The sequence below is a fragment of the Adiantum capillus-veneris genome, chromosome 20 (assembly GCF_014529385.1).
Source record: "Adiantum capillus-veneris isolate H3 chromosome 20, ASM1452938v2, whole genome shotgun sequence".
In the NCBI taxonomy this organism is placed as follows: domain Eukaryota; kingdom Viridiplantae; phylum Streptophyta; class Polypodiopsida; order Polypodiales; family Pteridaceae; genus Adiantum; species Adiantum capillus-veneris.
The window spans coordinates 37123927-37196015 of NC_140950.1; the positions used below are offsets into that span (position 1 = coordinate 37123927).

The following is a 72089-nucleotide window of genomic DNA, read 5'->3' on the forward strand; positions in this document are numbered from 1 at the left end:
TGTAAGATGGACATGGATAACATCTGGTATAGTCCATTGATACTTGTAAGACACATCCAAGGCTAACATATCTATTGTCTTGTTTGGATGGATGCAGGTAAGGACTCTATCTTATCTTGGGATGTTTTTTTTTGGCTAGCAAGCTGTCCAACACTGGATTACACATACCTACTGCTTGGAAGGTTCTTTTGTCAAACTATATATTGGAATGGTGCTTCATTCCTACAATCATTGTTCAAGATTAATTCTAAGATTGATTTGTTTTGTACTTATCATCTCCTTTGTTCTAAAGCCAGTTGTCTTTTGATAAGTTCAATTATGTCTTATTATTTATAATAGAACAACTACACACACACACACACACACGATTTGATAAGTGATGATGAGAGATCCTGTTTAGACATTAGATATCGTACTTACACATGATGAGACTAGAGGAGTAACGAAAGGTACTTTTGTGAGAGCTTTTAAGCTCTTGTCTTTAAGGTTAAAGGATTTATTTGTGCAAGATGTAATTGTTAGCTTGAATTCTTGGTTATTTGATATAGAAATAATGTGAATTTTCTATATTCAATCAAAGATACATAATCTGATATGTGGCATAATTTCCCCATGGGGGTAGTATGGTATCTTGAGTAATACATCCTCAATGGAGTTTAGTTTATAATTGCTTTTGACCATGTACTCCAAGCGGTGCATATTCAACTCTTAAGATATAATTTTTTTGTTAATGAGTAAGAGGCACCATATCAATAGTTCTTATACAAGCTTGTTGATGTTTGATACCTATACGGATTGATACAAAGAGGTACTCCAATGCATTTTATTCCAAGCTTATTGAACTCACTTCTAGAACCTGAAGGCCTTGTCCTTTGTTCAAGTTTTGTGCACGTCATCTCCTTTCATTAGATTGCATATTATAGCAAAAAGAAGCTAGATTAACACTAGTGTATTCGTAAATTTACTCTATTGGAGAAGGCTTATGGTTGGATAACCCCTTGATACAAAGAGGTACTCCAATGCATTTTAATACAAGCTTATTGAACTCACTTCTAGAACCTAAAGGCTTCATTCTTTGTTCAAGCTGCATGCACTCAAAATATGAGAACATCCATGTCATCTCCTTTCATTAGATTTCATATTTTAGTAAAAAAAAGCTAGAATTTGTATTCGTAAATTTACTCTATAAGAGAAGGCTTATGGATAGCCCCTTTATTTTTTTAGGTAAAAAAGTTTGACATAATTGATGGATACATATTGTTCTATTTCACTTAGTAATTTGAAATTTTTTACCTTGTTTATTGTGTACGTATACAAGGCTCCATCACTTCTAAAGACGCCTATATCTCCATTGATGTTTGTAGTTACTTTTGACCATGATGATAACTTAGAGATATTGTGATATGATGATAACTTAGAGATATTATGATATGATGATAACATTGCATATGGATTGTGTTGTTGTTATTTAGATTGCAATTTTTCATTTTCAAAATTAAAAAACAAATAAATGAAATACTTGACATATGTCTCCAAGTCAACAATGCCACTCTACATCCATCAACATAGACACTAATATCTTGTTTCATTGTTGGTTAGTAGACTCCAAGCCACTTCAATAGTTGCTCCTATCTAATCTTTTTGCAAAACACGACCTAGCTACATTTCTAGCTACAGTTGTATAGGATTCCCTAAGATATAATTCTTGCTATTGTGGGTCAATACATAGTAGTAGTTTTGGTACAATTTTCCCACTACTAGCTAATATAGTGTTGATTTTTCTATTTCTTTGGGATACAATTGCAATGGGATTCCCATGTCAAATTCTTCAATTTTTGCGAGAGTCACCAACTCTTTTTCCCCTAGATGTAATTCTAGATAGATGGTCAAATCTTTGGTGTGTAGTACCCTTATTTACTACCACAATTCTCCCACCCTGAAGGTCCCATGGGAGATTCGCTTTCTTAGCCTATTCAGGATGCATGGACATTTTAAACCTAGCCCTAGAGTGGGCACCCTGAAAAATCTTTTCTTGACCAATCAATGCCCCCATATGGTTGGACTCTTGCTTACACTTTCTCTAGCCTATCCAAACTCCCTAGGGGAGTGCTTTTACTTAGTGGGAACCTCACCTTGATGTGCTTGCACCTAAACCTCATTGGTCTTGGGGAAGGCAATTGATATTGCCCTCCTCGCCGGCCTTGCTTGGAATCCTTCTCCTTTGTCCCACCCTTTGTCTCCCCTACAATGTGTTGACTTTAATTGGAAATGAATTTCCCTCTTCTCCCTCTATAGACAATGGTCTTTAAATCCCCCCCATGCAACCAACGAGTTCTTCTGGCCGAATGTAAGTTATAAAAAATTTCCCTCCTCTTTAATTGCGTTCTTGCCTCATTTCGGCTTTTATAAAATTTGGAGGGTGTGCATCTCATATCTTACCATTGCATATGGGTGGCTAGTTGTCATAATAATCAATATCTAATTCTCCTCAATGATTTTCTCATGTTAAACTGATAATTTAATATGGGGAAGTGCCAGGGGAGAAAAAGCTAGAATATTGGTTAAGCTAGCAGACCGGCCACAGTAGGGATCCAAAGGAGGGAAAATAGGGATCCAAAGGGGGGGGCATCTGCAAAAGAGCCATGTGCAACAATGGGCTAAAAATACCCTAAGGTTCAAACCATTAAGACTTCCACAATGCTAAGGTTCCAAAATTCAAAGGTTGTGTCCAAAGGTCAACCTTAAGGGAATTGGATGCTTTGTGTGTGACCAAAAAAGTCTTTGTACATCCCTACATAGGAGGGGGCAAGCCTAGCATGTAGGGGATGAGAGACAAAGCCACACACACAAGCTCCCTTTACACAAAGGGAATGAGGGACACATGTCAGCTCCCTAGGCCAGATGCCCACAAGGTGTACCCAATTCCTATTGGATGACCTTGGAGGTGGACCGATGAGAATTAGGCTAGAGTAAATCTAGTTTAATTAATTTAAAAACACTTAATAAAAGAACCAATGAGAATTAAGTCTCCTAGATGACTATTGGACACCCTCCCAAGGGGTCCAATGAGCATTCAGCAGCCCAATGGCTTGCCTGATTCCTATTGGCCAAGAGGCAAAGGGGTCCAATGAGAGTTTAGTTGAATTATTAAATTACCTAAAGCTCTCACAAAAGGGGAAAGGGGGACACATGTCAGAAGGCTATCACTTATGCTGCATAATAGTCATTGGCTTGACTTGGGGAGGTCCAATGAGGGTAGAGCATGAGCAAAATAGCAAGAGGGCTTGCCCAAGAGAGAGAGGGGGCTGATTTTTGCAAGGCATTATCACACACACACACTCACACACAGTCTATGTGTGAAGAAAAGAAGACTATCTCTTCCCAAGCTTTAATGGAGAGCTCATCACCTACTCCAAGCTTGTGAGATAGAAGCCTACATTGACACACTCTTGGCATGTGGATGCAAATCCAACCAGAGCCAAGCTTCAATGTATGCTCATCTCCTCTACCAAGCTAATTACTAAGCTAAGGTATGCTAATATGAGTGATTATGTGAGGAGATGTACATCTTTCTCGTAAGATAGTCCTTCTTCCTCTCAATCTACTCTCATACCCTGCTAGCTCTCACCATCTTCGAAGGTGTGTGAGGTCTTGGGTCTGAGACCGGGGATAATCGATGTTGTGTTTGCTAAGTGTTTTGCTTAGTGCATGAAGCTTTCATCTTCATTGCACTAGCTAGTCTTGAAGGAACACAAAGAATTGTATTGTACAATGTCTCTCTTGATGGGAGAAACCATAATACAAAGCCTTTTGGAGGGGGGACCGGCTCCATGCAAATCCGGTCCTCAAATGTTGTCAATAGATTAATTTCTCTCTCTTTTGAAAGTATTGTTCATGCTATCTAACTAGGTGTTATGCTTTTTGTTGCTCTCTCCACCCAAGCACTCTTGTAATTCTCATTAGGAATTATTCTAATGAAATGCCCACTATGTTCATGCTAATTTCCGCTACACACAAGTTTTTAGGCCATTAAATGTTACATTGGTATCAGAGCACAAAGTTTCTCTTTTCTTGCTCGAGAAGGGAGGTCCTCAAGCTAGCTATAAATGGTTGGTATTATTAATTGCCTGTGAGTAAGTAGAATAGGGATTTTTCAGCTTTGTAGTGCGCCTGCCTTCGTGCAGTTAACGGGGCATCACCGTCGATAGCTATGGTCTTAATAGTGGAGTCCTACGGGGCTTGCCTACGGCTTTAACCACTATTGAGCTATTAGAAGCTTGACAAGAGCCGGTGCTGTTTTGGTATTGAAAGACCCTCTCTTCTATTCCTTGCAATTAATGGTATTCGAGTTGCGGGTACAGTAACTTGAGTGCTTTTTCTAAAGGGGTAAAGAGGAGTAGCAACTAGGGCTTGAAGTGCCAAAGTACACCTAAAGTTGTTAGAATGGCTGACAATAGTAAAGAGAGTGAAATTAATGTTGATAACTTTGATTTTGCTAATGAGCAAGCTACTAATGATGCTCTGATGCTTGTTAACTATCTTGTTTCTAGGCTTCAACAAGCCATGGGCAATCCATCTCTCCAAAGTGAAGTGCAACGGCAGCTCCGTGCTCACAGGATTCTCCAAGCTCATCACCATGACGAGAGAACACCTAGGAAGCCTCCTTGTGAGACTCCCAAAAGAGGTCTCTCTCCGATTCGGGAAGAAGAAGAGAATCCATACGAAGGGCTCAAGAATTTACTTCTTGATGATGCATCTCCTTCCCAAAGGAGAACTCAAGAGCCTCCATCGAAGGAACGAGAAAGAAGTGAGTCTCCCGTCACCTCGGCGGAGATGGCTCCATGAAGACGGCCGGCTAAACGCTCTCCATCACCACCAAAGTGGAGAAGACCATCACACTCTTCTCCACGCCATAATTCAAAGAGGGATGATAAAAAGCAAGAGAAGAAAAAGGCAAGAAAGAGGACACCCTCTTCTCCATCTTTTTCATCCTCTCCACCTTCTTCAAATTCTTCACCTTCTGAAGAAAGTGATGGTGCAACCTTTGAACCATCAAAAAGAAGAGGCCATAGGAAATCCTATGCCGCATGGAAGAGGTCGTCCAAGTTGAAGAAATTCAAAGAGGGAGGGAAGAGCATCTCTTTCCTTACCTATGATGGTACCTTTGGTGCTACGGACAAAGTTTTGGCCTTTATCCAACAGTTCGATGCGGCGTTTGGAGATGAGGGCTTCATAGAGTCCTCTAAGCTACGCCATGTAGCTATGCACTTTCAAAAGTCCGCCAGGCAATGGTGGTCTAGCCTACGGGCCAACGGTGAAGCTCCACGAACATGGAAAGATTTAAGAGCTTCCATTATGAAGCATTTTTTGGCCACCGATGCCAAAGACAAAGTACTCACCGAATGGCGAAGCTTAAAGCTCTCTCCCTATGAATCCATCCACAAATATGTAGACAAGTTTTGGGACCTACAACTCAAAGCCACTATCTTCAAAAAGTTGGATTTTGGAGAGCAAAAGCAACAATTTTGTGCGGGTTTAACCGAAGAAATGGCGGAGTATGTCAACTCCCAAAGGCCAAGTACCATATCGACGGTAATACACCATACTATGGTGGCCTCTCGAATCAATTTCCAAACGGGGGCTAAAAGAAATAATAAGCCCACAGAAAACAAGGGTTCCAACGAGCTTAAGGGGAAGGACAATGTTAAAAAGTCTCCTAAGGGCAACTCCCACAAAGCTAAAGAGAAGGGAGTTTACAAAGGTAAAAACAAACTCTCTCCTGAAGAGCTTGACCGTTATCGCAAGGATAGCCGGTGTTTCAAGTGCGGCGAACATGGGCATGCGTACCGCACTTGTCCCCAAAAGAACAACCGCCAAGATCCTCCTAGAGCTTCCTTGGTTGAAATCCAAGAGGAGGAGACTCACCAAACTCACCACAAAGGATCTCCTCTATGCCATGCTTGGGGAAAGGTAAGAGAACATGATGCTTTTATTCTCTTTGACCCTGGTTCTACTCACAATTTTATATCTGTAGAGTTGGCCACCAAGCTAGGAATACAAGCCTACAAGATGGGAGATGTCCTACCCGCAGACAGTTCCTTCAAGGGGCAAGAAACTTCAGTCACTCCCTTAATCGGGAAATTGAGACTTCATGTCCAAGGCTATGTGGACAAAGAGGACTTCTTTATCTCTCCTCTCAAGCATGAGGATGTAATCCTAGGGGCACCATGGTTTGACCGCTTGGCTGCCAATGTTAAATTTCATGAAAGGAGAATCTCCTTTAAGTTCAGGGAAAAAGACATGTATATAGATGCTAAGGAAATGGGTAACACTATCCCCATTGTACATACACCAGCTTTCAACAAGTCAATAAAGAGCTCTATTTCCGTGTACATGATTTTTGTTAAAGATTCTCAAAATGAACCTAATGCTTTAGCAAAAGAAAATAAAAGCAACCAAAAGGAATTAGAGTTATCCAATTTTCTCAAGGGGTTTCAAGATGTTTTTATTGACGACATCCCTTGTGAGCTACCTCCTAAACGAGGTAATGATAACCATGCAATTGAACTTCTTCCAGGAAGTTCACCGCCTAACAAACCTCCTTATAGAGTTTCTCAAGCTCAACAAGAGGAGATTATGCGGCAAGTGCATGAGTTAGTTGAGAAGGGCATGGTTAGGCCTAGCTCATCTCCATTTTGCTCACCTGTGCTATTAGTGCAAAAGAAAGACGGCACATATCGTATGTGTGTCGACTATAGAGCACTAAATAGGATCACTATCAAGAATAGGTTTCCCGTTCCACGGGTAGAAGACCTATTTGATAAGCTACAAGGATCGACCTTATACAGTAGGATTGACCTAAAAAGTGGCTATCATCAAATAAGGATAGTTGATCAAGACATTGTAAAGACCGCATTTCGCACCACATTTGGTCTTTACGAATACATTGTCATGCCTTTTGGCTTGACCAATGCACCAGCCACGTTCAACTGCTTGATGGAGAAGCTGTTCAGGCCTCATTGAACCTTCACTGGAGTGTTCTTTGATGATATTATCATCTACTCTAATTCATTAGACGAACACAAGCAACACCTCCAGGTAATATTTCAAGTTTTGAGAGAGAATAAACTTTATGTTAATCGAAAGAAAAGTGAACTTTTCTTGCAAGAGATTCAGTATTTAGGTCACATTATCTCTCAAGATGGCATCCAAATGGATCCATCAAAATTAGAGGTAATAAAAGGATGGCCTAAACCAAGGAATCTTCATGAACTAAGAAGCTTTATAGGTATGTGTGCATACTATAGACGCTTCATAGAAAAGTTCTCACAAATTGCGGGACCATTACATGACCTAACAAAGAAAAGCGTTAGGTATACATGGTTTGCTAAGGAGAACAATGCTTTTGAAAAGCTTAAAGAAAAGCTTATCTCTCAACCTGTGCTTACACTACCGGATCTCTCAAAACCATTTGAGGTCCAATATGATGCTTGTGGTGATTGCCTTGGAGCTGTTTTACTCCAAGAAGGGCACGCCATAGGCTATGAGAGTCAAAGGCTCGACCCTGTTGAGCAAGCTCTAGGCATATATGAAAAGGAACTCCTTGCAGTTCTACATGCCTTAGACTCATGGAAGCACTATTTATTGGGGACTCCTTTCATTCTGCGAACGGATAACCAAAGTCTTAAGTACTTCATGACACAGACCAAGCTCTCCGACAAACAAATGAGGTGGGCAAATTTCCTTTCGCAATTTCATTTTCATATTGCTCACATTGCTGGCAAGCATAATCAAGTAGCTGATGCACTCTCAAGATGGCCGAGAGTGAATGCGGTTTCCATAGCAACTCACAATGATCTATCTTCAATGATAGATGAGTATGCTATTGATCCCGATTTTAGAGATGTGATTTCAGCCCTTGCATTAGGGAAGAAAGAAGAACCATTTACTTTACAAGATGGTTAACTTCTCTATGGCAATAGACTATGCGTTACTAACTCACTACGTGAGAAAGTAATGTATGAATCTCATGCTCCACCTTATGCGGGGCATAGAGGGATTCAGTCTACCTTAAAGGGAGTTGAAACATATTTCTATTGGCCTACCATGAAAGTGAGCATACAAGAGTATGTTTCTAAATGTGTGGTATGCCAAAAGACAAAATTTGATAGAGGGAAGCAGCTTGGATGGCTTCAACCCTTGCCAATCCCTAATTCACCATGGGAGAGCGTATCCATGGATTTTATCTTTGGATTGCCTAAGTCTATCCATGGGAATACGGGAATATGGACGATAGTAGACAGGTTCAGTAAACAAGCTCATTTTATACCTATCAAAAAGACTATCAAAGCCCATCAAATGGCAACCCTCTTCATTTCACAAATTTTCAAGTACCATGGCTTGCCAATGCCCATAGTGTCAGATAGAGATCCTAGAATGACCAATAATTTCTGGAAGGGTCTCTTTGAGAATTTAGGGACAAGGCTAAATTTCTCTTAGGCCTATCATCCACTAACCGATGGCCAAAGTGAAACAGCTAACCTAACCATTCTCGATCTACTAAAAGCCTATGTAACGAAAGTAGATCAAAGATCCCAATGGGAGAAGTACTTACCCTTAGTGGAGTATGCTTACAATAACACTGTACATACTTCCATGGGAAAAGCACCTTTCGAGGTAATTGAGGGGAGATCAAAAAGTCCCTTACTACTTAAGGTACATGGGAAGATCTTCACTGCAGATGAGTATAGCCAAGACCTACAAGAATCTTTTCAAAAGATTAAGATGCTATCTCTATCTCACAGCAAAGGCAAAAGGCTGTTGCTGACAAGCACAGAAGAGCCCAAGCCTTTTAAGAAAATGATTGGGTCTTATTAAAGTTTCCCAAGGCTCGATTAAGGCACACGACGGGCAAGAATCCTACGGGACACCAAAAGTACTATGCTAAAGTAGCAAAAAGGTACTATGGTCCTTTCCAGATTCTTAGGCCAATCAATGAGATGGCCTATCAACTCAAGTTGCCCAATCATTGGCTCATACACAATGCTTTCCATGTGAGCCTATTAAAGCCTTACAAAGGAGAGCCACCTCAAGAACTACCTATTGAAGACCCACCGGAGATCGAGGACCAAGAGGAGGTGCTGCAGCCCGCCGAGTCCATTCTCCGACATGAAGACAAGGTATTAAGAGGCGGTAAGACTATCCGACGATATCTTATTAAGTTTAAGAATTATCCTTTTGAAGATGCTAGATGGATGCAAGGCATACAATTAAAGGATAACCTAAACCTTGTCGATGCTTACAATGCTTCCCAAGAGTAAGCAAATGTACAAAATGTTAAAAATGAACAAAGTTTTTTTTTTGTCTTATAAGACTCTCTTTTTCTTTATTGTACACAAAAATGAAGTAGTATGCATGCTTAGATCAAGTTTGCGGAGACGACGTCCCCCAAACACCAAGTAGAGCTTGTCACTCTACTATGGAAGACTAATAGGACTAATGTGCAGACATGCTTGCAGCAGCCTCAGGCTCTCAAGCGCCAAATGGACTAGTCATCCATTGTGGAATGATGTCGTAGGGTAACATAGGGATCCTCTACCCGCTAAGAAAAGGACTCATGAATATGCTTTATCTTCTCTACACCATAGTCGAGGACGACTATGATTTCAAGAGAGAGGTAATGTCATAATAATCAATATCTAATTCTCCTAAATGATTTTCTCATGTTAAACTGATCATTTAATATGGGAAAGTGCCAGGGGAGAAAAAGCTAGAATATTGGTTAAGCTAGCAGACCGACCACAGTAGGGATCCAAAGGAGGGAAAATAGGGATCCAAAGGGGGGGCCATCTGCAAAAGAGCCATGTGCAACAATGGGCTAAAAAGACCCTAAGGTTCAGCCTATTGAGACTTCCAAAATGCTAAGGTTCCAAAATTCAAAGGTTGTGTCCAAAGGTCAACCTTAAGGGAATTGGATGCTTTGTGTGTGACCAAAAAAGTCTTTGTACATCCCTACATAGGAGGGGGCAAGCCTAGCATGTAGGGGATGAGAGAGAAATCCACACACACACACACACAAGCTCCCTTTACACAAAGGGAATGAGGGACACATGTCAGCTCCCTAGGCCAAATGCCCACAAGGTGTACCCAATTCCTATTGGATGACCTTGGAGGTGGACCAATGAGAATTAGGCTAGAGTAAATCTAGTTTAATTAATTTAAAAACACTTAATAAAAGAACCAATGAGAATTAAGTCTCCTAGTGGACTATTGGACAGTCTCCCAAGGGGTCCAATGAGCATTCAACAGCCCAATGGCTTGCCTGATTCCTATTGGCCAAGAGGCAAAGGGGTCCAATGAGAGTTTAGTTGAATTATTAAATTACCTAAAGCTCTCACAAAAGGGGAAAGGGGGACACATGTCAGAAGGCTATCACTTATGCTGCATAATAGTCATTGGCTTGACTTGGGGAGGTCCAATGAGGGTAGAGCATGAGCAAAATAGCAAGAGGGCTTGCCCAAGAGAGAGAGGGGGCTGATTTTTGCAAGGAATTATCACACACACACACACACACACACTCACACACAGTCTATGTGTGAAGAAAAGAAGACTATCTCTTCCCAAGCTTTAATGGAGAGCTCATCACCTACTCCAAGCTTGTGAGATAGAAGCCTACATTGACACACTCTTGGCATGTGGATGCAAATCCAACCAAGAGCCAAGCTTCAATGCATGCTCATCTCCTCTACCAAGCTAATTACTAAGCTAAGGTATGCTAATATGAGTGATTATGTGAGGAGATGTACATCTTTCTCGTAAGATAGTCCTTCTTCCTCTCAATCTACTCTCATATCCTGCTAGCTCTCACCATCTTCGAAGGTGTGTGAGGTCTTGGGTCTGAGACCGGGGATAATCGATGTTGTGTTTGCTAAGTGTTTTGCTTAGGGCATGAAGCTTTCATCTTCATTGCACTAGCTAGTCTTGAAGGAACACAAAGAATTGTATTGTACAATGTCTCTCTTGATGGGAGAAACCATAATACAAAGCCTTTTGGAGGGGGGACCGGCTCCATGCAAATCCGGTCCTCAATTGTTGTCAATAGCTTAATTTCTCTCTCTTTTGAAAGTATTGTTCATGCTATCTAACTAGGTGTTATGCTTTTTGTTGCTCTCTCCACCCAAGCACTCTTGTAATTCTCATTAGGAATCTATTCTAATGAAATGCCCACTATGTTCATGCTAATTTCCGCTACACACAAGTTTTTAGGCCATTAAATGTTACACTAGTCCTGCAGTACTCACCTCTTATGTCATGGCATTGAGCTTGCTTAATCTCAATAATGGGCATTGGGAAGCATGGATGATGGATACTACAAGCTATATGACCTAGTTGCTTTGGGAAATTTCTTGAAGTACTGGCTTATTACCTGACTTTTGTCTCTCCTCTGGTGGATACTCCATGGATGCTTAATATCACTAATGGGAATAGGGAAGCATGGATGATGGATGCTACAAGCTACATGGCCTGGTTGCTTTTGGATATTTCCTTGAATGCTAGCTTAAGTACCGTTTTTTGTCTCTCATGTGGTGGTTAATCCATGGATGCTTAATCTCACTAATGGGCATAGGGAAGCATGGATGATGGATGCTACAAGCTATATGGCCTAGTTGCATTTGAATATTGCCTTAAATACTAGCTTTGTCTCTCCTGCGGTGGATATGCCATGCTATGATGATGTGACTATGTTGATTCATCCTCACTCATGCCTCTATGCAAGTAGACTTTGTGGTTTCATCCCAAGAAGCGTGCATTGTCTTGCTAATGGTTCACTTCCATTTCCCCTACTAACCTTGTACATTTTTTTTTCCTTCAAAGTAGTGACTATTGGAGATGAGAGCTAGACCCGTTCAATCCCTTGCTAGATGAGGATGTGGTTGCCAACTCAGGCCCAAGCCTTGCCTCTATACAAAGGTGAGGGATTTCTATCCCTTACTTAGCCTTGGACTACTTACTGTTTTTATCTTTCAAGTTAAAAAGAGCGAGTGTATGATGGTGTTATCTTACTAGTCATGGCATTTGTGGGTTTTACTCCCCCTTGCAACACATGGAGATTGTTGAGGGTACATCTTCTTCACAAGTCTGTTAGTAATTTTCTATGCTTACTTGGGAGTCACCTGTGCCCTTGATTATTATGGCATTACTTTAAAATTATTTGTGTGATGTAACCTCTATTTAAACAAATGGAATGTGCTTGGCTTAATCAATTTGGAATGAAGCATTTAACTTCTTTGTGATTAGCTTTGGTGTCATGTCTCTTTTTGCTTGTACAAATCTACTACTGCTCTAAAAAAACCTTCAATCTTGAACATTGGCTAGTTCTCATTTTAGTTGTTTTTGGATCTAAGTACGAGCTTATTGATGATTTTTCAACTCGTTTATAAATTGAGATTGTTTTTTTGGGGGCTCTTTTGCAATACTCAAAGTCAATGATCCTAGTCATGGAGTTCTTTGCATAAAGGAAAACTGAGATTGCTTTTTTGGGGGCTCTTTTGCAATACTGGAAGGCACTTATCCTGGGCAAGGAGTTCTTTGCATAAAGGAGTTTGGGGTCACCCTTAAACTTTTCTACACCGAACATGGGTTATCCTTTGTTTTGACTAGCTTATTGTTTGTAGTAGATATCAAAGACTAACTGGTCTCATTTACAGTAAGCACTTGCTAGAGAGGCTTCAACCTTAACACTAGATTGGTAACATGACATTTTTATGTCCTTGGACACTGTTGTGTCCTCTTAACTCAGCAACTTCCTAGAATTTTTGTTTGAGAGTCCAAGGAGGTTTTTAAGTGCTCTATATCCACAAAGCTAGCTTATGACCTAGAAAAAATTTGGAATTTTTGTGGGCTTGTAAGACCCAGGAGCTGTGTAATGAAGATTCTCCGCCCAACCCCCCATTATACAGCCCTTGGCCATTGAATAGAATCTCCCTGTCCGCCTTTAGCAGCCGGCCCTTGGCCCGAGTCCTACTCGCCTGGGTTTGCCCTTGGCATGACATTACACTCCCCTTGGAGAAGCGTTTTTGTCCTAGAAAACACAAGTGGTAATAGCTTCGTAAGAACACGATGTTTTCTTGATTGACATTTTATACGTGGTCCAGTTGTCCTTATGACCGATCATTGGTGCAGTGAGGAGGTTCAATGAAACCAAAAGCAACATCTTGATTTTCAACATTCTTGTCCTTTTGCAACCACTTGTATCAACATGATAACTCAATTTATAACTCACTTGAGTACTTTAAAGGAGTCCCCACAATGAAAAGGTGTCTAAAGACATAGCCAGTTTTCAGACTTTGTGAAGAGACTGAAAAAAATGCAAGAAAACCTTGGCGCAACTTTCCATGAAGTTGTGAGCCAGATTTCCAACTCGCGTGAGTATCTTGAAAAACTCATAGCTACTGAGGGACATAATAGGGAGTGTCCTCATGTCAGACTTCTGAACATTTTGGAACACATAGAACTACATGTTCACCCCTAATGAAGGTTACATGCTTTGTCAGCACACCTACTAAGTCCTTGACTTATAATTATTGAATCGGTATCCAACCCACCACAACAGGTGTTCAAAGTTGAAAACCTAAGCAAATTCTAAAATAGGGAGAGAATTGCCCATTCAGAATGCATTCTACTAACGTATGCCCTTAGCAGATCCTTTAGCACTAGAAAAATACTTGTAAGCTGCCCATCCAACGCGGGATGAATCGCAGCAGTAAGAGTGAGGTACTTTCCCCCAACCACTTACAGACAGTCTTCCACGACTGATGATAAACTATGACGCAACCAGTAAGTATCCAGCTGTATACTCGATATGGAGTGGAGGCAACCAACTAGGTTGACAGCGGGTTGGAGTGGAGTAAGCTTATAGAGTATAGACCATCCCACCACAGACAACCATCCTGAGCCATTACCTTGTATGGTAGGGTGTAAACTCATAAATCTGCTTTAAAAGTTGCACGTTAAGTGCAAAAAATTGCAGAAACAAGAAAGTCCATGAATTTGCATGCCGCTCCAAACAAATTTGTGTTAAACACTAGGGCCCATAACACCTAGTGTGCATGCATTTAGCACAAACAAATCCGAACATCAATTCCATGACAAGACTTACAGAAGCTCAATCACACCTAGGTACCAACCATGAGACATTTGCATGAATGTAGCATACTTGGCTATATGTAGAAACGACCCTCCGTTAAGGTGGTTTCAAAGCACTTGTAATTGTAACAAGTCTGTAGTTAGTACCCGACAATTTCCGGCCACTGAAATTGTTCCTGATACGGTGTGCTCCAAATGGTCTAATAAATGGATGCGACCATCACGTAGGGACTTTATCACGACACATCATTACAAATTAGGCCCCAGTGTCAGTTCCAGAGACTCATATTCTCCACCTGTGGAATATGTCTCAAAGAAGGACGCCAGGAAAAGTGACATCCATCAAGCACGAGATGTACTTGTGTGTGGAGGTAGCTGCAAACACTCGGCGACGTAAGTGAGAGGGACCCTCATTATCATTGCTCCACACTGGCTAAACCAAACTCCTTGAGTTCCTAGACCATGTTGTATCCCATGTGACAACATGTGCCAAACAGAACCATACCATGTAGGTCTGTAACTGTTTCAACAAGAATCAAACCCATCATGGTAGCTTGAGGAACAGGGAAGAGAGAAAATAACAATATTTTCTCAAAATGCTATGCTCGTCCATGACCTTGTCACTTGGCTAAAGAGCAAGTTGGATGAAAGCCTTCTAGCTCAAACATCCCGGTTACATAACGCAAACAAACTTAATTGGAAAAGAAAATAAATCCAAAAAAAACATGTACTTACCAGGAGGTGGGAATTACCCGATTATTTCCCGGAAGTCAAGTACATACCTCAACCTGTAAGCGTACCATAGGCAAATTTTTGTGACCTGCTAATCACTAATTAGAGATTAACGAAGATAAAGAAATTGAACTTGGAACCCTTAGTGTTTCCATGGCAATCCAAACCCCTGGGTATAGCGTGCAAAACCAACCCCATTAGCTTGCAGGTTAGCAGATAGTGTGTTTGTAAAAGCAAAGTGTGAAGGTGTCCAAAAATGACCATCAACACGTATAGTGATACATGGTCATACCACAAAACTGCGCTCCTATATGCATGCCTAGTGCTACAAAGAAAACGGGAGATCCACGCAGGCAGAACCCCTGGCTCTTATGGACAGCCATGTTGTTGAAAATGCTTGTTGCATCTATACGCCGTGTTATAGATCAACCTATGCGAGTGTAAGTTCATCAAAAACTCAACTCAACCGTTGCACCAAAACATGGAGTGCTTACAAAATACCCAAAAACATATGTAATGGCAAGACTCTTGCTTGAGCATGAACATCTATGGGGAGTCCACTGAGTAGATCTGTTCAAGGTGGAGAACAATCACCCAAGGAATGCCCACAGTTGGGTCTTACCTTAGATCTAACAATGGCTCTTAGCCAACTTGTGTGTCTCATAGCCCTTATGTAATTAGTGTTTAATCGACGCAGACTAATTTGGATGGCGTCTTGGCCATGTGCTAGCTGAGAGTTAGAGCACCTTGGCTCAGGCTGACTCACAAGTAAAACATGTTCATTATTCCTTGAGATAAATAAGAGAGACAAGGAGAGCATGCATGGCTGAGGAACTTTTCGTAAACTGGTATGACGTGTATAGTTGGTGCCCATGCCCGTGTGCATCTTATGCCTAGCTTGTAACTTCCTATAAGCATGCAGCAATCTACCTTGATGACGCTATCATCGAGAGAGATAACTGAAAGCATATCGGGATTGTCTTACTGTGTAGGGGGTGAGGAGAGCGTCCAATTTCGACACAAGGCCGAGCCCCAATTCACAGCAGAAGCCCCTCTGAGCCCTGATTTTCTCTCTCGCCTAAAGCCGCCATGGCGGTTGCAGGTTTATTTGGTTTTTTTTCTTTTTTGGTTTGTGGCCATCGTCCATTGGGCGCCTTCCAGTCCTGGCAGCCCGTCCCACGCTGTGGGCTTCAACCGGTTGCCTTGATGCAATTATGCATGGCTGCATGCTCATGCAAACGGCCTCTACAAGGGGGCCATGGTTGTATTACCAAGTTCAGCATGAAGGCAAACATTATCAAGTTGTGGTGGCAGGCATACATATGCAAGGGTATCCACACTGGGTTCATAGTTGCATGAGTGCAACACGGAATTCAATGACCTTAGCAACACCAGTACATAGGCGAGATTTGAAATTGCGAATCCGACGGCAAAGTATTCCAAGCAATCACGAAAAATCTCTGACGTGATTGTACACAACTTCAAGATCATGTAACGGCACAGCCTTGGTCTCGGCTCTAATTGCGGTGACAACAGCTTACAGTTGTGTCCAGATAGTGCCACTCCACGTGATCATACACCACCGCGTATGAGGTTGCTAACAAGGCCATCCAAAATACAACAACATGGTTCCACCGCTCGAAGAGGGCTTGTCAACATTGGTACGCAAGTTGACTTTCGCATTTTCAATTCTCACTTCCTTGAATTTTGCAGTTCTCTTTTCGTTCAAAACATACATTGGGCTTTTCAATCATCGAGCCGCTCAATCATGTTCGGCACGTGAATGCTTTTCATGCATGGGAGATGCTATGCTACACAGCTACTATGAACACAATCGTTGGCCCAATGACTTCTCCCATTAATGGTCTGTTGTTATGGCAAGGCCTGTGAATGTGATCCAATCTTGTTTTCTACAATAATTGGCAATGACTGCATGCCAAGCAAGTACGAGGTACATCTCTTGCAAGTATTTTTTTGTTTTTCAATACAATGTACAATTCGACAAGGTCGCTTATCAGTGAATGATCGACACGGTCGACTTTCTTTTGCTATGACATCTGTTTTTTTAGCATAAATATCCTTTGACTATGAGCTCTCAAGAACTTCATAGGTTGTTAATGGAAGCAAGGCTTCCAATTTGGTATCTTGCATTGAGATTTTCCCGTCTGGCTAATGCTATGAGCATAAAAACTTGGAGGAATTTGTCAGTTTGTCAGCATGTTATTTCATTACATGCACAGAAGGTGTATATGATACACATGACAGCTCTCTCTCGCACAACAAAATAGGCTATGAGCCGGATGGGAACAAGTTCTTCCATCAAAAGTTCAGGACAACAGGTTACAGCAGGATGATCATGTTAGACGCTTTTAATTCTTGTTTGTTTTTCCATGTTTACACCTTTGCTTGGACACTACTGTTTTTGTGCAATGCAAAGTGCTTTGACAGTCTTACACGAAGCAAGGCTTCTCACTTGTGCCAAGGTATTGCCCATTGTCTTCAAATCAAGGGCATTGGTCTATACGTTTGGGGAACTTGTACAATAAAGATATCTGCTCCCATTTTATGCGTGGCACCTCAAGTTAGGATGTCTCCCTAACAGTCTAGGCAACTGTGCATGGCACTTCTGGTTTTGGGCTCTCACGTTTGAGGCCATCACTCTTGATGGTAAGGGCTTACCATTCTACATGCAAGGCATGCTAGTGAGGTGGATTCAATTCTATTGCTTCATGAATTACGCTCCCGCTATCACACTAGTAACTCTATCATGAACAAGATAAGTGATGGATTGTTTAACGTGCTTTTTGGTTGCTGTCAACACACACCAACATTAACAGGAACCTAACTTTAAGACATAATTCATAGGCGAAGTAGCTGCGCAATGAAGATTCTCCGCCATGTGTTCCCATTGACTCCACCTGCAAGTGGTTTGGTGGAGGTTGAGGTGTGCTCCCTCCCGGCCGTAAGCGACCTTACCCACGGCCCTCCTTTGCCTTGTTGGCCTGTCCTTCCCCGCCTGTCGAGCGGTTCTTCCCACGGCCATGCCTTTGCCTTGTCGGCCTGTCCAAGACCCGAGAGCGAGAGAGAGAGCAACAGAGAGAGAGAGTACCCATGCAACGCCATGCATCTCCATGCAATACTTCCCCCCTTCCTCCATAGCTCCCTCTTCAACCGAGCTCTGATACCAGTGTAAGACCCAGGAGCTGCGTAATGAGGATTCTTCGCCCAACCCCCCATTATATAGCCCTTGGCCATTGAATAGAATCTCCCTGTCCGCCTTTAGCAGCCAGCCCTTGGCCCAAGTCCTGCTCGCCTGGGTTTGCCCTTGGCATGACAATGCTGCTAACTTGACCTTCAGAGTTAGGTTTGGAAAACATTTACAAACCTAACTCAAGCAAAAAAAGTGTGTGCTAGTTTTGGCCAATTTTCATGAAATTGGCATTAGCTCACCATAACCACAACTTAGTGACCTCTAAAGTCCCACATAGCTAGCATATGTATTTCTAAAGGTGTTGTTATGCTTCTAAAAAATGGAACGCTATGTACTCAAAGCTATGGCCTATTTATGAAAAATTCTCTATGCTGATTGGCTAGTAAAATTCAAATATTGATGAATATTTTGAAAGTGTCTCTGTAATCAAAAGGCAATTTTGAGTGTGTTTATGGAGTTCTCACTATGTAACTCTTCTTCCTTGAGTTTTGTGGTGCCTAATACCCTAAATAGAAAAGAGCAGAAAGACGGGAGTTATTTTCTATTTTACCAAAAGTGGACTCATTTTGAGTTCATACTATATTGTCTTCAAATTGCTGAATTTCACTCAAAAAACATCGTACATTTAAAGAGCAGGTCCAAATATAAGCTTATAAGTTGAATTTAGAACCAGCCTGATAGTTTAATATTCCATACGGAAGGCCACATTGTGGAAGGTAGTTTTCTCATATGTGCAGTTTTTGTACTTTGAGATTGAGAGAGAGAGAGAGAGAGAGAGAGAGAGAGAGAGAGAGAGAGAGAGAGAGAGAGAGAGAGAGAGAGAGAGAGAGAGAGCCCTTATGAGGCTTTTCATTAGTCAACAGAGCTTCTTGCTTTTGGAATCCTTCCTTCTATTATGTAGTTAAGGAAGCATTAGAAGGATTCTTATTAAAAATTTGGCAGTTTAGAGAGGGCCATCACCATTAATATGAGATAACCGCAGTGATATCTTGTAGATAACCCAAAATTCAAGGAGGTAAGGAGATGAAAAGTTAGGGATCTACCCAAAAATGTCTGTGTGCGTGTGTTAGAGAGAAGCGCGACATTGCGTAATTTGCCATATGCTTGCACCTTGCTAGAGTCTGTTCCTCCTTTATCTAAGTATATCGATGTTGTTATGTGCACAAGAGGTCAACCAAATTGACTGTGTCCTCACTCTCAAGAAGAGACTCCTTACATTGACGAGCTACCACAATTGGCATGATCTTGGAACATACAAGAGGGTTCATATTACGGCCTATCCAACCGCATGCCCCAAATGCTATAATACGATATAATATGAATGTCATATACGTCGATAATTGATTTATACATACCTATAGGAAAAATTACCAAAACATATTGAAGTTTGTGGAACTTCAAAAAATGCACCTCAAATTTTGGAACTCCCAAAATACTTTTGTTTTGATTTTAGATGAATTGCTTCAATTTTTGCATAATTTATTCTTTCTTTTCAAAGAGACCTATTTCTTAAGTGCCTTTGACACTAATGAAATCACAAATAGAGGTAGCTGTGTCTACAAAATAGTGAACTGTTTCATCCGAGGAGCCCACAATACCATCTAAAATTCTAGTTCTATAATCTTGAAACGAGGGAGAACCACTTTCACACTGACTAAGGCAATTTACTCATTGAGTGCCCAAGTTTGGGCACACTGACGTGGAAGCCAAGCGGCATTGTCTTATACTGGTTAGAGCAAAGCGTGATGAGCTCTCGGTCGTCAGATTCCAAGTTCAAGCCCTGTTGGCTCGTTGGTCTGAATTGAGCCCGCGGTTGTCTTCCTACCGGCGGCCACTTTTGTTACACTGAAATTTTTCTTTAACGACCAGGGCCTTGCGCGCTGCATCGCTCGCGAAATCGCCTCTATCCCAAATAGTGCAGGCATTTGGCTCTCGATTGCACCCTTTCATGCTTAAAATAGTGTAGAAGAGCGACGACAATTGATCAATCCTCTTAAGTGGCACTATATAGGGTGTTTTACCCTAGTGTGTGATGCATGCACGCCCATCCCCATAAATGACGGGCAGACATGTAGCGAGTGTGTATCCAACACAAAATAATGTTGTTAGGGTAGAGGAGCTAGTAGGGGGACAGGTAACTTGGGGAGCTTCAATCTCTTTCCTCCGAGCTTGACTTCTCCGAGCTTGACTTCTTGCGCTTAGCTGCTCATTTTAATCGCCTTCTCACAAGCTTTCAGGAGAATTAATTTGGGGCTGGTTGGATTTGAGAGCCGATGGTTGTGGCACCATTTTCGGAATCACGTGTATAAAAAATCGGCATGAATAAGGAGATCAACAAAGACCAAAAGAGGCAAATTGCAACCACAATGGTTTGAACCCACTCACTGCCCAACGAGTTTGAGATGTTGCTAACCAACCAGCCATTTTGACTACTCTTTTTCGTGCTAAATCTGGTCATCAAGTGTGTTATATTATAATTTTATTTGTCCTTCCTCTAGGGGCCGTCCCCCTACTGGCTCCTCTACCCTACATATGCTTACGAAATTGACAAGCAGGGGAGAGATGGCACTGTGTGCTCGTGTACCAGTGTTTGTCGCGACAGGACTATGGATGCAGGAACAACGTGAGATTTCCCCTTGCTCAAGACCGTGCAATACTAACTCTCGTAAGTCTGCGATTCGTTATGCTACGCTAAGCTTTTCAGCTCAGTATTCTTTATCGCCATTGCTGGCCTTGTGTGTTCTAAGGCTCCGCATCCAACATAAAGCTTGCAAGAAGAGAAATTCTGTCTGGCTTCTTCATCTCCATTGCAGCTCCCGCATTCCATGGCTGTTCTATGGCTACGCAGCCCAAAAACATGCATTTGCCCGTTGAAGAGATTAAGGTACTCTACCCGAGATTCCTTTGCCTTGCAAAATCATATGTAGCTTGTTGTGCTTTTCATGAGTTGAGTTGATGGTGTTGTCTATGGCCGGCACACAAACCCATCTCTCTTGTTGCATGTTCATTCTAAAATGCCAAAAGAGAGCCTTCATGAGCCCTTTCATGTGGCACCGAGCATTGGCCTCCAACTATGAGCGGCCAGTAGCCTGTGAGGGCACACGTTGGCCTCATGCATGTGAATACAAGAATTTTCGCACTTTTGGAACTAATCTTTGAATAGTTGTTAAGCAACTTGGGTATGTACGATACATTTTGCAGTCAAAGTATGAAAAACATATGCTGTACAATATGGTTGACAAGGATAGTACAATTAACTATGGGTATACACAAGAAATGTGAAGGAGATGAAAGAGGAACACATAGATATTGAGACAAAGCAGCAGCGGGAGAGAGAGTGAGAAAAACTGACGGTTTGCTGTTTTTCACTCATTTGGGACTGATTTCCATTGTAGTGGGCTGATTTGAAGGTTTTTCTTCATCCGTCTCGTGTCAGATGCAACGGAATTGAAATGGTGTTAAGATCCAAACTTTACACTTCCACAAATCTTTGCTTCTTTTCTTGCTTGAATGTGTGCTACTTAGCACGGATGATGTCTCCTGAGAGAGAGAGAGAGAGAGAGAGAGAGAGAGAGAGAGAGAGGGATCCGATGGGTCCCAACCAACCCTCTCAAGGGCCCCCACACTGTTGTCGATGTGGTATTTGCTTTTGATTGCGTAAATGAAATGTACACACATGCAATACCTCAATGCAGACTCTAGTGATTCGAATGAGGAATGTCGCCATGGTAACTCTTCAAAATGAAGCATGTCCGGGGTTGATTTGATGCGCCTTTGGATCCGTGTCGATGGGCTTATCCTGGAGTCATCTAGGTATATAAATGATGGAAGCACTTGATGTGGCGGCTGCAAGTAGGGAGTTTGCGTTAGCAAACGGGATGCATTTCCGTTGAGGAAAAGGGTTGAAAATCAAAAAACGATGGGGCTGTTGGGCTGATCTGGTACGAGCTCGCAATGAAGGGCCAAAATGCCAAGGGCTTTTGATGCAAAAACGGTTGCTGAGCTGCTGGCGTTGGCTGAAACCTGATGAAAAACGCTAGGGTAATTTTTAGTGCCAAGTTGAGAAAATTGTGGAAATGTGTGCACATGGGAGTTTTTAGGTGATAATTTGCTATATTGCGAACCATTTGACGAAAGAAGTGGACCGACACACTAACCTAGACCTACATGCACGTCATGTCAGATGCCTAATGAAGTGTAATAACATTTGTCAAAACGCGTGTACAAACCATTTATGCAAGAGGGTTCCAAAACTGGAAAAACTAATCGAATGGACTTGTCCGGACATGCATGTCTTGCAAGCAAGCTCACAAAATTACCCCCCTAGGATTGTAGACACTCCTATCTAGGGATATGTACATAATCGGCTCTGGAAGTCGATGAAGCATGTCCATGTGGCACACAGAGCCATGTGCACATGACATCCCCTCTTGCTTAAGGTGAGGTATAGGTACGGAGCTACATGGCCTCCTTGTACGAGGGTAGTAAATCTGGATAGTCGATGAAAAATTTCTTGTCTACCCAAGTAGCATCATGTGTCCCTCTATCCTTGAATTTTGATGAAATGTTGCTTTGTCTTCTTCTTATTGCCAAATTGGAATTGAAGCAATTGAATACGCTTTGACTTGATGACTCTGACAATGTTCTCTCTGGTGGTTCTTCTTTTGGATTGCTCCTTGGAAGTCCACCCTTGTGGCGGCAACTCTTCAGGTCCACTTTGGAAACTTGTGTAGACGCTCCATAGAAACAACAATGCGAGGTATTGGCTTCTGGAATTTGGCCATTCTTGGCGTGAATGCTGTGATATCCACATAAAAATGAAATGAATTTGGCTTCTTACAAACAAAGAGAACTTGTAACCAAAAAGACCGTACCTCGGGAGGGCAGAGCCACCTAAACAAAAACTCATTTGGTTTTGGATCTCTTTATCTACTTTATGGAAATGAGAGAAATTTTATCCATGTGTTCTGCGTCATGGAATTGGTTGGAGACAATATCCATAGGTTGATGGGATGGTGTGTAGGGAAACGATGATCTTGAGTAGGCATGGAATGGACCTTGAGAAATAGTTTACTATACGTTTCAAGAATACCCAAATTGGTCGATGTCGAATTGACGCCGAAGGATTGAGTTCGGTACTCCACTACGTAGTTCCTTCTAGTGTAGACATGAGAGATGAGAGGACCAGGTGGGATGTTTGGAACCGTTCTGATGGTAACGGGCAGGGAAACATTCTCCTTGATGTGAAGAGAGGAGGTATCCCAATCAATGCGTGGCTTGAACCGGCGGAACCACTTGATACCCAAAATAACATCACATCCACTTAATTTAGCAACCACAAATTGACGAGTAAATCGAACTTGTTGAATGTCACAAATTGATGACGTGGCATGACCACCCGTGGGTAGATGGGATGATGTGGCACAAAAATTACGGATAGGCTGACGTGGCAGAGTGCCACGTGGCAGACAATACGGATTTCCGGAATTTGCGTTGATATGCTGACGTGGCTGACCGTACGGCAGACTAACATGGTAGATTGTACAAACAGTTCCGTAATTCGCGCTGACAGTTGTACGGATTTTCGCTTTTTGCGTTGCTCCTTTTTGCTGACAGATTTTGAGATTACTTGCTTTTGGGGCTCTGCTTTTAGCATCCCTTGTGATGTTTATAAGTGACCCAATGGGACTCACTTTTGAGAGCATCTGGACGCAGAGTCTGAGAGCGAGCACCCGCGGGAGTTGTACTTTACTCAAAGATTAATATAAAAAGATGTACCGAAAGGGGTGCAAGTCTTTGGGGCCAATTGTCACAAACTGGTGACGTGGCAGACCCACAGACACAAACACACACACACACACGCAACTGTTGATGTGGCAGAGCCACCGAAAAATGCGTTGACTACTGACGTGGTAGTGTACGAACAGACTGTACGGATGCCCGCTTTATACGTTGACAAGTTGACGTGGCAGTTGTATAGACACCCGCTTTTCGCGCTAACTGTACGGATTTCCGCAAAACGCATCGACGTACGGATTTTCGTAAATCGCGTTGACAACTTTTGGTTGGCAGTTTTTGGGCAGTTTGCTTTTGAGTTGAAACTTTTGCGGCTCTGTATTTGGCATCCCATGCAATCTTTGTAAGTGGCCTTAGGGACTCACTTCTTAGAGCATCTGGACGCAGAGACTAAGAGTGAGCACCCGTGGCCTCAGTTGTACTTTGCACGTAGATTAATATAAAAATAAGTACTGAAAGGGGCGCCAGTCTTTGGGGCCAATACCTCTTGGCACGTGTCACGTGACACATCCAACCGTATGTGTCCGTGGACAAGCTACAGCATGATCAGGGTTCAGTTCAGTCAAGTCAGTCTAGATTAGAAGTGATCTGGCACATTTGTGAGTCTATTCGTAGACCGTGCATACCCAGTCACTTAGCATAGATGCATATCCTCTGGTTACACACAACATGATCATCAGAATTCCCATCAAAATCCATTAGAATCAGTTAGGGGGATTTTCCAGCGCATTTAGCCTATTTTCCCTATTTTTGACATTTTTCACTTATTATTTTTAAGCGACTTTCCAACAAAAGTAGTTAGGGCAATTTTGCTAAGTTTGTATATAAGCAAACCCAAGTTAGCACTAAATGGCAGAAGAGGCAGCAGGAGCACATGCTCAACAGGACCCCAAAGGCTTCTAGCGTTTTTGCTCCACAGCATCTTGGCTAGCGTTTTTGGACAAGGCACCACAGATCAGTCAGTGTTTTGCATTTGCAGAGCCACGGCGACAAGACCACGGCAGATCAGCCTAGCATTTTTGCATTTGCAGAACCTCGGCGACAGAAACACCATTTTCAGCCCTAGCATTTTTGCATCTGCCAGCAACCTCAGCGTTTTGCAGATCTATCGCGACAGAATCAGCTCTAGGACCACCTTTTTCAGTTTTCAGCAGTTAGACTTCGCAGATCAAGTCCTGAACCTCGCAGATCTCACCTTCCCGCAGCAGTTCCTCGCCGCACGGTCAGTTTCCGCAAGGTTTATAGTTTCAGCCCGGAAAACGCAGATTTCAGCATCTGCGTTTTCAGCGCATCGTCGTCGTCGCCGTTGTCATCGACATAGAGTCAGAATTCAGCAGATAGAACATTTGCAGATGTTACAAAGTGATGACGTGGCGGACAGCAGAAACCCTAATTTCTGCCAGAAACCCTTTTTTTTTAAAAGAAAGATGAGCGACGCAAATTTTGCTTTTTCTCTTCCTAATGAGAAAGAGAGAGAGAGAATGCTTTTGCTTTCAAGTTTTGACTCTCTGTGAGAGATAGAGAGCAATTGCTTTTGCTTTTAAGCTTTTGGGGCTCTGCTTTTGGGCATCCCTTGTAACCTTTAATTTAGTGGTGAGGGCCTCACTTCTCAGAGCATCTGGATGCAGAGTTTGAGAGTGAAACCCTAACTGCTCTCTTGTACTTTGATGATTGATTAATACAAAAAGAAATACCGAAAGGGGCGCCAGTCTTTGGGGCCAATATCTGTAGGCACGGAACTCCGCCGGGCCAGTGCAAATCTATTGTGATCTGTGAATTGTTTTGAAGTGGTTATTTGGTGCTGTCACGGTTGATTCTTGACTTGGAGTGTCCAAGTCTGTTACAGTGGTATCAGAGCACGGCCGATTTCTCTTCTACGAAAAATCCGATCCCCGAATTTTTTTTCCACGGCACCTATGGCTTCAGGCAATGATCAGTCGACTCCCTCTGCATCTGGACATGTGGGCTGGGATCACAACGAAGATTCAGACAGAGTATGGCCCGCCTTGGCCTACTCAGGCGGAGCGGCGAGAGATAGAGCGTCGCCAGTTGATCAGCGATGCAACAAAGATGATGCTCAATTTTGCCAAGGACCCGAAGATGGCAAAATATATGAACCAGACCTCTTTGGAAGAGGTACAGATGGAGTGGCAAAGAACCACAACACCACTCCCGAAACCCGCTCTCAAGAAACCTTCTGCCTCCAAGAAATATACGGAGAAGGAACTGGAGAACGTGGTTGATGCACGGATTGCTCAGCTTTTCGATGTGCAAAAGAAAGGCAAAAAGCACGGCAAAAAGCAGAAGAAAGGCACTGACTTCCCGGGATATTTGGGTCGTTGGTCGACTTTTGACAAGGCAAAGAAACAGAAGAAGCGTGTTCGATTTGAAGGAGTACCCAGTTCTTCTTCTTCTTCTTCTTTTGACAGTTCTTCTAGCTCTTCAGATTCGAGCGAAGAAGACAGAAAAGGTAAAAAGCGAAGCAAGAAACAAAGCTTCGGAAAGGGCAAGAAGAAGGCTACATCTCGCCCAGAGACTGACAGTTCTACTGAGGACTTGTCTACAGACAGCTCAGATTCTGATCATGGAAACTTTTATGCGAACAAGAAGAATTTTACAAAGCCAACCAGTATGACTTTCTCGAAGATAAAAGCAAGAAAGTGCGAGAGTTTAAGGAAGGTGGCCACTCGATCAAGTTTGATACTTTTCAGGATACTCAAATGCTATACAGCAGCTTGACATCGCTTTCGCGGGAGGACGCTATTCAGAGCACTCCAAGATTCGGAGAGCTACCTCTTACCTTAAGGGGAATGCTCGTACTTGGTGGTCCACGCTTCTTTTAACAAGATTGCGCAGTTAAATAGCTGAAATTTAAGAAGCTTTTCTTTCTTCTTGGTTGACGCAAGAATATGAATGAGATATACGAGCTGCTTAGAACCATCTTCGGATGACCAAGAAAGATACAATCAATGCTTATTGTGAAAGATTCTGGAGCCCTTTTCTACCCGCCTCTTCATTCAAGAAGATCTCGTTCAGAGAATAGATTGAGCGGTTTACCTTGGGTCTACCTACAGAGATCCGAGATCATTGCTTGGAACAGAACTCAGCTTCTATTCAGGAGTTGATGAGTCATGCGAAGCGGGGCTTTGCCATTCACTCTTGCAGTCTGACCTACCCCACAGATGAGGCCATGACAGAATGAGCCGAACAGACTTCTGGGAATGACAGTAGAAAGAAAAAGAGCAACCCAGAGAAAAAGGATGCACGACCCAAGCTTACTCCTGAGGAGAGAGCTCGCTTCATCAGAGAGGGGAAGTGCTTTGGATGCGGGGAACATGGACATATCTCCACAAAGTGCCCTGATAAGGCACAGAAAGAACATAATGATTAAGACGACGATAGGTCTGAGAGTTCGAGAGCAGCTGAGGAATGTGGTAGAAAAGGCAGATAGAAAAGTAGAACTGGTACCACATGGCGTGGGACCTGCACCGAATCTAATGAATGAAAGTACAAACTTTGCCGCTTTTGGGGCAAAGTGAAGGATAAGGAAGCTCTTTTGAAGGAGTCAAGGCCAACTTCTTTTCACTTGGAATTGGCGGCTCGATTTGGAATTACGCCCGACAGACTGACGCCACAGGCGGAGGTAGTTCGAGTGGCACCCGGATGGGATGTTGCCATTACACCGAGCATTGGCAAACTTCGTTTGCAATGACAGGGGTGTTCAGGGCACGCGAGTGACGTTCTACTCAGGATCCCTTGGTACCACAAGAACTACGCCGTGGTTGACCACCGGGCCGAGAAAGCGACTTTGATAAATGAAGGGCTTAGAGATTGTACACTTGATGAACTTCAGTTTCTTGCTCATTCTTTTGGGAGAGAACTGAACGCTGGATAAAGGTTGAATATGTTTTGACCTGATCAAAAGAACGCCAAGATTTTTCTCCACACTCATGCCGATTGCTTTTCAGAGGGCGTGAAGATCAAACCATTGATCTTATACTTGGAAGCACGCAACCGAATCGGCCACCTTATCGTGTGAGCCGAGTACAGAATGAAAAGATTATGAACCAAGTGAAAGACCTCTTGGAAAAGGGTCTTGTCCAGCCTAGTACTTCACCGTATTGCTCTCCAGTGTTGTTGGTTTTGAAGAAAGACGGATCTTGGAGAATGTGCATCGATTATAGCACTCTCAACGAAATCACCATCAAGAACAGATTTCCGATTCCTAGGATCGATGATATACTCGACAGGTTACAGGGATCCTCGTGCTTTAGCAGGATTGACTTGAAGAGTGGATATCATCAGATCAGGATAGCGCCAGGAGATGTCTACAAGACAGCTTTTCGGACGACTTTTGGGTTATTTGAGTTTTTGGTGATGCCTTTTGGCTTAACCAATGCTCCTGCGACATTTAACTGGATGATGGACAAGATTTTTCGAGAGTACAGGCTATTTGTTGGCACTTTCTTTGACGACATCATTGTTTTCTCCAAGAATGAGGCAGAACACAGAGATCATCTGCTTCAAGTCTTTCAGGCATTACGAGATCACATGCTAGTGATTAATGTAAAGAAAAGTGAATTTTTCCTACCAGAGATACACTTTTTGGGACACATTGTGTCGGCAGCAGGAGTGCAAATGGACCCGGCCAAGATAGAGACTATCGGTGATTGGCCCAATTTGAGGAATGTCCATGAAGTTAGAAGCTTCTTGGGAGTGTGTTCGTACTACAGGCGGTTCATACGAAAGTTTGCAGAGGTTGCTTCCCCTTTGCATACCTTGACACAAAAAGGAGTACTTTTTTCGTGGGGACCCACAGAGGTGACTGCCTTTCGGACATTGAAAGAGAAATTGACTACGGGACCTATTTTGACTTTGTCGGACTTGCAGAAGTCATTTGAAGTATATTGTGATGCTTGTGGTCGTAGTCTGGGTGTGGTCTTGATGCAAGAAGGCCATGTCATAGCTTACGAGAGCCGTTTGTTCTCTAGGCCGGAGATGACTGCACAGATTTATGAGAAAGAGCTTTTGGCGGTTATCCATGCTCTTGCTCAGTGGCGGCATTACCTACTCGGAGCGGATTTCACTGTCTTTACAGACCATCAGAGTTGGCGCTACTTCTTGTCATAGAAGCAGTTTTCGGAAAAGCAGATGCGGTGGGCGAACATCTTGTCACAGTTTCACTTCCAGATTGTCCATGTGTAGGGACAGAAGAATGTGGTGGCAGATGCTTTATCTCGGAAACCGTTGGTTCTAGCTATTTCCGTGATACATCATAGGAGCTTCGAGGATATGGTCGATCAGTATGCCACAGATACAGATTTTGCAGATATTTTCACACGGCTACGGGATGGGGAGACAGTAGCTGGATACTCCCTTCGAGAAGGCTACTTGATGAAAAAGACTATGTTCTGCGTTACACAGCCGTTGAGGGAAAAAGGTTATGACTGAATGCCACTGTCCACCTTTTACGGGTCACCGCGGCATTGCTACCACCATGAAGGGGGTAGAGGGAGTTAGCTTCTCCTTTCGGCTCTTTTGATCAAGGAGTTGGCTTCTCCTTTCGTCCAGATCGGAACTCTTGATATTCCGGCGTAGTAAAATTAGCCATCACACCTAGACCACACTGATCTTCCACGGGTGTCTTTATGCACTAAAATTACATACCCAGGCAATCTCACCCAATTAGGAATATTCAATGGTTGGCACATCACAATGCAACACAAATGTGACGTGACACATCCAACCCTATGTGTCCGTGGACAAGCTACACCATAACAGGGTTCACGTCAGTCCAGTTAGTCTAGATTAGAAGTGATCTGGCACTTTTGTGAGTCTATTCGTAGACCGTGCATGCCCAGTCACTTAGTGTAGATGCATATCCTCTGGTTGCACACTGCATAAGCATAAGCATTTCCATCAGATTCCATCAGAGTCAGTTTGGGGATTTTTCCAGTGACTTTATCCTATTTTCCATAATTTTGACATTTTTCACTTATTAATTTAAGTGACTTCCCAACAAAAGTAGGTAGGGCAAATTGGGTAAGAAAATATATAAGCAAACCCAAGTTAGCACTCTTGGGCAGATGAGCAAGGAGCACAATAGGCCCCCAGGCAGCAGGTACTCCCCCTCTCTCAGCAAGACCCTCTCCAAGCATCCCTTGGCGAGCCTTCCCATTCAGCCCAGTGGTACCATCTTCTCTTGCATGCTTGGCGTTTTCCACAAGCAACCCAGCAGCAACAGTCTCCTACCCTAGCGGTTTTGGATCGCCACCAAGGGCTGCAGTTTCAGCGTTTTTTACTCGGCGTTTTCAGCATAAAAAAACGCAGCCAGTCAGCGTTTTTACAGCAGGTACATCAGCGTGTAATTTCAGCCCTAAACCTGCTATTCTTCAGCGTTTTTATCAGCCTGCGACAAACCAGGGATTTTCAGCCACAAAAACAGCAGCTAAAACAGCGTTTTCATCACCCCAAAGTGGTCCCAAATTCTCAGCCATAATCTCTTTGTGAACAGCAGATAGAAGAGCACCAATTTTCAGCCATAAAGTCATCATCGTCGTCACCGACATAGTCACGAATTGCATCAGTCCATGCATTATCATTGTACACCTTTGTGCAATTATAAGTAGACCACTCTCGCCGACGAGAGTGGGGCCTTCGGAGGAGGGTTTTACAACGTCTTTGGTGTCGTATCTCTCTTCTCTCTTTCTCTCAGTCTCATACACTTGCACGCACAATATCCACTCACTTTGTTCGTGATCATAGCACTCTCCATAAAGAACGGAAGGCTCTCCCTTCCATAAGAACTAAAAGGAACCTTGAGCATATATGGATCACTAATCTTGAGAAAATACAACATTCATTCCGCTGCACCTTACATTGGTATCAGAGCTTTGGAAGTGTTCTGTATTACTCAAGGAAAGAACCACAAGAAATTTTTTTGCTTGTTGCGGTCGCACGAACCCAAGTTTGCTTGGGCGTGTCGATTCCTAATCGTGTTTTGTTGAAGAGTGACAGGAATCCCAAGAAAGAAGGGCTTGTTTAGCCTCCCCTTGTGTCTCTTCTCACTCATTGAGAGCGGACCGTGCACTTAGCGGCCGGCCAATCGACGTGAGGTGGGAAAAAGTAACCTTGGTGTTAGCGCAAGGCCGCCAAGGGGTGCGCCCGCAGAAAAGGATAGAACTCGGGTGAAGAGAAGATCCTTCCCAAACACGGTTTGCAAGCGAAAGAAAACCTGAAGAACCTCAAGAACCTCAGGATCCTCAAGAACCCAAGAACCTCAAGAACCTCAAGATCCTCAAAAACCCAATTTCCTCGTGGACTTAAGGACCAAAGATCATAGTGCATGATCGTCACCCGAAGCGGAATGGATACTGCGCATACAGGTGATGAGCATGAGAGAGGCGACGAAGACTTTTCCCCACTAGGAGATTTTTTCAACCCTCCCCCTTCGCCATCTACGCCACCAAGTGTACCAAACCCTATGGAGGCAATGGTCACGCAGATGCTGGCCATGATGGATAGACAAGAAGCAAATCGCCTTGCTTTAGAATGCGAGCGCAACGAACGCAAAGAACGAAAACAACAAAGAAAGCCGGAAGAGGCAGCACGAAACGCGGTCTTTGAGGCCGAGCGTGCCGCTCAAAGAGTAGCTTTGGAGATCGAGCGTGAGGCTCAACGAGAACTACGCACTCAAGAATTGCTTCGACAAGTACTTATCTCGAAATCCGAACCACCCAAGGATCGTGGGAGTTCCTCAAGTGGCGCAAGTCCCGATGCGGATTCCAACCATCCAGTCACAGAGAAGTTGACTTTCAGCAAGTATGATGGTAAGATGGATGCTACGGTTATTCATTCTTGGTTGCATCTATTTAATGCTTATTTTGCGACAACTAAGAAGACAGGAAATAGCAAAGTTTTGACTGTAGTTATGTACCTTGCCGGTGATGCCATCAATTGGTACCACGCATGGCAAGAGGCACAGCTAGCTGTGCACCTAGGGAAGCCGACGAATTCACGCCCCTTTCCTTCAATTGGGCTGATTTCCAAGACAAGCTCAAGGCGCGGTTTATACCACCCCAGTACCTCGCACGCTTGAAGGACGATTGGCGCGCTCTCAAGCAAAATGGTATGCCGGTTATGTCTTTCTCTAATCGTGTTTTGCAGCTCGGCACTCAATTACGCAAATCGAATTCGGAGCGCAAGGAGGCGTTTTTTAACGGATTGGACGAGTATATCAAGTATGATGTCGAGGTACTTGATCCAATCGATCTCAACAAAGCGGTAGCGATTGCTCTCGCACACGAGATGAAGTACAACAAAGGAAAGCCTAAGGAAAACAAGACTTCTCAAGGAACCCCGTAGAGTTCTCAGAACACACAGAATGGTAAGAACGGTAAGAACGGTAATTCTCCTAGCCCTTCTTCCTCTTATTCCTCGGAAAAGAACTCTAACAATGAATCTAAGGGTAAAGCTAAAGCACCTGCAAAACCTAAGCTAACCCCTGATAAAAAAGCTTCACAAGGAATTATAGGAGGATACATCACGGCTGACGAACAAGTGATTTATGCTAAAGAAGGTCGATGTTTTCAATGTCACGTCAAGGGTCACATTAAGAAGGTCTGTCCTAAGACAGTTCCACCTAAAGAACCAAAGGCACCCACAGCAACCACAAGCACTATCACAAACCAATCTGCATCTTCTCCTGACTCTGACACACACATCGATGAGTCTCTCCTGAAGTGTTATGGTCATGTAAAGGGGCAGCGTTTTATCATATTGTTTGATCCAGGTAGTATGCATGATGTGATTAGTCTCCCTCTTGTTGAGAGAGCCCGCCTAGAGGTTAGTCAGAGAGCCCGCCTAGAGGTTAGTCAGAGAGCCCGCCTAGAGGTTAGTCAGAAATCTCCTCTCGAGGTTTCTGGCTTCGCTCCTGGTATGGACTCTCTCATCACGAAGGAGTGCCTTGATGTGATGTTTACCGTTCAACAATCTTCTTTTCGTAGGAAATTTCTTGTGTCTCCTCTCTCAGGATGTGATATGATTTTGGGCATTGAATGGTTTCGTGAACTCGACGCTCTCATTAAACTTGGGGCTAACACTATCACTTTACATGCTGACACTGATTTCCCCCTCATCATTCGTGCTGAGGAGGGCTTGCATTCTTTGCCTCTCATCTCTGATGTGTAGGTAAAGCGTGAATCACGACGAGGAGCACAAGCGGCATTCATCTATGCTGCTCCAGTTTCTCAGAGCATTCAGGCTCCAGCTAAGTATTCAGAGTTGTTTACGAAGTTTAAACATCTCTTTTTGCAGGATTATCTTCCACCTCGTCTCCCACCCGAGCGGCCGGAGGACCATCGCATCGAGCTTATGGAGGGAGTGCAGCCTGCCAATAAGGCTCCCTACCGTTTGAACAAGTCACAGGAGGAAGAGTTAGAGCGACAACTCACGGAGTTGGTGGCTAGAGGATTCATACGTCCTAGTGTAAGTCCTTTTGCTGCCCCTATTTTGTTTGTTCGCAAGAAGGATGGTTCGTCTCGTTTGTGTGTTGATTAGAGGGCATTAAACAAAATGACCGTCAAAAACAAGTTTCCGATGCCTCGCATTGAGTATATCCTTGATAGGCTCAATGGGGCAAAGGTTTTCAGCAAGGTCGATCTCAAAAGTGGATACCATCAGGTACGGGTATTCAAAGGCGACATTTTCAAGACCGCTTTTCGCACCGAGCGAGGGCAATGGGAGTATATTGTTATGCCTCTTGGATTGACAGGTGCTGTGGGTACGTTCAATCGCCTCATGGTAGGTCGTTTCGGCGATATGGTCGGTGTATGTGTGTTCATCTTTTTAGATGATATTCTCATTTTTTCTGCATCGTGGGAACAACATGAAAGAGATGTTGAAAGGGTACTAACTTGTTTGGATGAGTGTCAGTTGTACATTGCAGCTAAGAAGTCTGAATTTTTTCTTACGAAAGTCACTCATCTGGGTTATATTATTTCTGCAGAAGGCGTCAAGTTAGATCCCGCAAAGGTGGAACAGGTTCATAATTGGGATTTGCCCAAAACTGCATGTGATGTGCGTTCTTTTCTTGGTTTATGTCAGGCATATAGTTCGCACATAGAGAATTTTGCACGCATTGTTGCACCTATGACTGATGTTTTGAAAGGGGTAAAGACTCGCCGTCAGCGCGTAGACTTGCCCGAGGCAGCCATTGAGGCTTTCACAACTTTCAAGGTTGCGGTGACAGAAGCACCGTGTCTTTTCCTTGCCTCTTGGGATGATCCCTTTGAGGTATGGACGGATGCAAGCAATGTCGCCATAGGCGCTGTGCTCCAATAGCATGGTCGTCCTGTAGCTTTCCTTAGCCGGAAGCTCAATAGTGCGGAAAAGAATTATTCAGTTTATGATAAAGAACTTTTGTCTGTCATTCACTCTCTTAAGCATTGGAAGCATTTTTTGTATGGTAGAGAGTTTACAGTGTGCACAGATCATCAAGCCCTCAAGTGGCTCCAGTCTATGCCTAGTGCACATTGGAGTGATCGCCAAGCGCGGTGGTCACAATTTTTTGAGCAATTTGGAGGTTTGATTGAGTATGTGTCTGGAAAAGCTAACCCTGTTGCAGATGCGTTGAGTCGCAAAGGACAGATTTTGGCTCGAGTCAAGAACCACATTTTCTATACAAGGTGAGTCTTTTGACAGCATGAAGAATTAGTATGCGGACTCAAAGTTTGGTAAGTATTGGTTGCAGGCTCTTTCTTCCCAAGGGCCGAGCAACTATCTCATGCGTGATGGATTGTTATTTTTTCGTCAACGTTTATGTGTGTTGCCCTCTTTGAGGCCAACCATATTGCATGATGCACATGATTCTCTCACGGGTGGGCACAGGGGAATGAACACCACATTGGAAAAAATTGAACGATTTTTTTATTGGCCTAAAATGCGAAAAGATGTGTTTTGTTATGTCACACAGTGGACTATATGTCAAAAAGTCAAAGCTCCTCTGGGTAAGCAGCAAGGCCTCTGAAACCGGCCTGTTCAATCCAAAAAGGGCGGTAGACTTTACTTCAAACCTTGATTTAGCTTTCACCCATTATTAGTCGTCTATTTTACCTGTACTTTCAAGACACAACAAAAGGGGAGAGGGATACAGGCTGCTAGATTGCACCTGTAAGAGTAGACCGACACCAGATTGGCCCCTAACTTAGGCGCCCCTTTCGGTATTTCTTTATTGTTCAAAAGAGGGAATAAATGCTGTGGATCCTTACAAGCTGCCCCGCACAAACTTGGCTGAATTTCAACTGTTCCGGCCTGATTTCGGTAGCATAACTGTACTAGGACCCTTCACAGTCAGTATTCCCACGCATTGACTGACTTTCCCGACGCATACGGGCACTTTGCAAAATCTGGCGAGAATCTGCAGCACGCTGAATTCTCTGTTTTCAGCCCTGAAAATGCGCCAGATCACCTGTACAACGGTCCCCTTGCGTCCCCGAACGTCCTGGGGGTATTAGGGTCTGTTTAGGGCCAAAACCCTAAACCTGCAAAAATACACAGCAGGCTGTAATTTACTGTTTCGGGCTCCGTTTTGCGTGCCGGTCGCATCCTTAGCAAGTCCTCGAGCTCCCGCACCTGTAGGGCTACTTGCCCTTTGAATCGGACGAGATTTCTGGCGTGAAACCTCTCCGAATTCACCTGTACCTGCGGGGGGATTAGCCGCTAGCTAATCCAGTACCTGTGCAAGAGGCTCTTGCCTCGACAATCGCGCATGAACCCACACAACTGTACATTGGTCAAATGAAGAGCCCACTAGAGGGGCATAACATACTGCCAAAGGGGAGAGAGAGGGCAGTGCGTATCGTGCAGGGCATCACTCCTGGCACCGCACTGTGCATAAGAGGGAAAGCAAGCACTCCATAGCTCTTAACCTGTGACAAAATCTGAAAATGAGCCTCTCCCAGCTTAAAATTCAGCGCCACTTCTTGTTGCATGAGGAAAGTGCACCAGAAGGTGCCACTTGGCACATTTACAAGCATTTTCCTGTTTCAAGGTTGCCCCCTAAAAATCTCTCAACCGGTTGCCCAGTTGACTTCATGGCAGAGTAAGTCATTCCGGAGGTAATGACGCAAACACATTTTCAGGTCCCAAAATAGCAGTTCCCTAAATTTTAGGAGATGCTGCCATTGTATCTTTCTAGGTCATCCGACCCTCTTTGTACACTGCGGCCACATCCATAACTGAAATGTAGCCTCTGTAGCAAAGGATTCCACTTTGGCTAGTCAATGATCCCACTTTGGCTAACCATAGTCCTTGTCCAACCTTAGTGCTCTCTTGCCCTCAGGCCTGGACTCCCTCTGGACAGTTCCACACTAGCTATGCAATGCAGGGCAGTTAGATTTCCCGAGGGGTGTTTCCAAAAAGTGAAAGTAAATAGATAATAAGAAAGAAATCAACAAAAAGGATAGATAGTAGTCACACGCTGGTGACATACCCCCCTCTTGAAATCTCAAACGTCCTCGTTTGCATCTATGTCGTACATGCTCATAGTCAACACTGATGTATTCAACACCTGTCGACACATATACGACACATAGATACTCATTGTCAACCTTGGTGTATTCAACACCTCGTCCACTCATGTATTGCGTGCGTGTGAACCCTGTCCCAATGACATAGTGGTAGCTGCGCACTCTGCCATTGCTTTGAGTCACTAACTTTCCAATGACAAAATGGGAACTGCACATTTTGCCACTGTCTTATAGTACACGTTGGATCCCGTAACACTTTCGAGCATACCCAAACCGATAATTTAAGAATGCAGTTACACATGTACTCTTTAATAGAAGAAATTACTGTATCCTTGACAAACTGACAAGAAATACTCACTTCTATAGCACTAACCAAACGTTTGGACATTCCATAAGACCAATTGCCAAACTGACAATCTGTACAGCTCTAACATTCATGTAACATGTATTTCATTTGAGCTCACTTTAAATACCATGTATATCATTTGTTTCAAAAGCCATTGTCACACTGACAATCCATGTAGCTTTGAAACTCAAGGGGTCAAGGTAGGTTGCAAACCGAAGGCTTCAAGGTAAAGTGATAACACAGTTGGTGACTCTGCAAGTTCACCTTCTTCCATCCACTTAGCATCCATTGGTGGATAGTTTCTGAACTTTACCAAGTAACGCCTAGCAACCTTGCCTTTCACTTTTCTTTCCTTGTGTGCCAAAATCTGTTCCGGGACCAAGATCTCGTCAAGTTCCTCAACTTCCGGCTGATCTTCAGCTGGCATATCTTTTGGCACATCACCCACATAGGGTCTGAGAAGACTCACATGAAACGCATTGTGAATCTTCCAACTGTCAGGCAATTTCAGCCTATATGCAACATCACTGATTATGTCGCACACTTGAAAAGGCCCATAGTAACGCATGCTGAGCTTTGGAAACAGTCTTTCCTTGCCCTTCATCTTCTTTAACCTTGCCTTTTCAAAGCGTAAAAGCACCCAATCACCAAGTGAATATACCACTTCACGACGGTGACGATCAGTTGCTTTCTTTTGCTTTGCCTAAGTCTTTTCTAAGGCCACTTTGACCTTCTGGTACATTTCATCCATGTCCTGAACATACTTATCTGCTTCAAATATCTTGTCCTTTGTATGCAGTATGGGAGGAACTTTCTTGCCACCTTCAACTATCTCAAAAGGTGCCTTGCCAGTTGATGAATGCACTGTATTATTGTATGCATACTCCACCAATGGCAAATACTGCTCCCACTTTCCTTTATGGTCTGACACATAACACTTCAGCAGATCTAGGACAGTAGAATTTGCCTCTTCTGACTGCCCATCTGTTTGAGGATGAAATGACGAAGAGAATTTGAGCATGGTGCCCATATTCTCAAACAAGCCTCTCCATAACAAACTTGTCATGCGTGGATCACGGTCGCTAACAATCGACTGTGGCATGCCACGATACTTGAAAATATTGCTCATAAACAAGCGTGCCATCTGATCTGGTTTTATCTTCTTCCTGACAGGAATAAAATGAGCATGTTTGCTAAATCTGCAAATAATGGTCCAAATACCATCGTTTCCTGTCTGCGTTCTCAGAAGATCAAAGATAAAATCCATAGCAATACTTTCCCATGGTTTATTTGGAATGGGTAGTGGTTGCAATAACCTTGGTGCCTTTTGCCTGTCAAACTTGACCTTTTGGCATATTAGGCATTCTCGCACAAAGGCATCCACATCCCTTCTCAATGTAGGCCAGTAGAAGAATGTCTCAACCGCTTTAACTGTAGTATCAATACCACGATGCCCTGCATACGGTGGGACATAACTCTCTTCCATAACTTTGCGTCGCAATGGCTTTGTGACACACAATCTGCCATGCATCATCATGAACCCATCTTTGAGAAGATAGTGTTCATGGCGTTGTCCATCCATTAGCTGCTCGAAGACCCTTGCAAAATCTTCATCATTTACATACTGTTCTCTCATATCATCAAGTTCATGATGATAAGGAATTGACACAGCTGAAATTTGTGGCTTTCTTGACAAGGCATCAGCCACAACGTTCTTCTTGCCTTCCATATGCACAATCTGAAAATGGAACATGGACAAGATATTTGCCCATCGCATATGCTTCTCAGATAACTTTGTCTGTGTCAAGAAGTATCGCAAGGTCTGATGGTCCGTTTGGACAACGAAATCTGCACCTAGCAGGTAGTGTTTCCAACTTAAGAGCGCATGAATCACAGCCAGTAACTCTTTCTCATAGACCTGCATGGTCATCTCTGGCCCTTGCAAAATTCTGCTCTCATAGGCTACTACCCTGCCATCTTGCATTAGCACTGCACCAATGCTACTACCGCAGGCATCACACTGGACCACAAATGACTTCCTAAGATCTGGCAACATAATGACTGGATCTGAAGTCATCTTTTCCTTTTAAGAGATTAAAAGCTGAAATCTCTTTCTGTGTCCATCTAAAGGTGACTGCCTTCTTTTGAAGAGCATGTAAAGGTGAAGCAATCTCAACGAAATTTCAGATAAACCTTCTGTAATAGGAGCATAGTCCCAAGAAACTTCGGACATCATGCACCATCTTCAAATGTGGCCATGACTAAATCGCTTCAACTTTTGCAGGATCCATTCTGACACCATCCTTGGAGACAATGTGTCCCAGAAAGTGAATCTCTTCCAGAGAAAACTCACTTTTCTTTGCATTGATGAGCAACCTATGACTGCGTAGCTCTTTGAACACAATGGCCAAGTGATGCCTATGCTCCTCTTCATTCTTTGAGTAGACTATCATGTCATCAAAGAATGTACCAACAAACTGCTGGTGTGGACGGAAAATTCTGTCCATCATCCTATTAAACGTAGCAAGAGCATTTGTGAGACCAAAGGGCATCACTAAAAATTCGTAAAGGCCAAACGTTGTTCTAAAAGCAGTCTTGTGCACATCCTCTGATCTAATGCGGATCTGATGGTACCCACTCTTTAGATCTATCCTGCTAAACATAGATGCTCCTTCTAATTTGTCCATAATATCATCAATTCTAGGTATAGGGAACCTATTCTTGATGGTATTCTTGTTCAATGCATGGTAGTCGATGCACATACGCCATGAGCCATCCTTTTTCTGCACCAACAACACTGGAGAACAGAATGGAGATGAACTGGGCTGAATCAGCCCCTTTTCTAACAGCTCCTGTACTTGGCCCATTATCTCTTTCTGCTGAGCCGCACTAACCCTGTACGGAGGCTTATTTGGTGGGCTACTGCCTGGCACCAAGTCTATCGCATGGTCCTCGGGTCTCTCTGGCGGTAATTGAGACGGTAATGAATCGGAAAAACAGTCACTGTACTGTTGTAAAAACATTGACCTTTCTTTATCTAGCACAGATAAATTTGATTCATCACAATCTGACACTTCACGTGCAAAAACCAAGTACGCAGAAAGATGCTTTTTCATTACAGAAGTAATAGCAGAAGCTGATACAGTAGGAATAGACTCCCCTTTAAGCTTTACATCCAGAATGTGAGTCTTTCCCCTGCTCTGTACAGTGATCTTTGTTGTAGGCATCCATGATTCCCTGTACACGAAACAACCAAGGAATACCTAACAACACATCACATCGGTCCAGCGGCATGATGTAAAATTCTTCAACATCTACATAGGACTGGATATGTAGACGCAACTTTCCAATGATGGGTGTCATAGCCTCTGTATGGCCAGGACATGCCAAACTTGCCTCTGCTGTATACCCCATCTCTTCAGGTCTGATTCCCAACTTTGAAGCCAATTCTGGGGAAATAAAGTTGGCTTTGGCACCTGGATCAAAGAAGATAAGCACTGTTTGATCCCTGACCTTTCCCCATGCTCTGCAAAGCTCACTTGCATCTGAATTTGGCTTGTCGCCCACCATATCTGGCACTAGACCGGCCATGGGCTTCTTTCCTTTCTCGTCTTCCTTGTCATCAGAATCAGCTGGCCTTTTCTTTGTAGGACAGTTGTAAGCAATGTGGCCAGGCTGCTCACATATAAAGCATTTGTTCTCTGTCCTCAGGACCTTCTTTTGCTCTTCTGACTTGCGAGGAAAACGTCTTTTCCATTTCTTTGCTGGTCCTTTTTCTGATTCAGCCGTAGCTTTGTCTTTCCCTGCGTTGGCTGACTCCTGAGTCCCTTTAGGAGCCTCATTGGGAACGTGCTTCTTGGCTGAATTTTTCTTGCCTGATCCTGCCTTGACGCCAGTGTTAAATTCACAATCTTCTCCCTTGAGCAAACCATTGCCAGTGTTTGCTACCTCGATGAGCTGCGTCAAAGTAGTGACTTTTGTCTTCGTGGAGTATTTTCTCAATCCTTTGGGTAGGCCACAACAATATTTTTCAATCTGTTCTGTCAATGGCACAAACCTATAGGAAGTCACTGGATGTAGAGCTTTCCAAAACTTCTGATTGTAATCATCCAGATTCTTGCAAGTGGCAGCATTAAGCTGGTGCCATTCTGTCATGACATCTGCTTCAAAGTCATCAGATAACCATGCTGCTGCAAAAATCTGCTTGAAGTAAATCCATGTGGACGGAGCTTGCCCTTGAAGCAATAAAGTTGTCCACCATTGTTCCGCATTCCCTGTCAAGAAAGTGGCTGCCTTGCGGACCTTTGAAGCCTCTGTAAAGTTTCCCCCTGCATAGGCCTTGTCAAACTGCTGGAGGAATGAGAGAGCCTTCTTCCTGTCATCAAACCCTGTAAAGGTCGTGAATGACACACCTTTGCCACCTTCTTTGTACGGAGTTGGCGTCTCCAGCGGCGTTAAATTGTCATATGGAAGTGACTGAAACATGGGAACACTATTAGGGTTCATTTGTGTTCCCTGACCGCAATTAGGTTGACCTGGAAATGCCATATTTGGCTGCTGATTTGTAATTCCAGCCATACCAAAATTTGCCTGTGGCATCCCAAATTGGCCATGAGTGCTCTGAAACCCTGGTAGCATGCCTGTGACACCATACATGGGGTTAGGCATCATCGTTTGAGCACTCCCAAACACTGTTCCTGGCGTGTAAAACTGATTTCCAGGTGCATGACCAGCCATGCTCTGGAATACCGATCCACCTCCAAAATAGCCAGGGTGTACTGAAGGTGGTGGGAAGACTTGTTGCATAGCTTGTAGGTTGCTTCCCTGCCCATTAGAACCAGCTATAGGCTGCTGATAGGTGGCGGGCTGAACTGGTACAACTTGAAAGACTGGCATTTCAGCCACCTGTTCTTGCACCTTAGGCACAGGTTGTGGAGACTGCATGTTCTCCGTCAAGTGTACATGTGTTTCCATTGACTGTGCAGTATGAATCACCTGTGCTTGAGCCTTAACAGGCTTTTGAATACGATCCAGTGATCCAACTTGCTGAGACGAAACAGGAGGTTGCAGAAAGGCTAAAAACCTCGGGTTCTGCATTACTTGTGTGAACATAGCCACAGCAGTAGCCAACTGGGTCCTGAATATATCATCATCTGTCTGTGGTGGTCTTGAGGACTCACCCACTTCATGTGTCTGTTGACCGTGTGAAGAGGAAACCTCTTCAGTCACATCATCTGGTCTGTCAGTCATAATTACAATTCCCTGTGTCTGGTGTATGATCCCCTGTGTCTTCAAGCCCAACCTGACCAAGGCTCACTTCTATGGGAAAAAGTGATTTAATCCCATCGATGGAACCATGAAACCGGCCTGTTCAATCCAAAAAGGGTGGTAGACTTTACTTCAAACCTTGATTTAGCTTTCACCCATTATTAGTCGTCTATTTTACCTGTACTTTCAAGACACAACAAAAGGGGAGAGGGATACAGGCTGCTAGATTGCGCCTGTAAGAGTAGACCGACACCAGATTGGCCCCTAACTTAGGCGCCCCTTTCGGTATTTCTTTATTGTTCAAAAGAGGGAATAAATGCTGTGGATCCTTACAAGCTGCCCCGCACAAACTTGGCTGAATTTCAACTGTTCCGGCCTGATTTCGGCAGCATAACTGTACTAGGACCCTTCACAGTCAGTATTCCCACGCATTGATTGACTTTCCCGACGCATACGGGCACTTTGCAAAATCTGGCGAGAATTTGCAGCACGCTGAATTCTCTGTTTTCAGCCCTGAAAATGCGCCAGATCACCTGTACAGCGGTCCCCTTGTGTCCCCGAACCTCCTGGGGGTATTAGGGTCCGTTTAGGGCCAAAACCCTAAACCTGCAAAAATACACAGCAGGCTGTAATTTACTGTTTCGGGCTCCGTTTCGCGTGCCGGTCGCATCCTTAGCAAGTCCTCGAGCTCCCGCACCTGTAGGGCTACTTGCCCTTTGAATCGGACGAGATTTCTGGCGTGAAACCTCTCCGAATTCACCTGTACCTGCGGGGGGATTAGCCGCTAGCTAATCCAGTACCTGTGCAAGAGGCTCTTGCCTCGACAATCGCGCATGAACCCACACAACTGTACATTGGTCAAATGAAGAGCCCACTAGAGGGGCATAACATACTGCCAAAGGGGAGAGAGAGGGCAGTGCGTAGCGTGCAGGGAATCACTCCTGGCACCGCACTGTGCATAAGAGGGAAAGCAAGCACTCCATAGCTCTTAACCTGTGACAAAATCTGAAAATGAGCCTCTCCCAGCTTAAAATTCAGCGCCACTTCTTGTTGCATGAGGAAAGTGCACCAGAAGGTGCCACTTGGCACATTTACAAGCATTTTCCTGTTTCAAGGTTGCCCCCTAAAAATCTCTCAACCGGTTGCCCAGTTGACTTCATGGCAGAGTAAGTCATTCCGGAGGTAATGACGCAAACACATTTTCAGGTCCCAAAATAGCAGTTCCCTAAATTTTAGGAGATGCTGCCATTGTATCTTTCTAGGTCATCCGACCCTCTTTGTACACTGCGGCCACATCCATAACTGAAATGTAGCCTCTGTAGCAAAGGATTCCACTTTGGCTAGTCAATGATCCCACTTTGGCTAACCATAGTCCTTGTCCAACCTTAGTGCTCTCTTGCCCTCAGGCCTGGACTCCCTCTGGACAGTTCCACACTAGCTATGCAATGCAGGGCAGTTAGATTTCCCGAGGGGTGTTTCCAAAAAGTGAAAGTAAATAGATAATAAGAAAGAAATCAACAAAAAGGATAGATAGTAGTCACACGCTGGTGACAGCCTCTTGCTTCCGCTGCCTATTTCCAAGGGACCTTTTCAGGATATCTCTATGGATTTTTTGACTAACTTACCACCAAGTTTGCATTCAAGGAACACTCAATGTTTGACAATTGTCGATTGTTTTAGCAAATTTTGCATGTTGATTCTTTGTAAGGCCACAGTAACTGCACAAGATGTAGCACGGTTGTTCATTAAGCATTGATACCCCCTCTGTGGTTTGCCAAAGTCCATTGTTTTAGATAGGGATGTTAAGTTCACGTCCAATTTTTGGCGCGCACTCTTTGAAAATTTTGGCACAAAGTTAAATTTTTCATCGGCTTTTCATCCACAGTGAGATGATCAAACAGAAATTTACAATCAATTTGCTTTTGATGTGTTAAAATCTTATGTTCATGATCAGCAGTCTCAGTGGGAGCTCTATCTCCCATTGGTTCATGCTATTTCTAAATGACTCCTTTTCTTCTGCTATTGGTCGAACTCCGTGTGAGGCAGCTTTTTGGCCGTCCGTTCGAGTCAATTTTGACTAGATCGGTCAGTCAAATGCCTGATGTCAATGCTGAGAGTCAGTCATTGGATGAGATTTTTGAGAGTGTGAAGCTTCGGCTAAGCAAGGCTCAGGAATCTTATTCTCGGCAAGCTAACAAGCATCGTCAAGAGGTCTCGATCAAGGAAGGAGATTGGGTATATCTAAGAATCATGAAAAAACGTCTTAAGCAAGTTGGAAAGAAATGTCCTAAGTTGTCTTTTCGTATGTATGGTCCATTTCTAGTCATCAAAAAGATTAATGAGGTTTCAATGAAATTGCAGATGCGTAACTCATGGTCAATGCACAACGTTTTCCATGTTTCTTGGTTAAAAGTGTTTCAGGGAACACCTCCAAAGGACGTTTCGGAAGAAGATGAACCAGAAATCATCGATGAAGCTAAGTCATGGAGCCGGAGCAAGTCTTGTTGCATCGGTTTCGCCATGGTTCGAAGAAGCAAGTACAACAATACTTTTTGAAGTTCAAAGATCGAGGAACCCATGAAGCGGTGTGGGTAGACGAAGAGTTCTTCAAGGATTATCCAGAGTAGAAAGCAGACTCTTCTTGATTCCCGGCACATATCTAACATCATGCAAGACAAGCTCATTTGTGCCATCTATGGAGAGATGCACAGTGTCAATACCCTCAATGGAACATGCATGATCGTTTTCAAGGTATACATGGCCATGCTTGCTTGCATCAAAAGTAGAGAAACACTCCTTGATAGGAGTCACATGAAATGAAGCACCGGAATCAATTATTCCAAGTCTGGGATAATGCATCATTGACGGTCAACAAAGCATCAATAAGGTCACTCTTGGTGATCTGCATGTCCTGTGAATGAACATTAAGAGAGGCATCAAGGTCATAAGCATCATCATCTGACAAAGTGGTACACAAGATGTCCTCTACATCTGACAGCTCCTTAATCACAACACTAGAAGCCACATTGGCCTTCTCTTTGTCCTTTGAACGATAGTTCAAAGGACAAAGAGAAGGCCAATGCTGTGCATCAGTCTTGACTTCCTTCTTCTCTGTCCTGCCTCTAACCATGTTGGCAGAGCTGTCTCCCTCTCCACTTGCTTTCCTCCTGATTTTCTCATTCAAGATAGAACCCCTAGCACCATCGAAGGTCAAATTGGAGTTATTCGACAATGAAACCACCAATGTTTCCCATGAATCAGGTAAGGTCATAAGCAAGAAGATAGCTTTCAGCTTATCATCAAAAGGAGGCAAACCTGAATCCTATAACTGCGACAAAGTACTTGCGAACAACGACAAGTGCTCTGCAGCGCTCTTGGATTCATCTAGTTGCATGCCAACAAGTTTTCGCATCAAATGCACTTGGTTGACAGGTGTTGTATTCTCATACATTGCCTTTAACTTCTCCCACACATCAAAAGCATTTGTGAGACCTTTCAAATCAATGACTGTCTCATCGGTCATGGCCATTTTAATGTATGTAACTGCCTTCTTGTTCAGGCTAACCCATGCTTCATCCGTCATATACTGTGGCTTTACCTGTTCAAGTGCCCCTTCACAATCCTTAAGAAATAGGATTCCCTGGATCCTGTCTTTCCAAAGGTCGAAACTTGTTCCATCGAACCTCCTAATCTCGAAGAGATTCTTCACATCCGAAGAAGATGAGGCCATAGTTGCACGAATAAGAGGGCTAATATGCTGAATTTTTTGGCAAAATGCACAAAAACCGGAGTATAACCTCACAGGAGTGTGCACTACAGCTCCAAATGGTCATAGGAGCAATTTGAAGCAAAATGGGTCAATTTAGGCACAAAAAACAATTTCTGAAATTTACGCGCAGGAAATTTCAGCGAGTGAATTTGTGCTCAAAAACAACAATTTTAGTCGTTTTTAGTCTCATAGAACATACATAAGGCTAATGCACAGCCTTTAGAAGCATGTATGAGCAAAAGCTCCATTTTGTAGCATCAAATTGCACAAAATTGAGCCACAAACGGTCATACATAGCCTAAACTTGTCAAATGTGCGTAGATTGCATCAATTTGCACTTTCCTCAATGTAGATGCATCAAAAATACACTTGCAAAAACTTGCATAAATCTGAAATTGGTTGAAAACACTTGTTTTGGGACTTGTTTTTTTGGCAATTTCTTTGTTTTCGGGTAGCGGGGACCTTGTAAAGATGTTCTCACACCTTAATACATGATTTGCAAAACCTGTATTTTGCTGTCATAACCTGTAATTTGCTGATTTTGACCTAATTTCAGCATGTTTCAGGTCAATTTGACTTGCCGAGAGCCCTCTAGTGTCCGGGAACGAGTCCTTTGGTGATAAAATTGCAAAATCTCGCGTGAAAGTTGACCTCCTTGGCTGAAAATCAACGTTTGCAGGTTTGGAAGCAAACCCTAGTTTCGCTCTGATACCAGTTGATGAGTGCGCGGCAATGTGTGCAAGTGAGAGAGCATGCGAAGAAGTGCAGGGCTGGTGCTTTGGAGAGGGGCGAAGGCCTGCAGAAGGGGAAGCGCTAGAGAACGAAGAGGGAGACGGAGCGCTACACGATTTAGGAAGGGAATGAGTGTGTGAGCAAATGGGCTCACTTTCACTTTATTAAAAGTATAGGACCAATTTAAAGTTAGTGGCCAAAGGTTAATAACCTTTAAAACTATACACAAAAGGGGGCCATTTGGGCCTTTAACCCAACACAATGCTGGTCTTAAAAACACAGATTTAATGCACCTTCAAGGGCTGACAACGCAGCAGATCTGGCTCCAATAGATGGGGAAACATGTTGCAGCCGATGGACAGTGGATGGGCAGCAAGAGGACGCCTCTAAAAGCCACGGAGATGCACCTAAGGTTGAGGGCGATGGGCTGCCAAAATGCTGCAGAAATGGGGCTGCAATGGCTGATGCAAAATGCCAGCAAGGCCGGTGGACTTGGGAGTGGAAACGCCTGAGAAGGATCGAGAGATGGTGCTATCAAAACTGAGGGTATGAGAGGGTAAAGGTGTTTTTATGGTGGGTTTTTAGGCCTAGAATTCTGCTAGTCACCATGCTCGTGTATAAGAGTCGAGTCCAGATCTTGAATTCCATAGGTTATAGGTGAGGAAAAGAAGCCCTTGAGTTTAGTGCACCCAGCCTCTAGCGTTGCAGGAGCAAATTCTAGAAGGGTGAGACCCTAAATCCCAAGGTGGCGTGTCAATTGACTTTTCTTCTAAAATTTCATAAATGTGCTCATGTGTGCACACAATTTTAGGGTACTATCTCAGCCTAGTGATGCGTTTGACTTGGGAACTGTATTGTCACACTGCGAATATCCTAGGCTACATATTGGTGTTGCTGGATTTCCCACTGAAGTTTAGTCAAACACGTGTACAAGCCATTTATGCAAGAGGGTTCCAATTGACAAAAATCTAATCTAATGGTCTTGTCCATGACATGCAGTTCTTGCAAACAGCTCAGCAAGTCGGTATGCTCTATTGACACTGTTTGGCTCTAGAAGTAGATTTAGCATGTTCAAGGTGGCACATATAGCCAATGTGCATGTGAGTCCAACCTACTGGATGGGCACAGACAAGGCTCAACAGGTCGGTACAGGTATGTCACCTCACATATTGCTCTTGGGACTCGGGAGATACTGTAGCCACCACCAGACAGGAGGTGAAACAGGTTTTTGTGAACCGGGAAGGGGAAGGGAGGGGGGGGGGTTGGGGTCGGGGTTGGTCACTTGGCTTTTTCATTTTCTAGGATTACACTTGCTTGATGAAGGGACGGCTGGCGAGATCGTGCTCATGCTTACCGATTTGGCCGGGAACTATGCTTCTTCCCACTGCATGATTTTAATATACACCCACGCAGCATAGTCTCTGCCATGATCTCCTGTATTACTCTGTGGTTTACCTGGAGGGCTTGTTGCACAGATAGAAGGAGTTATAGAGCAGCTGTGCCTGAGGAGCCAAGTTCTGTCTAGCTCTAGGTTTGGGTATTGGATCATCAATTAATTTTTTCAAAATGAGCTCATTTTTTGGGTTTGGCAATATTGTATCTGTGAGCAGGCATTTGTTATTCACAATCACGTGCTTAGATTAGTTCTTTAGTCTTGGATGCCAATTGAGCTGTGCTTAGAAATCACTGACAAAGTCTGCTTATGTATTGCCAATTCTTATGGCATTATTCTGTCCACGAATCAAACAAGCATGGTAACTTGTAAATTGAAGCATAACCTTCTGAGTTGCATCATTTTATGCCCGTATGGTATTTGACTGGATTATGCTTGATTGAACTGTAGGACATCATTGAAAATGACATTAGAAATGGGCAGTACTATGTCACTGGCGACTTAACGCAGTCGATCTATGAGGATGATTGCAGGCAAGGTTTGGATGAACTCCTTATTCTAAGCTTGTTTGGGAATCGTCAGCTTGTTATACCCTTTTTCATAAATCATTTTTTTTCAAGCCTCAGATTTGTTGATCCAACAACAGACATTCGGGGTGTAGACAAGTATGTGGCAGCCATAAAGCTTCTGTTTGATCCAAACATGTCTCGTCATGAGTTGACGTCAATAAATTTGATTGATCCAAATACGATTCAAGTGAGATGGAAACTTGAAGGGTAAGCTGTCTTTGAAGTGTAGTATTATCAGCATAATTAATCTAGCGAAGACCAGCATGTCAACTTTCGGGTAGTTGACAAAGTAAGAATTCTTCGTTTTAGCTTTCATCCTTTGGTCGTTTTTGAAAACCCGTAGTGTGGAATGTCTTTCTGCACTCTTAATTCGACTTAGACCACTTCATGGATGATGGCATTTCTCAGGGGTTCTTCCTCAGATGCATGTATATGCCTGCTTGTTAACTAGAAGCCCTTGAAGAGATGGTCGAAACTGGATTGAATTGAACAGGCCCTTCGGATGCCTCACTTGCTTTTAATAGTATTGCAGCTCCAAGTAGTAGTGCTGTATACATAAAGTTATTCAAATGATCAAGTAGTGCTGTTAAACAGGCTACAAAGAATTGATGATGGAAAGATGTCTGGTCTTTGTACCTTGTTTATGCGCAATCTGATGTGTGAGTGGTGTCTTTTTCAGATATTTGAAGTTCCCTTGGCATCCTCATATTCAGCCTTATGAAGGTTCATCATTTTGGTCTTCTGAATGCTCTATCTTCTCAATTGTCAGTGGATGAAAAGCCAGTTTCTGATGATGATAACTTCTTATTTCAGGCACAACCGTCTACCATGTGAATGATAAGGGGCTTATTGCATCACATGAAGAGACCTGGGATATTTCACTTTGGACAGCATTGCGTGAATTCTTGACACCGTCATTATAGTTGCATCTTGTCGTTAATCATTTACCATTCGGGCTCTTATCCATTTTTTGCACTCGCATTAAATATGGAGTTGTGCTCTAAACAGCACAAATACCGTTTGGGTGATCACACAAGGTTGTTCTCTAAGTACAATATGGAAGAGGGTCCAAATGAAGGCCATTATTGTCAGTGGATCACTGATGCTGAATTTAGCAGACTTGAAGAGACTAGCCAATATCTACATAGCTGAATGCACCTCTTGTAATTTTCTTGGGCAGAGCCTGTGCTGAAATGTCGCCCGTAGCTGCATCTCTGTCTAGAATGGCCCATGTCTCCTCATATAATCTTGAACTGGATTTTCAGATTGTATTTCGTGTTTGTTAATTAATACTTTGCCTTGACGTCGTCTCATTTTGAAGAAATTTAAGTTCTTCATGACATTGTTTTAATTTTCAATTTGGGAAAAGACTTCTCTGCATTGTGCACTTGTGAGGTTCATGGGACAAGGATGGTTATAGGTGATCAGGTCTAGGAGTCACACAGAGTGTTTAATGAGTCGGCTCGTAGCTTACCAACGAGCGATGATTTATCTGGCTGGGTGTGGATGCAAACCGTGGAGTAGTACTCTGGAGTGCCTGACTTTTGGGTGCTTTGGGCATTGTGGTTTATATGCCAGCACAAAAAAAGGAAGTACATTTTCAATATCATTATTTGGGCCACGTAATGCCAATTATACGTGCTCAAGGCAAATAATGCCAGAATTTTCGGTAGACAGGCTTACGTTCAATATTTATATTGATCAAAAGGGTATTAATCCATAAAAGATGCGACCATTATCGCATTGATCAAAATTGTGGCCTGTATAACCTCACAAAATCATACCAAATGACACCGTCTTTGATGGATGGAGAGAGAGAGAGAGAGAGAGAGAGAGAGCCTACGTATTGTCTACTACACAAGAGAATAATATGAGATGTTCGATCATGTAAAAGGAAGTTTCAGGACTGATTAACCTCACCCTCAAATTATACTTGTGCTAATGGTGGTGAATTGAACAGGAGAAATAATTTAGACCTTCATTCTCATAAAAGGGTTAAGCTAAGCATAAGGCACACCCTCTCATTAGATTAGTCCTGGTGTGCATACGTTGCAAAACTATTACTAATGTGTTTAAAACATGAAAAGTCTCAGACCTCAACCTGATTTTACTTTTAACATGTCTCAGCAAAAGAAATTAGATTGAAGGTTATCATGCCTGACAACTTTTGTCCATTGGGAAGAAGAGGCTACATTGGGCGTGGATTTTAAACATTTGGGTCCCTTGATGGTAAAAAAATTGCCCAAAAATGCATCGTCTCATGGACAAGTTAATGTTGGGGTAACCAAGGTGATGTTGCATTTCTTATAAGTATGTAGCTCCAGAAAGTTTGCTCAAGAATTTAACCTCTTTAAATGTAAGGTCATGTGAGGCCAGGTAGAAATCATTGCCTTCAACTTTGGAATGAGAAATCAGGCAAGCACTTCCCAAGCATAGACTGTCTATGTCCTATTGTGTTGCTAGTTTGATGGACACACAGAAGCGTTGTTATTACTAAACCTGCAACTTAACTTAGGACAAATTGGGGCACACCTATTTGTATGTTATTATTAATTAAATTTCAAGAGGTTGCAATTTTACATTCGTTGGCCAAGCTTTTTGCCCTATCTCCAAGCTAGCTCCACCCCTTCTATCTATCTCTAGTTACTCTTCTTGCTGGAGTCATTTCATATCCAAAGTTTTACAAAATAGAAACATCCTTTTTGTCTTTTCTCAAGAAATCATGACAATTAGGAATGTTTCCTTGGAAAAAAAGAAATCCAAAAGTCCCACTTAGTGTAAAGTGATATCCATCCTGCAAAGTAAAACTACTATCAATGATCACTTATTTTCACATCTTTTGAGTGTGTGAGAGAGAGAGAGAGAGAGAGAGAGAGAGAGAGAGAGAGAGAAAGAAAGAAATGTAAAGTTTTAATTTCATTGGAGACCCCAAAGACCTACTCAAGACCTAGTACTCAAGGCCGATTTTTTTATACCTAGTGGTTAGGTCATTCCATTCCTCATTACACACACACACACACACACACACACACACACACACACACACACACACAATTTTTTTTATAGTTATACTCATATCAATGGTGGGAAACTTTAGGACGAGGAAAAGCTCAAAAGAAGATATTCTACAAAATAGAATGTTGCACTCATACCATTAAGACTAGGGTTGATTTAGTGAACAACTAAAAGCAATAAAAAACGACTCTAGAGGTTCAATTGGCGATTCATGATATATGTATGATTGGTTTTTTACGTGAATGTTTGCTAATGATGACACACGAATGGCCCTTAATCTTCACTGTAAGATATGAATTCTGACCATGTCTACTGAGAGATGTTATGAACGTTAGAGGAATAAAACATCACTTATAAACTTCAAATAGACCACAAAGCCCAATAACAAACTCGAACAAAAAAGTTGATAGCATTGATAGAAGGGTAAGATAACACATTAACAACCAAAACCACTTTCCAAAGTGAAGAGAAGAAAATTTGATATGAAGACAATTGGAAAAAAGAAATGCCTGCGAAGAACTACATAAATAAAACAAACGTGCATGAGTCTCCATGTGGACAACATGGTCATGAGGCATATGAACATGAGTCTCCTCCACATGTGGACAACATGGACATGAGGCATATGAAATTTTGCATTTGGTTGCACAAAGCCCACGGAAAGTAGTCCAACAAGGCATCTCCATAGAAACAAACCTTCAAAGAAAAATGACATTTTCATAAACGTGTTAAACATTTGAGCCACCAACCATATTGTTTTTGCATATGTGTTGCAAAACAGTTAAGAATGTGATCATTTAAAGGAGGAATTGGAAAATCAGTAAAAGCCACAAATGAACCATCAAAAAGTGCAAAAAAGTGGTACCACCAATACATGCTTTCACCTAATTGCACAATCCACAAATGAACTTGTAAAAGCCAAGAAAAAGTTTCTGCTAATGCAACTTACTTACATTTTAAGCATCCATTCCACTTGCGGAGAAGAAATAACACACCACACCAAAGGATATCCCAAATGATGAATAATGCTAGTAGTTGCTAGGTTGCATAATTTGCTAGGTCAGAGAGAAGCATGCCAATCCTTAATTTCAAGGTAAGCAACTTGCAATACAAAAATTGATGTAAAGCATTCATATTCATTTATCATCAAAGAGATCATTATGAGAAATAAACATAGTCATGAAAAGCTTATTGTATAAAACGGGTGCCATACGGTAAAAGCAACCCATGCAATTGATCCATGTACTAAGAAAATGATTGATGTAAATTAACAATAGATGGGAGGCTTTTTCAAATAATAGTAAAAGAGAATATATGACGCGCATCGAACATCCAAGATGCCAAGCATAATTAAGATTATTGTCAATATTGCCCTCATTGACACTGTGATCATGCAACCAATAAACCACATGTTACATATGAGGCCAAACCCATCTTCAACATTTTTTCCATGAAAAAATAAAAATAAAATTCGAGAGCATAATTAAAGGATTTTTGAGACATTAACAATGTTATTTACGAATGTCAATAAGATACAAAGCAATACTAAAATGGATGCAAGCCATCATATAAAACTCTTTTAATATGAAGGGAAAATTACCAAACTACCCCTGTAATTTGAGGAAATTCCCAAAAAGCCATGTCAAAAATTTACGATATACCCCTCATATTTGACCAAAAGTTCCCAAAATGTCCTTCAATTTCTCTAAAATTCCCAAAATTCCCCTCATTAACCTCTCAAACATCATTAATGACAATCTTTTTGCACCTCTTCACAGGAAGATTGATTTTCCCTCAATCAAAGATGATAGAAATATGATTTTAAATGGTATTGTCGGCACATAAGATGAAATCGTTCATCATTTTTAGCCACATATGCCTCTATTTGTGAGCTCATTGGTGAATACTTTTTTCTAGAACACTGTAAGATATAACTCCATTGTCATAAAGATTACACTATTCAAAAACTGAGGCAAATCCATTCCAAAATAATATTTGAAAATCATGTGATGTCTGTTTTGGTAAGAGTTTTGTGTAGTGTGTTTGAAATAGAACAATCGCTCTAGACCAAAGAGTGTTTTGGTAAGAGTTTTAATAGCCCCTCTTTCCAAAAAAAGAAAAAAGAAAGACTAAAAAAACATTTCCTTAGCACTATTCATCGTGTACACTGAAAGGCTCTTTCAACAAATCCTACTGTACAAAAACCTTAATAGTAAGGCCATCTCAACCAAGGGCTTTCCAACAAGCCAAGGTCAAAAAGTTCTTATCCAACTCTTTGAAAGTAAAATGCAGTTCTAAAAAAGATGCATCAACAGATACATGTACAAGAATCTGAGCTCTAGCGTCCAATGCATGAGGGTTATGTAGTGGGTGAAAGACCAAAATTTCTTTGAAATAAGCATAAAAATGGCATGAAAAATCACTTTCGAAGTCATTCCCCGTAATACAAACATGCTTGATAGGTTCAAAATGTTGAGAGTGATGAACTATGTCGATGAAAAACCTGCATTGATGAGAGCATGTTGTTTAGCCCTTATTTTTTATTTTGTAATTCATGCCAATCATAAACCATCGACGTAGACTTTCAAAGAGAATTTTGCTACAATGTAGTATGTGGTTGTTTATTAGCTAGTTGAGAGGGCTCTTACTACCAGATGGATTTTGCAATTTTCACACGTTCTTCATTACAACCCATATATTATTTTCCATGAGTGCTTGCATTTTGATTACAATTTTATACTAAGCTAGAGTGCTTGCATTTTGATTACAATTTTATACTAAGCTACTCCAATGTTTATGTACATATAAGCCAACAAAGGAGAGAGAATGTTGTGAACAAGGGCCACAAAATCATGATGACTCAAGTAGTTTTCATTTACATGAAGCAATTATCGGCGAAAAATATATGTAAGATAGAGGTTAACCAAATACAAACCAACCATAAAGGATGCTCAAAAAATTTCCCTAGAATAATCTACCCACATTTTACATGTTAAGTCAATATATTGCTCGAAACATACAATCTATCCAACATGGACCGAGAAGAAGATTTCACATTATGACACAATTCCTAATCAAGAACCATTGGCTTCATAAATCCAATGTCAAAGAGTCGTTTAAAAAATTATTCTTCAAAACTCTTTCACTAGCAAGCTTATGAGAATGAGAGGAAGTATTGACATCCAAGCATCCTTGAAATCACTACCCAAAAAGGCATTGTGCTATTGGGGATAACATGCCACAACTAAGCATGATCACTAGAGGATATTTAAGCATAAAGACCTACAACTTCAAATATTGCACCATTAACAATACATTGGACAACCATCCATCTTTCTGCCAGATCATTTGTATGCGATGTGTTTGGTTAAAGTTCATTCCTAATCGACATGGCAATCCCAAAGAAAATACAGTGCCAACATACATGACATACTATCTAGAAAAAAAAAAAACCAACAAAATCTTGTTGACTATATTTCTGAAGAATCACCGCCTTATGTCAATAGTGGTAAAGAAGGCACCATTTGTATGAGTCGCACAAACCACACAGATTATACATCAAGCATTCAAGAAGTCATCTTTAGCCTCTCCATGGGGCCCTCATTGAGCCTCAAGTGTCTTTCACAATTTTCCATAATTGTGCTAATGCAGACTTGTTAAGAACATTTATTTTGCTTTGAGAATGTGCAACACCATCATTAACCATCTTGTCTACTCAATAGTCTAGTACATTCGAAGTGTGCAAGAGAGACATTTCAGTGATACCCGTTTTCTTAGCGGTGTACTGTCAAAACTAGAACAAATGTATCCCAATTATGCAACATATATGTTGTGATGAAAAAAAGTTTATTGCCCTTTTAAAAAGATTGCACAAGGGTTCTCTTATTGTATAAGTTGAATGTAAAAATACCTTTTTTCTATTTTAGAGTTCATTATACCTCTTTCTTGGTATATATTTGTAGATGTGAAGTTTTCCACTAAAAGTTACTAAGACCATAATAGTAATGGTGGAGATGACTTATAATGTCTTGAATTTTGAATGAAGCTATAAACTCCTTTCATACAAACTAGAACTTGTACAAATCTATTGACTCCCTTCATACAAAGTGGGACTTATATAGCTAACTCTTCCTCTCCATCTTGGAGGTGATCTCCAATGCATATGAGTATTTACCAATAGGCACAATTGTATCTAGCACCTCTTTGCATAAAAGGTGTGTTTATAAGTTGTAGTTATGTTTAGCAGAAAACTTGTAATCCTTTGAACCTCAAGGCTTAGTCTGAGCTCGAGGTTGGTGTATATTTCTGATGTTCTTAATACTATCCACTCACAATTGTTCTTAATACAAAAGGTGTGTTTATAAGTTGTAGCTATGTTTGTTATGGTACATAGTTGTAGTAATCATAAGAGAAGAAAAAGATGAAGCTTTAGAGCCAAAGGGTGGACACACTACCAAGGTCGACAACTAATTGAGGTCTCTAGTGGATATTACGACTGAACCCTCTCATGGGCATTGTAACCCTGTCCAAAGTGCCAAGCGCCCAAACATATTTCTAGTATCATTAGCATTATATCCTTTACCTACTCCCATTGAAAGAATTGAAAGTGAAATTTTTATAGTAAATAGCTAAGCATATGAGAAAAGTGAGCCTACAAGGTATTCTGGAATTCTCATAGCTTGGAATTATCCAAATTCTTGTAATGCCATGTGGATATTCAAGGGTACCACTAGCTTTAAGGAAGTTATAGCAAAAGTGCTAAAATAAAATGAAATCCTATCCTAGGGAACCAAGGGTACCACTAGCTTTAGGGAAGTTGTAGCAATAGTGACAAAATAAAATGCGATCCTATCCTAGGGAACGGATTGTAAGGCAACACTCTTTAATTAAGGATACATATGATCTATGAGATAGTAGCGGGGATCCTTGTTACTCTCTTGCAAGGGGTCCTTCACTGAGGATCTATGGTCAAAATTAGCCATTGGCAATTAATGGCCATCTTGGTTGTCGGATGTCTCTAGTGAACTAGTCAAATATGAGATTTTAGTTCACCCTTGATTCATCTTTTATTCGGGAGCCAAGAATGTTCCCACTCCCTAGTATGTATTAACCCATAGATTCTCCCCTTCAACCACCACATATCTACATAAGACATGGCACATGGATTGCGCTCGTTGTGCTGTGGGTTTGCATGGCTCAACCTTGCATACACACACGATGTTGCCAAGGCCTTGACCCCATTGTGTCATGGAAACAAAGAGGCTAGAGCCTAGCAATGGGGAGCCCATGGTGTGACTTTTATGCTAAATTCACAAGGAAACCACCCAGTATTCATATTGCAATGGAATGACCCCCTAATCTTATTCAATGCTAAATCAACAAGGAAACCACCCAATATCCATACTACATTGGAATGACCCCCTAATCTTATTCAATGCTCAAAGTGTTTGGATCTTGGTAGCTTATCTTTTCTCAAACTCAATAGTTAATACTCTTGAACACACACGTCAATTAGCATATAGAGAGGTAGTATCTTTAATTTATACCATCAAACGTTAATTTTTTTTTTTCATCATGGACTTGAAACCTACTCTTTGTTGTTCATAACTAATATTTAAATGAAACATAGTTAATTGTAAAACCCAAAAATATCAACCATAAGCCATGGCATTGAAAGGGGATGCTGGAACTTGTGCTAAACAAGGCTTTCTGTATGCATTCTTATGTAAATCTACATCTACATGCACAACATGTATATGTTCTCTCTCTCTCTCTCTCTCTCTCTCTCTATGTTTTTGTGGACTTATCGTTGTCAAAGTTTGCATTACTATATCAAGAATATTGAATTGATAGAGCATCAAGGAAAAGTGATAGGTGCACCTGAAATACCAATCAATTATGGACATTGAATAGTTGATATGTGAACACTCCAATACCACATTGTTATGGGCCATGACATGGTCGACAAGTGCACTAAGAGCACTTCCTAAGTCTTAAAACCTTTCTAAGCTTTCACCTTCTTGTGTGTTCAATGTTCTCTTTTGTAGTTCTTTTGTCCCTTGGAGGGGCGACTACATGGCCTTACTTGGTGGTAGTATGTGGGTTGTGGTGGCACCTTGCCTTCCTCAATGGTTCTTGTGTTTGCTTGACTCCGCCCATAAGCGGATTTATTGGTTTTGATGTATCTTGATTTTGTTGTATTGGGTAATAGGCCCTTGTAAAGCCCTGTGTTACGCTTAGTCTTATGAATTGGCATGGATTGGTATGTTCTGGTTGACATATGGACAATTTGGTTGCTATGTATGGTTGGATGCGCTCGTGGCACGGTCAATGCATGAGTGTGATATAATTTTTTTATTAACTAATATATTTTCTACCCATCTGTGGTGGGTTTTTCCAAATAAAAAAATATTTCACCTTCTTGCAATTTTTTTGAAGATCCTACTTCATTTTAGCTTTATAGGGACATACTAGCTTTATATTTCTAGCAATTTTCTTTTCTTTAAATAAATCCATAACATCTTTCAAGTTATTATAAGAAATAAGTAGCCATGGAAAGGTTTGGAGATGCACGACAAGCTGATTGCCCATTCGTGGTCCAACCTTAAATTGGGAGGACTAACGGGGGAGCTAGTACAAAAGTGTAATAGAGCAGCAGAGGTATTGGAGTGGGGAGAGTTAACCAGATACTTCCAGAACTCCATCTTTCATTGGTCCCTTGGCTCTCTAAAGCCGGTAAGATACCATTGAACCCTCTTTGGAGGGACATTGCGGGGAAGAATAATAACAAAGGTCTAAGTCATCAGGCACAGTTCTAGAATTACAATAACAAGAAATGGAAAGAAAATGATCAAATGGCTTCTCAGTTCAACCTTGGTGGGATTGAAAGTCTTCTGACAATCAAAGTTCTTGAAGGGTTGGACAACCATTGTGTAACGGCGTGTAAATCCGAGTTCGAGTGGAAAGCTTCGCAGTGGTCGAAATGCAGGCATTTTGGGAAACCAAAAGCCAAGGAGGTTTATTTGTCTCTAACGAATTCAAATGATTGGTTCTCTCTCTTCAAAAAAGAATGGGGTAAATAGTGGCCGAAGAAAGATGGGGGGCAACATTTGGACCCCACAATGGCCCATGGTAATAAAGTGCTTTATATGGAAGGTTTTAATGGGGGCTCTAATGGAAGGGGTGAGAATAAATCAAAGAGGATCAATCTAGATAGATGTAGTGGCTACAAAATGGCTTGTGAGGATCTTTCCCACCTCTTTAGAGATTTCCTAGCTATCAGTGGCATGGCAGGGTTCATATGCAAGTGGATCCCAAGGACTTGGAAGTTAGGGTTCTTCAAGAATGACCTACTCCTTAAAGGGTCGAGGGTGAAAATCCAAGCACTCTCTCTTGGTCCACACGCCAATCGTTAGGTTTTGCTACTTTAAAGAAATTTGAAAAGCCATGAACTGCATGGTTTTTGAGAAGGCTCTGGTAAGTGCTTGCTTCACTGAAATAGTACTTGAAAGCAAGGAACTGATTTTTTTCCATTGGTAAGTGGAAGACCTCGGATGAATGGTATTGGACCATCAACTCAGTGCTATCGGAATAGTATGGACATATTGAGGGTTGGTTGGTTGACTCTTGCAAAAGACCAATTGTTAGCCATTGTAATCCACTATCCCTCAAAGCTCTGTACAAGCTTGAGGTTTCTTTGTACATTATTTTGTTGAATACAATACATACATTCACTATTGTTAGTTTGGGGAAAATAAAAAGAGAAATAAGTAGCTGATATTTGTTAGTAGATAAGATAGACAACCTCACGAATCCTTGCAACCTTTTAGATAAGATGGACAACTTGATGAATCCTTGCAACTTTCTAATCTTAAGTGTTTTTTGCAACATTCATGTAGTTTTTGCAACATCTTTTTGAGTTATGCAACAAAATTGACCCTATCTTGTAAATCTTCCCTTAAGATATTAAGCAAGATTAAAAACACATTCTAGGTAATGTTCAATAGTTAGCCATGGTGATGAGATATATGCTCGTGTAGAATTGGATAGGTTGGTTGTGATGAGTGAAGAAATTTCTAGATTTGATTTGTTTATCATATTATTTTTAAGTGTACATTATTCTTTTTGAAGTCAACTAGCAAGAGCTGGAATTGTTATTTTTTGGGCACAATAGGTATGCATACACCTATTGAATGTAATTTTCCACCCAAATTGTTCAATTGCTACATAGATTAAATTGCTCACAGTACTTTATCTTCTCTCTCTCTCTCTCTCTCTCTCTCTCTCTCTCTCTCTCTCTCTCTCTCTCTCTCTCTCTCTCTCTCTCGCGTTGTAAATGCTTGACAATTTATGCAACTAACCATTTTGGATTTATTGATTCATAGTTGTTTCACTCGAATTTAGAGGATGTTGCATATTTTAACCATTTTAATGGTGTTCTTTGCTATTCTAACCCATGATGCCATTGTGAATCTATCGTGTAATTTTATTTTTTGAAAATGTTTGAAGCTCAAAGCAATAATTTTATTTATAAAACTATGCAGTTTATTATGCTCACAAAAATATGGAAAGCCAATACACAATCAAAGGAATCCATCTTCTATACTCCATCACTTTTGTTAATTACTTCATCGTCAAGGTCGGGGGTCGGCGGGCAGAAGATCATGGCCGTCCATCCACTGTCCCTTCCATTGCAGAATGCAAAGGTGCAGTCGACAGATCTGCGCCAACTCAGCCTGTGTACAAAATAGTTCGTAGTGTAGTGCACGTCGAACACATCAGCAACGGGTACGTCACGTGCTGCTGCCACCTCAGCTGTCGGAAGGAATTTTTGCCTTGGTCAATGAGTAGCTGCCACATCAGTCGGTGGAATTTCTTGCCTGCTGCATTGCTCGTCTGACTCTATATGCACTGCTAACGGTGACCTAGCCCACCTCCCCCTGACCTTGACTGAAGGGAAAGGTCATCAATTGACCTTTCCCGTAATGGTGTGCTCACGCATGCAAGCGACTGGCGCAGTCAGTCACGCATGCGCTCACCCACAGTATGGGGAAAGGTCAGTTGATGACCTTTCCCTACTCCTTTGCACACATTATTATTGTGAGTAATTTATATGCATGAATTTCCTAAACACTTCTTGGTATATTCACTTTGTATTGGCCTTCAATTCTCCATGAATGTTCTTCACACATAGTATTGTATACACTATCACCCCTTTTAGAGAAAAAAAAATACATGACTGAGAATATGAAAATGTATGGGTATACCCTCATATTTGGAGTCACACAACTTTTCTAATCATACCATAGATGACTAAAGACAAGATGCCTATAATGCATCAGCCCCCTCTTGGTGAGGATGATGAGCAAATTATAATTCTTAAAATTATACATGACCATGACCTCACTACTACGTGTATGGGCTAACAATAACCACTCTCACGAAAAATTTCAAAGATTTTAAAATCATTGATCAGCCACACAAATATCACATGATACTTGCTTTTACTACTTACATACAATTATAGATTCGTCCATTTAGGGGTGTAGCTCTTGTAAGTGTTGATTACGGTTTTGGTTTTGGTTTGGGTAGCATGAAATTTCAAAATTCAAGCGTCAAATTATTACATGTATAGTTGGTGTTGATTCCTTGGTTTAGGCAACATTTCTTACAAAACCACTTTGCATGTGACTGGCAACCACTATCATTGATTGGTTTTGTTAACAATTGAGGATGTTTTCAACCTTGGGGTATATATGGGTATGCTATGAAAATGTGTTTAGCAATTGAATTTTTACAATATTCTAATAATATATATAACATTGTTATGATGCTATTTTGCTTTGAGATTTGATTGATGAACATGAGAAATGAGTGCAAGATGGTTGATGGTAACAACTTTGAGCAATATGGTTGATGGTAACAGAACTTGAACGTGCTAGGCACCTTGCTCTATATGCAAATGGCAAATAGAAGTTATTTCCGATTGATTATCATTAGGAATACCTGCTTTTTGTAATGGGAATGGCCTATGAACTTTGAGAATAGCGGTATTAAGAGAATTAAGGTGAGCATTTTTGTGAGATCACTTTGAGAACATAGAAGGTAAACTTAATTGATGGTAGCAACATAAACATAGTACTTGATTAACTTGGCGTGAACAATACTTTTGCAAGAGAGAGAGTATTAGAGCACATGAAAATAGTTGAGGATCTGATTTACTTGGAGATGGTCCCCTCCAAAAGGCATTTGTATTATAGATTCTCCCTTCAAGAGTGACTTTTTTACAATACAACCTTTGTGTTCCTTGTGACCTTGGTGATGCTATGAAGATGGAAAGCTTCATGCATCACAAGATTAACATAAACTTTGCAAAAAGCATTAACTATCCCAAGCCTTAGTCCCAAGGCCTCAAACACCTTCGAAGGTGGAGAGAGCTAGCGAGGAATGAGGATAGGGAAGAGGAAGAAGAAACATTTCATAGGAGAAAGAAATAGTTCCTCACTTATCATCACTCTTCTTGCTTAGCATAGCATAATATCATAGTAATGAAGATGAAGAAGATGACAAGCTTAAGCATTGAAGCATGTCTCTTGGTTGGATTTGCATTCCATAGACAAGAGTGTTGGTGTAGGCTCTCCACTTCTCCACAAGCTAGGAGAAGGAGATGCCGCTCTCGTACTTTGCACTCCACACAATGAGAGAATGTGTGGGTGTGTGGGTGTGTGGGAGAGTATACCCCCCTCTCATGCTTGGTCAACACCTCTCTCTCTCTCTCTCTCGTATTATTTTATTTGGACATGTGTCCTCTTTTTTCTCTTTTTGAGAAATAACTTAACTATTTATTTTTATGTATCTAAATTCTCATTGGACCCCTTTAAAACCTAACCAATAGCATTCAAGTACATCATGAGGGCCACATGTGGAGATCACTTGAACATGTGTCTTTATAAGCACGTTCATGCCTCTTGAGAATTTATATTTGAATTTAACATTTCAAAAACCTTAATCATTTAAGCATAAAAATCACCTCAAGCTTTGGGCAAGGTTTCCACAACCACTTTAAGCATCTTAGCACCTCATGCTTGGGTACGATTCCCACCTCAAGGTTAGCCTTAGCTTGTGTAATGTCAAAGGATTTTTTAACACTAACTTTTGGAGGTCTTTAATGAAGATAACCCTAACGTCTTTTAAGCTCCATTATATGCACGTTGCTCTTTGATAGACTACCTCCGTTTGGACCCCTTTTGAGATGTAACCATCTCTCCTCTTGGTCCCTTGCTGAGGTAAATCTAGAAGCACATTGCTCTTTGGTAGACCTTCTCCTTTTGGACCAGATGCAATCATTTCTCCTTTCGGTTCCCTGTTGAGATAGGTTTAGAAGCACATATATATATATACTAACACTTGTTCCCCTTTTTTCTTCCCATATAAGTGATCAGTTTAATATGAGAAAATCATTTGGTAAAGTTCGATATTATATTTTATGACATTACCTCTCTCTTGAAATCATAGTCGTTCTCAACTATGAGGTAGAGAAGATAAAGCCTAGTCATTAGTCCATGTTTCTTAGCGGGTAGAGGATCCCTTTTTACCCTACGACATCATACCAGAATGGATGACGAATCCATTTCGTGCTCGGGAGGCTTAGCTACCGCAAGCATGTCTGCTCTTTAGTACATATCATACTTCCAAAGTAGAGTGACAAGTTCTACTTGGTGTTTGGGAGACGTCGTCACCACAAAAATGATCCTAAGCATGCATACTTCTTAAATTTTTTGCACAATATGAGTCTTACAAGACAAAAATATTGTTCATTTAAAATGCATTTTCATTTTCTTACTCTAGTTTAGCATTGTAAGCATTGACAAAGTTCATATTATCCTTAAGCTAGGTTCCTTATCCACCATCTAACATCTTTAAAAAGATAATTCGTAAACTTAACAAGATATCATTGGATAATCTTACCATTTCTTAGTACCTTGTCTTTGTGTGTAGAAGAATCGATTCGAACTGCAACACCTCTTCTTGATCTTTGATCTCTAGCGGGTCCTCCATTATTGGTTCTTTTTGTGGCTCTCCTTTGAAAGGCTTGAGTAGGCTCACATGGTTAACATTGTGAATGAGCCAATGGTTGGGCAACTTTAATTGATAAGCCATCTCATTGATTGGATTAAGAATTTAAAAAGGACCATAGTATCTTTTTGCTAGTTTAGCATAATACTCTTGGTGGCTCGTAGGATTCTTGCCCATAGTATGCCTTAGACAAGCCTTGAGAAACTTTAGCAAGATCCAATCATTTTCCTTAAAGGCTAAGGCTCTTCTGTGCTTATTAGCAGCAACCCTTTTTGCCTTTGCTTTGAGATGGATATAACCTTTTTAATCTTTGAAAAAGGTTCTTGTAAGTCTCGGCTATATTCATCAGCAGCGAAGGTCTTCCCATGTACTTTAAGTAGTAAGGGACTTTTAGATCTTCCCTCGTTAACCTGGAAGGTGCTTTCCCCATACAAGTATGTACAATGTCATTGTATGCATACTCTATCAGAGGTAGGTACTTCTCTCATTGAGAATGTTGATCTACTTCCATGACATAGGCTTTTAGTAGATTCAAAAATTGCTAGATTAGTTATTTCACTTTGGTCATCCATTTGTGGATGATAAGCCAAAAGAGAAATTTAATCTACTTCCTAGATTTTCAAAGAGATCCTTCTAGAAATTAGTGGTCAATCTAGGATCTTTGTTCGACACTATGGATGAATCTAACTTGTTGTCGTCCATTTTTTTGAAGCCAACTTAAGCATGGTTTTTCGTCTCTAAGAGCCGCTTGACTTTTTCATAGCCTCCTCCACATCATGCCTTTTGTTGGTTGACCAACACTTATGAGCACTACAACCCTCGATGCATAGAGGATAATGCAAGCAAACCTACAAACACATCTTGTACTTGCACATGAGGAGCATCAAAATTAAATCATGAAGGGAATAGAGAATCTCACAATTTTTTGCTATAAGAAAATTATGAAATGTATAATCTTTATGCCAATCATATTACCAAAAAATTAATATTGGGTGCTTTATTCTCTAGCACGCATACAAAAGTGAAGGTTTCTCTTTATACCAAGCCTTATACGAAGTGATAATCTGATGCTAGTCTTCAAAGGTCTTGTAGAGTACCTATTCAACAAATATGTTATGAAAGCAAAATTTTCACCATCTTAATATTAAGTTTAAGCATATATGGTGTCATCTCCATTTTTTATTGTATGCTATAGCACCATTTTTGTTGTGGCTGGAATTGAAGTATAAACAACTGTACTTTACTACAATTCGAACCGCAAATGTCTTAGACCATATTTGATAAGTTCTCTACTCCACAATGTTAATGGAGAGTTGGAGCTTTACGAGCTTTTTTTGGCTTTCTAAAATAAGCCTTGGTGAAGTAGGGATTTGGACATATATTTGACCATTGCATGTGAAGCATTGTATGATTGAAGTATTCTTTGGTATTTTGAAATGGGTGGAAGTAGGCGACGTGGATGGAGAAAAATGAGAGGGAAAGGGGGGATCAGGTGGAGTCAATTTGGTCCTCAGGGGGTAACCTTTGAGGCAAAGCAACGTGATGGATTTTGTATACAAGGGGAAGGCGTTGCAGGGCGATAGCCAAGGACCTGTTTTTTTTTATGTTAATGCCGACATTCAGAGAGCAATGAGCAACCAAGGGCTTCATGGTTATCACAACGAACTTGATGTAGCTGACGGTACCGGTTCGATTGCAGCTAATACATAAAAGTTTTATAGGGTAAGCTCCTCATAAGGGGGAGCAATGGAATTCGTAGGAATCTCTATACAAATGAATATAACAACGAATCTACCAGGTATGTACAATATGAAAGATAATACATGTGGTATCATAATAAGACAAATTCAAAATGTTTGTTGCGTTGTCGTGCCATGGCACGTACATAGAGTGAAATAAAAACATTCACCTTACTCTTGATACTTCTCAATGTATACAAATAAAAGCAATCATGTACATACTATGATATATGCTGAAGCGTCTACTGTGGTCATTATAATGTACATACCTATCCGGGGAGTCGTGGCCCTGGATGTGGCACATTTGCATGATTTTCCACTTGATAAGATGCTTAATTTGTTTTGACAATGTACATAGTCCAAGTTTTCATGGTGGCACACTCATCTCTCCTATAAAGAGTGATGAGGGTAAAAACTGCCAAAAATAGCAGCTAACAGGCACCGTTGCAGAATTGCATAGAAAGTGAGTGATCCAAAATGGTACATTGATGAAAAATGATGCATATCTATGATTTTTATGCTCATGCAAGTAAACACACAAATTTAGGGATTTTTTTGACTCCGTTTGGGATTTCTCACATAAAAAATGGCATTTTTGGGTCAAAAATAAACTAAAAATGACCTAGTTTTGGTCTAAAGTGGCAAAATAGCGCAAAATCTGACACATCAGCTGAAAATGCAATGGGTAAGAGAGAGGGCTGCTTTTTACAGAAAAAAACCTGAAATTTATCATTACTGTGTAATAGCTTCCATGGTTGCGCAATTTATGTGTGCTGCAGTCCCGCCTCTTCGCAATCTTGTACCTGAGCTTGTGAGGGAGTGAATTAGGGTTTCCCCTTATCAAAATGGTGTGTGGGCTTCACTTTAGAAGCTCATAAATCTTTGCAAAATCAAAAAATTATCTTCGTGAAGGTGGAAGCTCGAGCATTCCTTTCAATTGTTTGATGTTATGACTATGAAATTGGGGCGAGGCTACATGATACCATGAAAGAGGTTTGGGTTTTGATTGAGAATTGTGCTTGTATGAGCATCGAGGTTTCATTGCTGAAACTTTAGTGTCTTTAAATGGTCTTGTAAAGTGAAATTGAATGTGATTTGGTGATCCTCTCATCATAATCTCGACTACGAAAACAAGCAGACTCCAAGCACTATAGGAAAGAGGGTTTGTGACTTTGCTATCACGAACGCTCTTAGATTTTATGTCACCCTTAGAAAGAGGTTTGGTGATTCTCCAAAGACGCTTTTTCACAAAGTGTTTGTGACTTTCATCACGAACTCTCACAGCCAGAGGTTTTGCACCTTCCCAGCTAGACCGCACACATTCCGACATTTCTGGTGAACCCAACGCGAAACAGATGGGTTGAAGCTCAAAAAATTATTTTGAAAGGTTTAATTACAAGTAATCAAATCTATGGATCAACAAGATCAACAAGGCATGCGTTTTGATCAAGACACAATGCAAATGTTTCAAGCATTCGCCATGTTTATGCAACAACAATAGGCTGCAAGAAGAAGGAAGGTGTCAGCAACCAAAGGCCTTCAAGCTATTGTGAACAAAATGGACCAATTTGAAGGGAAATATGTCACAAAGTTTCTTCGTGGTTATTTAAAGGAGATGGAGCTACAATGGGTTCCAGAGGTGGAAATGATTCGTACTTTTGAGCTTGTTGTGGTCCCTGAGATTAGAGACCATGTAAGGGGAATCAGGGAGGAGCATGGAGAAGGTTGGGAGCAATTCAAATTAGCCCTAAAGGAGGAATACTTCATGGAGGACTCTGAAAGGGTTACAAAAAGGACCTTCTTGGAATGGGTTGCAAAGCCAAAAGAAGGACTTTCCATCACCGAACTGTCAAGAGAGTTTGAGCGGCGCTATGCTCAACTGTCAGGAACAAAGCGGGCTACTTTGGATAGTGAAAAGACCGAATTGTTCCTTCAAGCTGCAGGTCATGAGCTCCAAGAAAAGCTAGAGCTACTCCTTGAAGACAAGAATACAGAACAGGGTCTAAAGGGTGAGTGGAAGGAGGTTGAAGACGCAGTCTCATTGCTTGCTAAGAGGCAACGTCGTAGGGACAAGATGGTGGTGAATGGTACTACCTCTCCTCCTAGCACGTCAGAGATTCCACCAAAGCCTACTGTTGTGAGTCCAAAAGGTGATAATTCAATGATTGATGAGCTTGTTAAGGGCATGCAAGAAATGAAGTTAAATCTAATCAGGCTTGAAGAGAAAGGGCAACCTGCTGCTGCAAGACAAAAATCCCAAAGCAAAGAAGTATTTGTGCACAGATGCATATGGTGTGATGGCATAGACTATGGCAGAAGGGATTGTGATAGCTTTAGTGATGCCTTAAAAAGAGATCTTGTGTTTTTTAAGGATGGCAAGATCCATCTGCGAGAGACAGGTATGCCATTAGGAACTAACTTAGGAAAAGGAGGTATGCGGAAGTTAGTGGAGGATATGGAAACTAGTCATGCTATTTCTATAGTGTAGGCTGCTACCTATGGGGCAAAGATAGAGCTAATTCCAAAGAAAGTGTTAAAGTATACTCTTGATGATTTTGAGGACATTGATAGATTGTGGCCATATACAGTAGCCTCATCCAAAAAAGGGAAGGTAATTAAACAGGTATTACATGAAGCTGGTGATTGCATACTCCATACAACAAGGTGGGATGACCCTATGGACTCTTTATTAGTGCATGCCTATCTTGCAAAATGCTATAACAATGATACAATTGTGGAAGAGAAACGTAGACGTGAGAATGGATATATAGGTCCTTCTACTTCAAAGAGGGTTACAAGAGCTGGTGGAAGAAACGATCTAGGGCCTTCTTATGAGGCTCCACCACATGTGCCTCCTTCTCCTGAGATTCCTATGGAGGAGGCATCTACAGGGAAGAAGAAAGAGCAAGGAAAAGCTAAATCAAAAGGCCCTGCATACAAACTACAAGCTGACATTGAAGTTGTCACAAACTTAAAGTAGGTATTGGAGGAAAGGATTTTGAATAGCAAAGTTGAGTCTACCTTGGGTGAGGTTCTTGGCATTGCTAAACGCGAGTTTCATGAAGAAATTGTAGATATCATAAAAAGAAAGAGGCAAACTCTCACTGAGTCTATTCCTCCACAGTCTGAGGGTGAAGGGGAGTCACTTAAGGCACATGGAATACATGTCCAAGAGAGTGATTGTGATGAAAGTGTCGTAGGATGCTACCAGTCTTCTCGAAGAGATGCAAATGCTAGATTTGCAGATGATGATGATGATGATGAAGCCTCCTATAAAACTACTACTCCAAAAATCATTGGGCAAGAGCTACAACAGAAACCTTAGTCAAGGTGGGTGATCTTGAGGAGCCATATGTTGCATTGATAGATCATGGCTCTGAGATCAATCTTATGTCCAAGAGTCTTTACATGAAGGGTAAGTGGCCGATAGACACAGACCATGGGTGGATGATTAGAGCTGCAAATAACTCATCAGAAGAGCTGTATGGAACTTGTCCAAATGTGAAAGTGATGATTGGTAATGTGAAGGATGAGCAAAGTTTCTTTGTGCAAGAGATGTCTTATCCTCTTATCCTTGGGCAGCCATACATCACAGTCGTTCGCATGGAAACATAGGTCTTGGATGATGGTTCTGCCTATGCTAGGGTAAAGAGTAGAGATGGGAAGCGAGCTGTGCAATTTTTAACTGTGTGTGTGAATCACGAGAGGAATTGCAATAGTCTTTGTGAGTATCTTCTACAAAAAGCAAACAAAGAGTTCAAAGAGTACAGGGAGACAAGAGGTTTTGGCCATGTACCATTGTGAAGCGGGATTGCAATGGTACAAGAAGAAAAATATTCTCACCTGACCCAAAGTGAGAAGAAGCTTTTTCTACAGGATTCTAGGGATTAACAGAGCATGGGTCAGTATGTTTTATGAAGCTTGAGGATATGAAAAAGAGTGCGCGACAATATGTATATAGTGTGCAGAAATACATGAAAGAAAATGGTTTCATGAAAGATAGTGAATACATTTTAGGTTTCTTTGAACAAATTTCTCATGTAGATACTATGCTTGAGCTTGAAGCTATAATGGATTCTAGCATGCAAGATGGAACCCACATTGTGGAAGTATTCTCTATGGAAATGTATGCTGTGATTGAGGGTGGCAAATAAAGTGATACCAAAGGCCTTCCCTTTACCATTAGATTGTAGGAAAAAGCTAGAGTAAGATTCTTTGCAGCCGAGTCTCAGGGATCCAAAAAGAACTGGACACAAGTTCACAATGGAATCCCTAAAAGAGATAAAAGTCGGCTGTGAAAAATTTTTAACAGAAGAAGAGAAGAAGAGTTTCAAAGAATGCTTTCAAGACATGGTAAGGCTTTTGCTTTCCAGCCACATGAGATAGGGTGTCTTCCAGCCTAATGTTATTGCACTTATGGTGATCTTCACTATCCCTCATGTACCTTGGAATCTACGCCCAATTCTGGTTTCAAAAGCACATTTGCCAAAGTTAATAGAACTACTCAATGAAAAGATTAGCATGGGTATCTTGGAGCCTTCTTGTGCGTCATATTCAAACAGGTGGTTCACTATGCCTAAGAAGAATGGAGCCTTGCGGTTCATACAAGATATACAACCTATAAACAAGGTTACCATCAGGAATGTGGGTGCGGGACCTATAGTGGATGAATTTATAGAGGCGTTTGCAGAAAGGTCAATTTACTCAATGGGGGATCTCTATTCAGGGGTACGATCAATTTCAGCTAGATTTTGAGAGTAGAGATCTGACAACTATGAAAGCACCTTTGGGACTGGTAAGGACGTCTACCTTACTTCAAGGAGCAACAAATTCAGTTGCACATATGATGAATGGGATGAACAAGGTTCTACGTGACTTCATACCTCAAATCACAATGCCATTTCTTGATGATGTGCCCATCAAAGGATGTGAAGACAAAGATAAAGATGAAGCTATGGATTCAAGGGGGTGTCATAAGTTTGTTGCAGACCATATCAAATATTGTGAGAAGATTTTGTCAAGGCTGGATGAAGTTAATCTTACACTGTCATAGCAAAATTCTGTATTTGGTGTTAATGAAGTGTTGATTGTGGGGCATACGTGTGGTCCTTATGCTAGAAGGACCACACGTATGGTGTTAATGAAGTGTTGATTGTGGGGCATACGTGTGGTCCTTATGCTAGAAGTGTTGATTGTGGGGCATACGTGTGGTCCTTATGCTAGAAGGCCTTGTTTAAAAAAGATGGATGCAATCAAAAACATGAAAGAAACATGTACAACTATAACTGAAGTTCGAAGATTTCTTGGTGCTTGCGTTTCTCTCTTATTTGGATACCACATTATGCACATGTAGCAGATCCCCTTTATAGGTTGTTGAGAAGAATAAGAAGTTCTGATGGGAAGAAGAGCACACAAAAGCCATGAGAAAGCTAAAGAAGCTACTTCTTTCATCACCAAACTTGAGAAAGGTAGACTATGCATGTAACAGACCTGTCATTGTGACAGTGGACACAACTCCTACAGGGATAGGATGGGCAGTAGGGCAACATGATGATGAGGGAAAAAGGTATGTGGTGAGATTTGGAGCCAAGATTCTGAGTTCTCGCAACGAGATTATGCACAAGTAAAAAGGGAACTATGGGGGGTGGTTGCATCATTGAGGTGTGACAAGGAGTACTTGATAGGGCCATCCGTGGTTGTGGAAATTGATTGTTTGCCTCTTCTTGGAATGATCACAAACTGTTCGACTCCTAATATTGCAATGCTGCGATGGATAGCCTACATAAAGTCCTTGAATCGTGAGTTCAAGTATATTGCAGGAAAAGACAATCCAATGACAGATATGCTATCTAGGGCAAGGTACGAAGATGAGCAGGACATGATTATTGAGCGAGATGATGTAGGCACAAACTTCTACACTATTGATCATGCAAAGGTTAGTCGTGCATGTTTTGTGTCTTCACTTCAGTCCTTTTCAGAGGAACTATATGAGGATGAATGGCTCTTGATAGGTCGCTACTTAAGTACTCTGCAAAAGCAGGATGATTGGACTGAGCAGCAATTTAAGAGGATAAGAAGAAAAGCATATGGATACTTCTTGAGGGATGTCTACTTATGGAAACATCCTAAACGAAGAGATGGAACACCATTGCGCGTAGTATGCGATAAGGTTACTCAACAACAAATCATCAAGGAGTTCCATGGAAGTTTATGGGCAGGACATGGAGGTGTATATGAAACATTTGCCAAGGGAAAAGAAAGGTATTGGTGGAAAGGGATGTATAAGGATGTGGCTGAGTTTGTGGAGTCTTGTGTGACATGCCAAATGTATGCAAATGTACGGCATTGTGATGGACTACATCCTACTTATCCATTAGCCATGCATTATAAATGGGTTGTGGACTTGGCTACAATGCTTTTGGGACTTTGGAAAATGAGGTATTTGGTGCTTGCAAGAGAAGATTTGTCTAATCAAGTTGAAGGGCGTGCATTGAGGACAAAGAGTACACAAGCTGTCTGTAAATTTCTTCTTGAAGATGTGATCTGTCGCTATGGGTGTGTGGGAAAGATAACTGCAGATAGAGGTGAATTGGATGCTGATGAAGCAAGGGAATTCTTATCTAGAATGGGCATCAAACTAGCTTTAACTTGTGCTTATAACCCAGAGGGAAATGGCAAAAGTGAAAGAGGGCACCCTCATGTAATCAAAGCTTTAGCTAAGGCTTGTGAAGGTAAGCTTGGAGAGTGGCCAAGGTTACTTCCATTTGCATTG

At 41.8% G+C, this 72089-nt stretch overlaps 1 protein-coding gene across 1 annotated transcript; it reads left to right on the plus strand.

Annotated features, from left to right (window-relative positions):
• Positions 1–20586: 20586 nt before the first annotated feature.
• On the plus strand, positions 20587–49791 carry LOC147432372 (uncharacterized). Its single transcript, XM_086492349.1, has 6 exons — positions 20587–20753; positions 20836–20972; positions 48370–48452; positions 48546–48695; positions 49168–49211; positions 49302–49791. The coding sequence occupies exons 1-6, from the start codon at positions 20621–20623 to the stop codon at positions 49409–49411; spliced, it is 657 nt and encodes a 218-aa protein (XP_086348475.1). The 5' UTR covers positions 20587–20620; the 3' UTR covers positions 49412–49791.
• The last annotated feature ends 22298 nt before the right edge of the window (positions 49792–72089 follow it).

What these genes read in the sequence shown, in the direction of transcription:
- LOC147432372 (XM_086492349.1), top strand. Translation starts at nt 20,621, where the DNA reads ATGCTTACGAAATTGACAAGCAGGGGAGAGATGGCACTGTGTGCTCGT. An exon ending in TGCCCGTTGAAGAGATTAAG is followed by an intron (nt 20,973 to 48,369) that starts GTACTCTACCCG and finishes ATTGAACTGTAG; the next exon opens with GACATCATTGAAAATGACAT. An exon ending in GTGAGATGGAAACTTGAAGG is followed by an intron (nt 48,696 to 49,167) that starts GTAAGCTGTCTT and finishes TGTCTTTTTCAG; the next exon opens with ATATTTGAAGTTCCCTTGGC.